We start from the raw sequence: 72,089 nt of genomic DNA on the forward strand, positions 1-72,089 counted from the left end.
CTTTTTTTACTCATTTTTTCAAGTTTATGAAATTTTCAAGTGTGTCTCACCTTATTTTACTTCTGTACGGGTTCACTTTGGGTTATACTAAGTGCATAAAAAGAGGCATTTTTTTGGGTTTTTTTTTTGTTTTAGAGGTTAAATGTACAAGTCTTTTGTTCTGGAAGGTGAACGCTTTAGGCTCAAATCCAGGTAGCTTAAAGGACATGATACTGGGGTTGTTTTGCATTAAACCACTTTTTGAAACCACCGTGTCTGACACACGAATCCTAAAGTTTCAGCACCTTCCCGAGATTAGAGCGCGTGAATTAGGGACGCGCGTGGGACCACGCGTCAAGGTCTTAAGCTTGAAACTAACTCGTAGATGCTTTAGGTCGAGTAGTAAAGCCTTAGAATTTTAGATCGCAATTTCTTTCGTTATTAGAAATGAGTCATTTTGTAATCAGGCAAACTAAACACAATCGTTATGGCCTTTCAAAAGAAAAAGACTATGATAGGCTCCTCTTCTCGAGGCAAGGATAAGCAGGCCACCCCTGAGACCCTCATTCCCCACTTTGGTCCATTGGTGGAGAAGAAGATCAAGGTAGGACCTGACAGTTTCTTTGAGGCTGAGAGGATTGTGTCTCGAATTACTTCTCAACCCAAAGTAAATAAAATAATGCTAAGTCACGAGATCGAGATGAATCCAAACTTCACAAGATTCTAAAATTACTAATTGGAAGGTGAGCAGAGTTGTACCCATTGGAGGAAGAATTCAGGGCCTAGAGTGATGAACACCTAAAGGCAGGTGCCTTCCTCCCACTGGATCAGTACTTTGAAAACTTCCTGAACTACATGAAGCTCTTCCCATTCCAGCTCCCACCAATTTCTTATTGCCTCCCCGTGAGGCTAAAGTATATATTCCTCAAGAACGAGTGGGAGGTCCCCACCCCAGAGGATATTTTATATTTTTTCTGTTTGAAGGCCAATCCAGACGTTAAAACCCAAGGTGATGGTTTCTACTACCTCGCCCGATTTCCCAAATCTACCAGCATCATTGACCTCCCTAGCCATCCGAATGACTTCAAAGAGCACTTATTTATGTCAAACAGATTATGAAACTGCGACCACTTTTATTTCAACCGACCTCGTAAGTATCTTTGGCTTTTAAACTCTTCATATGAATTTTTTAATTTGGCTAAGTTTTAGTTATTTAGATTGGGTTGTTATCTTATGTAGCTATTTATAAGAGAACAGCGCGATTTAAGACCCTTGGGGTCAATACAATACTCTGGCCAACGCTCGTGTCGAGGAGAAGATGTTCAAGGCGGTGGTGAAGGACGCCACCATGGTGGTTTGCAAGCTGATCAGGGTAGATCAAACACTGGCCACTAGGCCTCAAGGTATTCCCAAAAGGCCACCTCCAGTTGTTGAGGAGGTTGAGGAAGAAGAGGAGGTCGCATCGTTGGTGCCTAAAAGAAAGATCGTTGAAGGCAAGCAAGATTCTGACCAAGGTCATTCCGAATCAGGGGTAGCAGCCGGCACCTCCGGCCAAGGTAATAAAGATAGGGAAATAAACTGAACTTCTGCCAATTTTGAACTAACACGATTCAATCTGAGGCAACTCGTGACCAAAGATCCTGAAGAACCAGACCTGGATGTAACCTTGCATCAGTGCATCGACCAATTTGTTCGCCATGACTTTTCCTACCCTAAGTATATTGTAGTAGTAGATAACACTTTACATTTCAAGTCCACCATTTTTTAACAGTATGGTACAAACCTCCTTTCATGGTGTTCCTTGTGACATGGTTCCTCTACCCCGGGTATTAGGCAGGCTGAATATGAGCCTAGTTCGGATGAGGAACCCGAATCTAGTAGGTCCCATGAAGTAGTAATTTTAGAATCTCCCCCTCCTCCAATAATCCAAGAGTTAGAGGTTTTGTCTAGCCTGGTCCATAATCAAGAACTGATCGTAGTAGTTTCCTCCTCTAGTTTGGAGGGTAGGGTTCTTGTTCTGTTACTTTTTGTTGTTTACAAAATTAGAATTATGAAACTCTGTTCTAAATTTTATGTTCGTCCTTGCAAAAGAAGATATGAGCCTCAAGGACATCCTCAGCACCGCCCTACCATCAAGAAGGTGAGGATTTTGAAGAAAACTTCATATGGAACTGGAGCTACTGCTGGTTCTCCAGCCAAAACTAAGGGGATCAGTTCCACCCTGAAGCAGCTCTAGCCCTCCATTGTTACGACCCAAGAGGCCCCTCCCCCAACTTCTCATGATCCCTCGTATATCCCACAGGTCGTCCAAGTAGCAGCCCTAACTACAATGATCCCAGGTCCTCTCATCAAGTTGGAGAAACATCCAGAACCCCTATGCGGTTCGCTCCAGGAGATCATGAAACATATGACGAAGCATGCAAACCTGGTCAGCACCAAATAGTTGTAGGCCATAGGTGCGAGACCCTTGGTGACCATCCTCGACTTTGTGTTGGGGATGACTCTGACTGTAAGTCCTATCCTTATCCTCCTTCTTTAGTTCCATGTTCTCAGCAACTGACCTTTCATTAATCATTGGTTGTAGTCTTGCATGGCCCAGATCTGAAGTATTGCTCGGATCTGAGCTGAGGTGGAAATTGTTGGTATTGAAAGTGAAAATCAAATATATGCAATGGAATGGATTTTATAAAAATTTATTAATACCAGCCAAGATCATACTTATATAGATATATTAAATCACGTACAAATAGATAAGGCATTACCTCTTGAAGCCTATCAAGTATCTACGAATCTTTATTGTATAAATCAACGATCTTCCAATCCATATTCTGAAAGCTCACACCTTGATCTTCTAGACCAATCTTTAAACACACAAGGATTTGTGTGGGCATGTAGGATTCAAAAGGTTGATTTAGGACTCTCTTGATGTACTCAACATATGAGATCTAGAGAGGTTTGATAGAGAGAATATGTATTGAATAATTTTTTCAGGTTTAGAAAGACTATCGCTTTCTTTTCAACGAGAGAGTCTGACAGTCAAATGAAAACCACCTCTTGAAAAGTATCGCTTCTTTTCAGGTTTATAAAGATAATGAACTAATTTAATTAACTTTTATTTTATTTAAAATAAAACTGATTAGTTATAACCTATTTAATTATTTAATTTAAATCATATTTAAAAAAGAATAATTAAATAAACAAATTATTTGAAATTCAAAATTCAAATCCCAGAGATAGGAAATCTCTGTGTGTGTCGACCACACCATTACAGTGAGTGTGCCGACCACACCATCAAATTATAGATTTGAGCTCAATAATTATTTAGTTCCAGAATTAACCCTTAAGGGAACCAATATTCGATCCATCAAGAAAGTATGGATTTCATTATTGTAAATCATGTTCCCAGCCATTCATGATATTGAATCTCCAAAACAAAAGTCATTAGCCTCATTGTACCAAGAAACCTTAACGAGTGAATAAAAAAATCCAATAAACACAAATAGGAGTTCATGAATACTCAAGATTTAGACTGATCTACAAATGATCATATGTTATGATAAGAATTAAATCTTTATGTCAAATGACAAGTTTATAAAGATAATTAATTCTCATCAGTTATGACTAGTGACAATTCATCCCCTATGCTTAGTAAACCGCACTAGTAACCATTCATTAAAGATTCCTTACTTTAATATGTTCCTAACTATTTTATTCATTATATATGATCTTACTTCTCTCGTACTAATACAAGATCGTATTCTCATGAATGAATAAGGAATTTTCTTGATATCATTATATAATTGATTCAAACAATACTTATAACATTCAAATATAATAAAATTGTACTTTTATTTAAGTCAATAAAATGTCTTTACATGCTTTTAGGGCATTAATCCTAACAGAAACCTCCTAGAATAACGAAAAAATGCACAAGCTTTGGAGGTGATTCAGAGTCGCAATCAGCTTCTGAAGGAGGTCAAGGACCTTAAGCTGAAGATTTTGGAGGTTGAGGAGAAGTCCATGTCCAAGGCTAAGGGAGATGCTGCCCGGATCGAGGAGCTTGAGCTTCAGGTGAAAGGCCACGGGGCCCAGAATGAAGGCTCCTTGGAGATGTTCTATCGATTTTGGGTATAAAATTAGGACGAGGATTTCTCATTCCTTGATATCGAAGTCTGGGAGCAATACCTCGCCAAGTTTCAGGACCAGTTGGCAAAGGAGCCTGCAAAGACAGTGGTGACGACTTCTAGGGTCGGGTCTGATGGTGGAGAGGAAGAGGTATCATCCCAAGGGCAAACTGTCCGAGCTCAGGGATGACATGAATTCCATATTTATGTTTTATTTATTATTTTTTTTATTATTAGGGGTATTTCAAACCCTTGTAAGGAGGCCTTTAGGCCGAGACAATTGCCTTAGGGCATTGTTCAAGGCTAATTATCCTCGCTTTAATTTATACATACTTTCCTTATATGTGTTGGCTTTTATGTTTGCTTTTTCTGCTCCCCCTTTCTATTGATTATTATCATGTTTATAAACTTTTTCGGCTTTTATACACTTGCATAGTTGTAGTGAGTGCTTTTTAGATCAAGACATGTGCTTGATGGCTTCACCAGCTAATTTATAGTCATTGGCTTGGTTATATTCAGGGGTTTTGATCGCTTATTTGTGCATAGATGTTGGGATTCAAGGCTCGAACCTGGTTTGGCTCCAGGATTTTTGTACCTTGTTAAATTCGAGGATTTTTATTTGTGCTTTGAATTTTCATAACTTATTTCACATTCAGAATTGCTTCGAAAACTCGATCTTTAAAAAGTCGTAGACTTTCCAAATTTCCAAATTCTATGTTGCAAAAATTTATCTTAAGTTTGCAGAATATATCAAAGACTATTGAGGGTTATATGCCCCCAAGTGATCAGAATTTATAAATATTCTAGATCACTTTTACATAATTGACCCGTGCTAAATAACAATAATAAATTGAAAATTATTGCATCGTGTTTAAATTACACAGCAACCTTATACTATTCAAATTTAAACAACACGAATATGGCTTTTATATTTAATCCTTACAATAGATTAAATAAATAAAGTCTAACAAATATTTCTTATCACTGGTAATACTCCTTGAGATGCAAGGCGTTCCAAGTTTGTGGAACCATCTCTCCGTTTAACCGAGCAAGTTTGAAGGTTCCTTCCTGTAAGATCTCTATGATCTGATAGGGTCCTTCCTAGTTTGGTCCTAGTACACCATTTTAGGGTCTTTGTTAGCTAGGAATACCCTCTAAAGCACCAAATCTTCTATTTTGAGTCTTCGCTCTTTGACCTTTGAGTTGAAGTAGCGCATCACCCTTTTTTGGTAATGGGCAAGTTGTAGCTGAGATTCTTCCCATCCCTCTTCAATTAGATCCAAGGATGCATTAAGCAGATCGTGATTCCAATCCCGGTCAAAGGTCTTTTGCTTGTGTGACATTACCAAATCCTCGACTGGGAGCATAGCTTCGCTCCCAAAAGTTAGAGAAAATGGAGTATACCCAGTGGAAGTGCAATGTGAGGTCCTATAAGGCCAGAGTACTTGTGGAAGCTTCTCGGGCCATAGCCCATTAAAATCCTTTATTCATTTCTTTAGATTCTTCTTAAGGGTTTTATTCACTGCCTCGACTTGCCCATTGGCCTGAGGGTATGCTATTGAGGAGAAACTCTTAATTATGTCATATTTATCGCAGAAAGTTGTGAACAGGTCGCTATCGAATTCAGTCCCGTTATCCGACACAATCTTCTTTGGGAGTCCAAATCAAGATATTATAATTTTGACCATAAAGTCAAGTATTATCTTCGAGGTTATAGTTTCCAGTGGTTCAGCCTCAACCCACTTTGTGAAATAGTCGATTGCGACAACCGCATAGCGAACTCCTCCCTTCCTAGTTGGCAATGATCCAATTAGGTTTATCCCTCATACAGCAAAAGGCCAGGGCGAGGATATCATGGTTAGCTCCATGGGTGCAACTCAGGAAATGGTGGCAAAGCGTTTGCATTTGTCACACTTGAGGACATATGAGGCTGAGTCCTTTTTCAGTGTGGGCCAAAAATAGCCCTACCTTAACACCTTTAGGGCCAAGCTTTGCCCCTCAGTGTGGTCTCCACAAATCCTTCGTGAATCTCTTTGAGGATAGCTTGTGCTTCCTCGGGTAGGACACTTCTTAGAAGAGGCATAGAGTGACCTCGTCTGTGTAGAATCCCCTGGACCACAACATACCTCAGGACCTGGTACAACAGATTTTGTGCATCCCTACGGTCTTCAGGAAATTTTCCGGCCGTGAGGTATTCAATAATTGATTTCATCCATGTCGATCCTTCGCAAATCATTCTGACCTCTCTCGGCTCTTCATCTATGCTTGGTTTGTCCAAGAATTATACAAGGACCACATTCAATGTCTCCACTTCTTTGGTGGTGGAGAGTTGGGCTAAAGCATCTGCATTTGTGTTCTACTCGCATGGTACTTGTTCAATGAAGTAGAATTCAAACTTTGACAGTTCATTTTTCACCTTAGCTAGATAAGCTGCCATTTTGATTCCTCGAGCTTGATATTCCCCCTATACTTGATTAACCTCGAGTTGAGAATCACTGAAACACTGAATCACCTTTGCTTTCAATTCTTTTGCTACCCAAACTCTAGATAACAAAGCCTTGTACTTCGCTTCGTTGTTCGATACATCAAAACTGAATCTTAGAGATGTATGTAAGCGATGTCCTTCAGGTGTGATTAGGATTATGCAAGCACCAGATCCGTTTTTGTTGGATGACCCATCAACAAAGATTTTCCACAATTCGTATACCAGCTCCCTCGTAGGCTCTCCCTGGAACTCGATATATTCAACTACAAAATTAGCGAGCACATGTCCCTTTATTGCTATCCGTGGCTTGTATAATATTTTGAACTGACTAAGTTCGACGACCCACTTCAACAGACATCCCTATGCTTTAGGTTTTTGCAAGATCTTCCTTAAAGGTTGATCGGTTAAGATGTGTATGGTGTGAGGCTGAAAATATGGTTTGAGCTTCCTCGAAGCCAAGATTAAGCAGAACGCGAGCTTCTCTATTAAAGGATGTCTGTATTCAGCTCCCAAAAGCCTCTTACTTATGTAGTACACTGGTTTTTGTGCTCGATTTTCTTCTCGAACTAACATAGCGCTAATCGCGTTCTCCATTACTGCTAGGTATAAGTATAGACATTCCTCAGAAACCGATTTTGATAATATGGGGGGTTCGGCTAAATGTGTCTTCAGATTCTGAAATGCACGATCGCGTTCTTCTGTCCATTCAAATCATTTGCTCCCCCTGAACAAATTATAGAAGGAGAGGCATTTGTTCGTGGATTTGGACACAAACTGTAACGCCCTACTACTTAGAGACCGTTACGGTGTGCATTTTAAACAGTGATAAATTCGCTAATCGAGTCATTTGGCCATAATCGTGTAACTAAGTATGATTAGTGGTTTAGGGTTAAAAAATTTGGTTAAGATACAACGTTTCACAAAAACGTTTACTGTATATATTAGGATCCCAAAAATATAATTTAAAGGTTAATTACAACAAAAGATTTACAACCAGCCGACCTAAGCAGAAAAATAGGGTTTAACCCTAGTTCCTCTTTAAACCCTCGACTGTGGCAGTCGAGGAGCCGCATATGTACACATCATCACTTAAGCTCTCCAACTCAAGGATGGTCTCACTTTCTTTTGCCTTTACCTGCACCACATAGCACTTGTGAGCCAAAGATCAGCAAGAAAACTCAATATGCTCATGAACAGTAATAACATGTTACTAAATCATAATGTGCATGCCTAGCAATAATAGCCCTATTAATGCATGCAAATAAGTCCAGATAATGATGGTGGATCCTGCCCTCCTGTGTGGACGACTATCAAGTCAATCCTAATTAGATGAGTGATTAACACTTTAAGATTCTGATAACATGTTGGGGCGTGTAGCCCTAATCAGATGAGTGATTAACACTTTGAGATTCTGATAATCATACTGGGGCATGTAGCCCTAATCAGATGAGTGACTGATGAGTACGTCACAAACTTAAACTAGATGAGTGACTGATGAGTGAGTCACTAACTTAAACCAGATGAGTGACTATGGAGTCACAAACTTGAATCAGATGAGTGATTGATGAGTAAGTCACTAATTTGGGCTCCGCTCCCTTAGCCATGTTACAATGCAGTCACCTAGGCCTTCTGGCCCTGGCTCTAAGTAACTAGCCTTTAGGCTAGACAAGCGCTTTTAGTTTTCATCGAACTTGAGGTCGGTCAAGCATTAATTCTCATGATGAGTCATTCAATGCTTACGTTGATTAGATCTAATCATTTCAACTTGTGTTGAACACATCAATGTCATTCTTGACTCTTAAGCCAATACCATACGGCTCGTGTCGATTTCTGACTCATGGGTCAGTGCCATACACAAGTAAGCAGTACAACCAGGCATATATCATATGTCAAATATCCAAATGTAGGGCATTCAGCATGCTTACGTAACAATCACTAGCATAATTATGATCATGCACACTTACAGAGACTCAAGCTCTGATCAATCTCATATTCAATATTCATGTCATGCCCTAATCACATGTTTCTCATGCATCACATACTGGGTGCAGTTTTCTTACCTCTGGTTCGAGCGAGAAATAACAAATGAACGACCCTTAAGAATGATCAATCCTTTGATCCCTTAGCATTCACCTAGTCATAACCAAATATGGAATCCAATTAATGAAATCAACAATAAAAGGTTCTTGACCTAAACCTCACTCCCGGAACCTCGAATCATACTCAAACGGTTAGTAGATTCGATCCCGAGCCTTAGAAATTGAAACCCCAAGCTAAAAACCCTCAAAAGTGCCCAAAATATAATCTAAGAAAAGCAGGGTAGTACTACAGCACTGCCCCCCTAGCGCCCCAAAGCTACAACCAGAGATGTCTAGCCCTAGACAGCACTGTAGCGCCCTCCCTTGGGCGCTATAGCGCTAGGACGAGGCTAAAACAGGCCTGTTTCTTCCTCCTTCGAGTTTTCCAATTCCAAGCTCCACAAACTGATCCCAAACTTCATTCAAACTCCCAAATGAACCCAAATATACACTCTATGAGTCCTAGGCATCAAAACCTAATCAATCTTTGCCAAAAACTCCCATCAATTCTCAATTATCCAAACTAGAAATCAAGTTGAAAACCAAATGAAAACAGAGCAGAAAACAAAAGTTTTAATGGCTAGAAACTTACTTCAAGCTCAGAATCACACCCACATCAATGGTAGAACATAACCCTAGACCATCAAGGCTAACCTCCCTAGCTTGGTTCCTCAAATGGAGCTTCAAAATTCAAAGAGAAAAGAGAAGGAAAAACAATCGGGTGAAGAAGGAAATTATGCTCTGTTTTTGCAAGGTTTCTACAACCTTCAATGGTTTATATCTATCCTTATATGAAAAGACAATATTGCCCCTGGACTTAAATAAAACCCTTAATAGCCACTAAGGGCAAAATCATCATTTCCCGTCTATCTCGTTAATCATAATTAACACCCTCCAATTCCCATTATTCCCAATATTCTCAAATGCTAATAAATCATATCCAATTACCCTTTAATTCTCGGTAATGTACTAATCCTCAAATTACCCCGAGACTCACCCCGAGCCCCGAAATTAACCCCGTTATGACCAAACTAATAACTTGCTTTCAAAGATTGTCTCATGCCGAATGGCTCGAACAAATCCACATTATGATGTGTTCTTACTCATATTTCACCAACATGCATGAAAATATACAAATGTACCCTCAACGGGCCAAATTACCAAAATGCCCTTTATAATGAAAAGTGGGCCCATATGCATGCATTTATCATAATATAATAATATAATTCACATAATCATGCATATAATAATTTAATAACATAATAAATCAATTATGGCCCTCCCGGCCTCCTAATCAAGGCTCTAAGCCTTATTAGGAAATTTGGGTCATTACAACTATCCCCTCCTTACAAAAATTTCGTCCTCGAAATTTATCTGAACTGCCCGGAATATAAATTCCGCACAACTGATTCCAGTTTCCCAGGTTGTTCCCTCGACCTCACTATTTCTATAACATTCCTTAACTAAAGGTATAGCTTTGATTCTTAGAACCTTGTTCTTTCTGTTCCCTGGACGTACACTTCCATGTTTTTCCCAATCTAGTCAACAAACATTTTGTTGACTAGCCTCTAATATGTGGCACCAACATTCTTTAGCCCGAATGGCATGACTATGTAGCAGTATACATTATGTTTGGTCATGAAGCTAGTGTGCTCTTAACCTGCAGGGTTCATCAAAATCTGATTATATCAAGAATACGCGTCGATGAAGGACATGAGCTCGTGACCAGCCATGGTGTCAACTAGTTGATCTATTCTTGGCAGTGGGAAGCAATCTTTTGGACATGCCTTATTCAAGTCAGAGAAGTCAATGCAGGTCCTCCATTTTCCATTTGGCTTTGGAACCAAAATAGGGTTGGCGATCCAGGTCGGATATTTTGCTTCTCTAATGAACCCACATTTCAATAGGCAAGCTACTTCTTCTAAAAAAATTCCTCGTTCCTTCCCCAATAACCTTCGCTATTGCTATTTTGTAGACACGTTTTTGTCCAAGTTTAGGGTGTGCATAATCACACTTGGACAGATTCCCACCATATCTTCAAGTACTAAAGTGGAGGCGCTCCCACAGACTATGACCATGTACTGAAGCCGACACCATAACCTTTTGCTCCACTATGACCTGTGCCACAACCCTGACAATGTACATACGTACAATCTTTTCCCTTGGGACCACGATGTATCAGGAGCCCTTAGAGCCCCACTATAAATGGATCTTCTCCTCTCCATCTAAGGAGTTGGAAAATTCTTGTAATATGAGACTATTCTGAGAGCCATATACGAGTTTTTATTATACTGTTCACTTACAATTTCCCCCAAATTTCTATAAGTTCCCTTGCATTCATTAAATTCTGATTAATTCATTGAGTTTTCCATCTATATCCCGTTGATGAGTTTCCACTGTCAACACTATGAACAGGGATCGGCCCCTGAGAATGAACGTTAATTAGGATATGCTTGAATTCTCTGTACTAAGATAACTGTTTAATGAATGCTTGCCTGGTTTGCATAGATAGGGCTCGGCCCTGTTAAGGAACATGGTTATTACTATGTTTATGTTTAATTGGTTAAGATACCATGATTTATATGTATGCATACTTGTATTGTCTAAAGTATGCTTATCTGTATCTGTATCTGATTGTCTGGTTATCTGAATGTTTGATTAAAGCCTTGACTTATTGGTCAAGGGCGGCAATAGTGCGATGCGCGCTGGTCGAGAGGCTTAGGCCCAATCAAGGACGTACTATTACGTTGGTCGACCCTATGGTTATTGAAAAACAAAGCGCTTGGCTAGCTCTATGACTAATTACTCAGAGCTAAGGGCAAGGGCCCCAGGTGACTCTATGGTCACATAGCTAGGGCTTAGGACCCCGGGTTGACTCTGTGGTCATCTATTCAAGGCAACAGGCCCTAGAATGATCCAACGATTATTTATATGTAATTGTATGCATGCATAAGTAGGTTATTCCTGCTGGGCATGCTAGTTTTGTATTTGGAATTTGTATTTACTGTTCATGCACATGTTTAAGTTTTCTTGCTGAACCTTGGCTCATGGGTGCTATGTGGTGCATGTAAGGGAAAAGGAAAGCTTGACCAGCCATGAGTTGGAGAGCTTCGGTGGCGGCGTGTACATATGCAGCTACTCGTCCACCACGGCTGAGGATATCTCAGAGGGACTAGGGTTGTATCCCTTATTTTGTCGCTTAGGCCGACTGGTTGTAACTTTTGATTTGTGTATACCATTTTAAATGTTTGTCAGGAATCTAGTGCCCACTGATGGGACCAGGAGAGAAAGGTTTCTCCAGAGGCTACAACCTATGATAGCCTAGGATGTTCGTATTACTACTGTGTCAGGGGTGACTACCAATGCACAAGCTGTGGAGAAGGCGCTTACATCTAAGAGCACAGAGAACAAGAAATGGCGTGATAATGTGGCCAGAAGGGATTCTAGGAGGCCGGGACCTCCATTTGTAGGCTTTGGTAGGGGCGGAGGCCCTAATGACCAAAAGAGAAAGACTCCAAATATAGTTTCAGCTCCATGGCCAGATAGGAGGCCAAGGGCATACAGATAGGCTGCCATGGTGGCAGTGAGACCTGGAAAGCATTTCCATAGTGTACCCGGTGTAGGAAGGGCCATATTGGGGAGTGTCAGGCAAAGGCTTGCTTCGTCTGCGGGAGTGTGGGACACTTGAAGAAGGACTACCCGAAAGCTAGAAAGGAAGAACCCAAGAAGGTGGATAGCCTGAAGCTAGTTCAGGTGTTCACCTTGACCCAGGCAAAGGCCGAGGCTAGTCCCTTGGTGGTTACAGGTCAACTTTCTAGCGCTGGGACCATCTATACTGTTTTGATTGATTCGGGTGCCACACACTCTTTTGTTGCTAGTAGGGTTATAGATAAACTATGTAGACCATGTGACTTTTATCTTATGTGGTTTGGTACTATGTTGCCTACTAGGTAGTTAGGGGTTTTCAGGAGATGGGTCAGATCACTACCAGTGACAGTGGATGGCAGGAAATTGTCAGTTGACTTGATAGAGTTGGTTATGATCGACTTTGACATAATTCTGGGTATCGATTGGTTGGAGAAGTATGGGGCAATGATATATTGCAATAATAAGATGGTAACCTTTGAGCCTGAGGGTGAGGACCCATTTGTACTCATTGGCACTGTGCATGGGCCTCGTATACCTATGATATTTGTACTTAGAGCTAGAGACCTATTGCATGGGGTTCTTAGCTAGTGTGGTGGATACCACTCAGGTCATGCTAGTGGGACCAGAACAGACTAGATTAGTCTGTGAGTTTCTAGACATGTTTCTAGAGGATCTGCCAGAGTTACCTCCAAGCAGGGAGATAGAGTTTGTGATTGACTTGGCGCTAGGGAAAGAGCCAATGTCTAGGGTACCTTATAGGATGGCTCGAGCAGAGTTAAAGGAGCTAAAGGTTCAATTACAGGAATTACTAGACTTGGGTTTTATCAGGCCCAGTTTTTCCCCATGGGGGGCACCAATTCTCTTCATGAAGAAGAAAGATGGTTCTCTGAGGATGTGTATTGATTATAGAGAACTGAACAAGTTGAATATCAAGAACAGGTATCCTCTACCAAGGATTGATGATTTATTTGATCAGATACAAGGTAGGAAGATATTCTCCAAGATAGATCTTCGATCTGGTTATCACCAGTTGAGGATCAGGGAGGAAGATATATTGAAGACAACTTTTCACACCAAGTATAGGCATTATGAGTTTTTGGTGATGTCATTTGGACTGACTAATGTCGCAGCAACATTTATGGATCTAATGGACAAGGTGTTCAAATATTACTTGGATCAGTTTGTGATTGTCTTTATCAACGATATACTGGTATACTCCCAGTCAGAGATAGAGCACGAGCAGTACCTCAGATTGGTACTATAGACGCTGAGAGATCACAGGCTGTATGCGAAATTCAAGAAGTGCGAGTTCTGGTTGCCACAAGTGACTTTCTTAGGTCACATAGTTAGTAAGGATGGGATTATGGTGGATCCAGCGAAGATTGAGGTAGCTAGAGATTGGCCAAGGCCGAAGAATGCTTCAGAGATCAGAAGTTTCTTGGGATTGGCAAGTTATTACAAATGCTTTGTGGAAGGGTTTTCCAAGATCGCGTCACCACTGACAGAGTTGACATGCAAGAATCAAAGGTTCATATGGTAAGACAGGTGTGAGGACAGTTTCCAGAAATTGAAGAAGAGTTTGATCACCGCTCTAGTTCTGAGTCTTCCTACAAATCATAACAAGTTTGTGGTTTATTGTGACGCCTCAAGGTAGATATTAGGTTGTGTCCTTATCCAAACAGGGAAGGTGATTGCCTATGCATCACATCTAATGAAGGAGTATGAGCAGAGGAACCCCACACATGCTCTGGAACTTGCAGCAGTAGTTTTTGCACTGAAGTTGTGGCAGAACTACTTATATGGTGAGAAGTCTGAGATATACACAAATCACAAGAGTTTGAAATACTTCTTCACCCAAAAGGATTTGAACATGAGGCAAAGATGTTGGTTAGAGCTGGTAAAGGATTATGAATGTGAAATCCTCTATCACCCATGAAAGGCCAATGTGGTAGCAGATGCCTTAAGCTGGAAGGGTCCGGGACAGTTGTATAGTGCCAAGCAGATACCCAGGGAGTTGGTTGAGGATATGACTAGGGCAGGTATTGAGCTAGTGGTGGGACAGTAAGCCAAAATCACCATGCAATCTACTCTTCTGGAGAGGATTAAGGAGAAGCAGTTAAGTGACCCACAATTGGGAAAGATCAGAGGGGACGTCCTAGATGGAGTAGCTAAGGGCTACACAGTGTCAGACATGGGCTTATTGAGTTACAAGGATCAGATCTACTTTTTGATGGACACTGAGATCAGACCAGAGATTCCGGATGAATCTCATACTACCCCTTATTCTCTACATCCAGGCACCATGAAGATGTACCAGGATCTGAAAGTTTTATATTGGTGGCATGGGATGAAGAGGGACGTGACTGAGTACGTGGCAAGGTGCCTGACCTGTCAATAGGTCAAGGCAGAGCATCACAGAGCAGCAGGGTTGTTGCAGTCTCAGGATATCCCAGAGTGGAAGTAAGAGGACATCATGATGGATTTCGCAGTAGGATTGCCCAGGACAGTGGGCCAGCACGATTCAGTCTGGGTCATCGTGGATTAGTATACGAAATTAACTCACTTCTACCAGTGAGAACAAATTACACGATTGACTAGTATGCAGATCTTTATGTGAGAGAGATAGTTCGCCTTCATGGGACTCCGAGGTCTATTGTGTCTGATAGGGACCCTATCTTTACTTCCAAGTTTTGGGTTGTAGAGGGTGATGGGTACACAACTGAATTTCAGTACAACTTATCATCCTCATATCGATGGTCTGTCTGAGAGGACTATCCAGATATTGGAGGACATGTTGAGAGCATGTGTATTGGACTTTGAAGGTTCTTTGTAATGCCCTGGTTAACCCAAGTCTATCACATTGTGTACTTTAAATAGTGCTTAACTCGTTAAACAAGTCATTAGGTTATAAACATGCATCTCGGTATTATTAATAGGCCAGGGTGAAAATCTCAGCCAAACTGAATGGATATATTTTATTTAAAACGTTAAACTGTACATGGGATCCCATAAAAGTGTTTACAAAGTTATTTACAATTCAAAATAGTCATTACAGTATAAAAGTTACAACCCGCCAACCTAAGCGGCAAAATTAGGGTTGAACCCTAGTTCCTCTAAGAAACACCTTGGTCGTGGTGGTCAAGCGGCCGCATATGTACACATCGCCACCTAAGCTCTCCACCCAAGGCTGGGTGAGCTTTTCTTTCCCTTTACCTACATCACATAGCACCCGTGAGTCGAGGCTTAGCAAGAAAACTTATTACTACATGTATACAATATAAAGAAATTATCAAGTAATCATTTTGGGGCTTGCAACTCTAATCAGATGGTGACTGTACATCCTGATTCTCCCACGGGCTGATTAGCGAGCTGAGATATGGCCTAATCATGACTACCACGTGAGCATCCCCATGACCGGAGCTACCATCGTAAGGTCCTACCTCCTTAGCTCGAGGTAACCTAAGGGTTCGCCAAGATTGCTTAAGGACTGAGCCTGGGCTCTGAAGACCACAGGTCGAGGGAAGCACCCAGCTCATTGTACGAGCTAGAGTTGGAGGCTGTGACCTTTTATAAAGTCAATCACGCAAGGTAAACGTGCATATATCAGACATCACGTGTCTGATATACCCCTGACTTCTCGGACACGCAGCAGGAACGTGCGTATTCAGACACCCACGACTGGTTTGGGCCGTGTGGCCCATTATCCCCTTACCTATTGATTTGACCACACTTATGTGTCAAGTTTAGGAATTAATCATGAATGTCACAGAGTTTGACATGATAGGTAAGAAGGTCACGGGATGACCTTCTTACCAACTCCCAGGTGCCTTCTCCTATAAATATGGAGACCCTGGGAGTTGTAAGGGGTTGGATTCTATATTGTAAGAAATACCCTGTAATCAAATATCCAGTATATAGCAATAATACTGACTAGTGGAGTAGAAGGATTTTAACCTTTGAACCACTCAAAAAACGTATTTTGAATCACCATTTCATTTCTAAGATCATTTATCTATTTCGGTTCAACCTAAGCACTAATCCCTTTTTCTTCTTTTCTTAATTACATGTTGGCGAAGAACCGCGTCAACAGTTTGGTGCTTTAATTGAGAGCAAGTTCGATTAGTGCTGTCGCAAACATCCAACTATGGTGACTACTCGATCCAGACACAGTAACGAGACGGAACAGCATGATGGGCAAGAGGCTCATCATATTGCCATCCCTGGTGAACAAATTCCGGAAGTCCAGCAGCGACCAGGCAAACAGCCAGCGGGCCAAGACGACATTGGAAGTTCGGCGCCCCGGCCACCTAATCCAAACCCATGTTATTACACTGCGGTGGAGATGGAGAATGCTCAGCTGAGGAGCCAGCTAGCAATAGCTAATCAGCAGATCAAGGATGTGCTGGCCCGACTACCCCCTCTCACAACCGACGTTAATGTCGGAGAGAGGCAAGGCTCGGCTCCTAAGTCTCGCCGGGGTAATCGGTCCCAGCATAGCCGCTCAGACAGACTTCCAACAGCCAACTCCACTCCCTCGTCGCACCGTCGAGAGGCAAACTTCAGAGAAATGCATAGAGCCGAACAACAGCAGTACAGCTGTTCGGTCAGGACTTCGACTCCTAGCTCCCAACTAGCCTTGAGCGCGCCCAGGAGAGCTCGAGGAAATTCCAGAAGGAGGTCCGGGGAAGGCTCACAGCGTCGGCCCGTCCCCAACAGCCATCCTGCGCCTCGTCCAGATCGCCAGGCGTGAGACCCGCAGGTTGGCAGGGCCGAAAGGCCCCCACCTAATTTGATCCGTCCTGACGGAACTAGGATCGCCTCTCCGGTCAGGCATCCTCCGTCTCCGATAAGGTATCCATCCCCTCCTCGGCCCATTCGAGATATTCCAGCCTACGAAAGTAGGAGGAGAAACCCGTCGTCCGCAGAACCTTCCCAGCGTAGCAGGGCGCCGAGAGAAAGCCCGGATCCTCACCCCCAAGGGCGGACTCCGAGCCTCTCTAGCAGGAGCTATTGGACTGGCAGTCACTGGAGTGACCTTTCTGGTGGAGACCTGCGTCAGCGTTTAAGTTCGGCACGAAGTCCTCAAACCACCCAGGGGGGCGACCTGCGAGATCGCCTTAACTCTCATAAAGGGGAACCAGCAGGAGGAGACAGCCATGCTCGCTCAGGGGGAGCCCTGTCCGAAGTACGTAACGGCGGGAATGCCCCAAATAACCTATCTCAAGATAGGAGGGGCAATAACCCACCAAATATGTACAATGGATCCGGAGCTGTTGAACAGCCCCGGAATAACCAAGGAAATCAAGACCAAACCCTTGAGCGCCTGGCCCAGATGGAGGAGCTGATGAGGAAGCTCCTATCGGAGAAAGAAAAAGATGAATATGATTCAGGGGACGAGATGGAGCTCTTCGCCCCTAGCATAGCAGCAACGGCTTACCCACCTAGTTTTCGTATGCCGCACCTGTCTAAATTCAATGGAGACGGAGATCCGTCGGATCATTTGGGGATGTTCAACACCCTGATGATGGCCCACAACATTGGCCCCGAGCTGAGGTGTTTAATCTTTCCTTCCACACTGATTGGACCAGCCAGGCAGTGGTTCAAGCAAGGAAAAAGACAGTCAATCAGCTCCTGGAAAACTTTCTCGGCTGACATCAAAAGGGCATTCCGAGCCTCCCAGGCTGCCCGCGTCCAGGCCGACTCTCTGGTTAACGTGAGGCAGCAGCCCGGCGAAACTCTGAAGGCCTACCTGAGCAGATTTGCGAATGTTGCTGCTCGGGCCAGAGACGCGGATGATAGCTCCAAGCTCATGGCCATGAGAACTGGAATCCTCGTCGGAGGGGAACTCTGGAAAGATATACAAAGAAAGGGAGTTAGCTCGGTTAACGAATTCCTCAACAGGGCCCAGGAATGGATCAACTTGGAGGAAGCCAAAGCCTCAGCTGCAGGAACTAGCCAGGTCCCTGATCAGCCCGCTGGAGTAGGGACGGAGGTCGTGGCAGCAACCCAAAACGTCACACAGAACAACCAGCTCGTCAGAGGCAAAAGAAAGGGGAATGGCAAAAACAGCCAGCATGGCCCAAAGAAGAATAAGTATGTGGACAAGTTCAAGCCCGTCTACGCGACTTATACTGAGCTCACCCAGTCTAGGAAGAATATCTTCCTAGCTAACTCTACTCGCCTCCCCTGGAAGAGGCCGGAGCCGTTGAAGCACCAAAAAGGGAAGAGAGACACCTCCAAGTTTTGCCGTTTTCACAACGATGTTGGCCACAATACTGATGATTGTAGGCATTTGAAAGATGAGATCGAGACTCTCATCCGAGCCGGCCCCTTGGCCTAGTACGCGTGGAACAGGGTTCCAGCAAGTCGACCTGCTCCAGAAGTCCCGGCTAGTCAGCCCGGGTCTTGTGTAGATCAGGACGTCCCTCCTCCCATGATAGGAGGAGAGATATCCACCATCTCTAGAGGTCCGCATATGGCTGGCACGAGCAGGGGTGCCTAGAAGAGGTACGTGAACGAACTCAAGGTGCAAAATGGAGTAGAGTTCATCCCGGAGCAGCGCCTACCAAAGCAGCAGCGATTGGAGAAGCAACCGATCATTTTTACGAAGGAAGATGCGGGCCATGTCCAATTTCCGCATAATGACCCTCTGGTCATAGCAGTTCAGCTCGCTAATCAAAGGGTTAGGAGGGTGCTGATCGACAATGGGAGCTCGGTGAACTTCCTATTCCGGTCCACGTTAGAAAAGATGAGTTTGACTGTCGCCGAGCTGAAGGCGACCTCCATGATGCTGTACGGTTTTTTGGGAGAAGGATCAGCGGCTATAGGGACTATCGAGCTGGTGATCACCCTGGGGGAAGGATCTTGGACAGTATCCAAACTCCTTGAGTTTGTGGTCATCGACTGCTCCGCTATGTACAACGCAATTTTGGGACGGCCCACGCTCATAGCCTTTGAGGCCGCCACGTCCATTCGCCACCTCGCGATGAAATTTCCTACCTCCACAGGAATATGCACTGTCCGTGGCGATCAGCTCGCTGCCAGGGAATGCTACAGCATTTTCATGAAGGGAAAATTGAAACCCGGGCAGCTGGCAATGGCCATCCAAAGTGGTGAAGAGGAATCTCGGGACCCCTCGGCTGGTCCTGAGATTGAAAAACCTCAAAGCGTCGAGGGGGAAAATATCGTCTTAAGTGAGGATATTGACCCCCGAATAGGCGAGGACAGATCTGAGCTCCAAGCTATTGAGGAGCTCGAAGAAGTAAACATTGATCCACAGAACCCATCACGGATGGTCAAGCTCGGAAAAAACCTCTGCAACGAGAGGAAGGCGAAGCTGATCAAATTTCTGCGGGATAACCTGGATGTGTTTGCGTGGTCACACGAGGACATGGTGGGAATCAGCCCGAGTATCATCATGCACACACTTCATCTAGATAAAAGCGTTCCTGCAAAGTCCCAGAAGCAGAGACGCCTAGGAACAACCCGGGCTGAAGCCTTAGAGGAAGAGGTAGCCCGGCTCAAAAAATGCGGCTTTATCCGTGAAGCCAAGTTTCCGATTTGGGTCGCCAACCCCGTGCTGGTCCCGAAGCCCAACGGGAAATGGCGAACCTGCATCGGCTTCTCCGACCTGAATAAAGCCTGCCCCAAGGATTGTTTTCCATTGCCAAGGATTGACCAGTTGGTGGATGCCACGGTGGGGCACGAGCTCATGTCCTTTATGGACGCGTACTCAGGCTACAATCAGATCGCCATGAATCCGGCAGACCAGGAGCACACCAGTTTCATGACCCCGACTAACGTTTATTGTTACAAGGTCATGCCCTTCGGGTTGAAGAACGTCGGAGCTACGTATCAAAGGTTAGTGAATAGAATGTTCGCAGACCAGATCGGAAAAAACATGGAAGTGTACGTTGATGACATGCTAGTCAAGTCAAAGATTGCCGATAACCATGTTTCTGACCTGGGGGAATGCTTCAAGATACTACGGGAGTATGGCATGAGGCTAAATCCACAGAAGTGCACTTTTGGACTCGCATTGGGAAAATTCCTGGATTTCATCGTCAATACCCGGGGGATCGAGGCGAACCCCGACAAGATCAGATCATTGCTCGAACTTCCCTCACCCAGGTCGCGCAGAGATGTCCAAGGCCTGACAGGAAGGGTGGCAGCCCTCAATCGGTTTATTTCCAAGTCCATCGATAAGTGTTTGCCATTCTACAACCTACTCCGAGGAAATAAGAAGTTCGAGTGGACAGAAGAATGCGAAAGTGCTTTCCTCGACCTGAAGGCACATCTGGCCGAGCCACCCGTACTATCCAAACCAAAAGCAGGAGAGCCTCTTTTTCTCTACCTGGCTGTCACGGAGGATGCAACTAGTGCCGTATTAGTCCGGGAGGAAAACCGGATTTAGAGGCCAGTCTACTACATCAGCAAGAGACTTCTCGGAGCTGAATCCCGGTACCCGTTGATGGAGAAATTGGCGTTCTGCCTTATCACGGCCTCGCAAAAGCTCAGGCTGTACTTCCAGTCCCACTCAGTACACGTCATGACCGATCAGCCTTTAAGGCAGGTTTTGCAAAAACCTGAAGCATCGGGACGCTTGTTAAAGTGGGCAATCGAACTCAGCCAGTTCGAGATCCTGTACACTCCGCAAACTACTATAAAGAGTCAGCCCCTGGCCAATTTTGTAGCCGAGTGCACAGGATTCCGGGTGGATCCTGCAGAAGACTCACCCCAGGTCACCTCGACCCAGGCATCATGGAGGATATTCGTGGATGGTTCATCCAACGAGAACGGCTCCGGAGCTGGAATCATTTTGATATCCCCTGAAGGACATAGATTCCACTCAGCGCTGAGGTTCGGATTCAAGGCCTCCAACAACGAGGCTGAGTATGAAGCTTTGCTGGCCGGGCTAAGGATAGCCCAGGAGCTGAGGGCGAGCTCCGTCCAGTGCTTCAGTGACTCCCAGCTCGTGGTAAACCAAGTTCTGGGTGAGTATCAAGCACGAGGACCCAAGATGGCTGCCTACCTAGCAAAGGTAAAAGTTGAGCTATCCGCGTTTGGGCGAGGCTCGATCGAGCAGATACCTCGGGAGCAGAATGCCAACGCGGACGCTCTTTCCAAGCTCGCCACCTCTGGGGAGACGGAGACCTTGGGGTTAGCGCCAGTAGAATTCTTGGAGAAACCAAGTATAGAAGAAGTCAGGATGGAGGTCGAGATGATCGACGCCAGGCCGACCTGGATGACCCCCATCCTTGAGTATCTCACCAAGGGAAAGCTACCTGAAGGACTTAATGATGCACGGCGAGTGCTGTATCAAGCTCCCAGGTATACTGTAGTAGACGGGGTGTTATACCGACGTGGACACTCCCTACCCCTCCTACGATGTGTTCTTCCAGGCGAAGCACAGGCCATCCTGTAGGAGGTGCATGAGGGTTTTTGCGGAGATCACACTGGGGGCAAAGCTTGGGCTTAAAGGTCCTGAGGCAAGATTATTACTGGCCAACTTTGTCCAAAGACTCGATCTCATACGTGAAGAAGTGTGGCAAGTGCCAGCGATTCGCCACAGTTGCCCGAGCTCCCCCAGTCGAGCTGAAGATGATCTCTTCCCCATGGCCGTTTGTGGTTTGGGGGATCGACTTGGTTGGCGCCCTCCCTACTGGAAAAGGCGGGGTCCGTTACGCCGTGGTGGCCATCAACTACTTTACGAAGTGGGCTGAGGCAGAACCTTTGGCAATGATAACTTCCAAAATAGTCCTAGACTTCATGGTTAAGAGCATTATCTGCCGATTCGGGCTGCCCAAGAAGATCATTTCCGACAATGGGACTCAGTTCAACAGCGACCTGTTCACCGAGTTTTGCGAGAGGTATGGAATTGTGAAAAGTTTCTCCTCCGTGGCCTATCCTCAGGCGAATGGCCAGGTCGAGGCTATCAACAAGACGTTAAAGGCGAGCCTCAAGAAGAGACTAGACGAGGCGAAGGGATTCTGGCCAGAACAGCTCCCCCAGGTTCTCTGGGCATACCGGACCTCGCATCGGACTCCTACGGGTCATACTCCTTTTTCCTTGACCTTTGGGAGTGAGGCAGTCCTCCCTGTGGAGATTAAGGTGCTTTCGCATAGGGTCCAGTCATATGACCAGGACCGCATCCACGGGCTACTTTGCGCTTCCCTTGACTTGGTTGATGAGAGGCGAGAGGATTCGCAACTCCAGCTCGCCCATTATCAGCAGAAGATCACTCGCTATTTCAACTCAAAAGTCAAAAATCGCGCCTTTAACGTTGGCGACCTGGTCCTCAGGAGAGTTTTCCTGGCCAGTAAGGATCCCAAAGATGGAGTCTTGGGACCGAACTGGGAAGGGCCATATCAAGTCATCGAGGTCATTAGAGAAGGAACTTATAAATTAGCTCGGCTAGATGGAGGGGCAGTCCCACGAACTTGGAACGCCATCCATTTGAAGAGATATTATCAATGATTCACTTGTAAGGCCTGAAAGGCCATTTTTTATGTATTAAGCAATGAGAATTAACTTTTTGTTTATGTTTGTACATGTTTTCAAGTGTAATCTAAAGTAACCACGAAAGACCCTTTCCCAGTTACTTGGGGGGCATATGGTACCTGGATATAACCAGGTCGCCTTAATGACTTAGAAGTTGATTCATATCGATTGATCGTTGTTTTTCTTAAAAAACGCGAGATATTGATAAGGATTAACGCGAACTAAGTCCTATCCTAGATATAACCAGATCAAAAAACTTAGAAGTTGATTTAAATCTATTGATCGTTGTTCTTCTTAAAGAGCACGAGATATTGATAAAAGTTAACACGAACTAAGTTTTCAAATTAAGTTCCTGGATACAACCAGGTCATAAAACTTAGAAGTTGATTTAAGCCTATTGATCGTTGTTCTTCCTAAAGAGCACGAGATATTGATAAAAATTAACACGAACTAAGTTTTCAAATTAAGTTCCTGGATACGACCAGGTCATAAAACTTAGAAGTTGATTTAAATCTATTGATCGTTGTTCTTCCTAAAGAGCACGAGACATTGATAAAAATTAACACGAACTAAGTTTTCAAATTAAGTTCCTGGATACGACCAGGTCATAAAACTTAGAAGTTAATTTAAATCTATTGATCGTTGTTCTTCCTAAAGAGCACGAGACATTGATAAAAATTAACACAAACTAAGTTTTCAAATTAAGTTCCTGGACATGACCAGGTCAAAAAACTTAGAAGTTGATTTAAATCTATTGATCGTTGTTCTTCCTAAAGAGCACGGGATATTGATAAAAGTTAACGCGAACTAAGTTTTTGAAAAAATTGTAACTGAAATGCGTAGAGGCAAAAGGGAGTTAATCAATTCAAAGGTAAAAATTAATTGTCTCGAGGTGGGAACACCTCATGCAAAAGTTACAACAAAAAATAAATAAATAATAAAGAGTGGGGACAGAATGGAAAGGCCCTAGGTTCCACCAGTTGGCCCCTTGGAGGTCACCGTCTCACCCTGCTCAGCTGCGCCAGAGACTTCCCCAGCCTCGGAAGGTGCTTCTTTCTCGAGGCGAGCTTTGAACTTCTCCAGCAAGGGCTCCCAGACGTCCGCTGCCAGGAAGGAGAAGTCGGCGTCCTGATTATAGGCCCAGCAATGGTAGAATATGTCCTCCATGGTGGTGCCTAAAGTTGCCTGCTCGGCCTCCAGGGCGGCCTTGGCCTCGGCCTTCGCAGTGTCTAGGTCGGCCCGCGCAGCGGCAAGGGCGGCTTTGGTGGTCTCGAGCTCTTGTAGCTTGGGACGGGCCTCTTTCAGCTCGGCCTGCGCGGCCGCCAGAGCGTTTGTAGCCGCCTGCAAGGAGGTCTGGTGGTTGGCCACAACCGCCTGGTGCTCGCTCCTCATCTCCTCGAGCTGGGCCTTGGTCCTGGCTATGCTCCGATGAAGGGCAACGACGCTCTGCGAAAACGGAGAGACACATGCCTTAAAAAAAAAAAAAAAAAGGGAGAAAGAAAAAACAGGGCAAGGCATGATAGTCAAAAACCATAAAAGGTTGAGGTTAGCTTACCGTTAGGGCCATGCCCAGTGAAGACTCTAGCACGCCCACCAGGCTCCTGGTTTCGATGGCCCTGAGCTCCTTCTCGTTGAACTTGTATATATGGCTGACGGCGTAGTTCGCCGACTCATACACCGTCCCCCGGAAGGCCTCTGGAATCTTCTCCAGGTCCTGGGGATCAACCAGGATGCGCACCTCGGAGGTTGAAATTGCCGAAGTCCCGGGCTCCGCCCCTATGTCCCGGACAAGGGCCGGAGCTCGCGGAGGGGGTAGTGGCACGCTGCTCCCCCTTGTGGCAGGAGGAACAGTTCCCACGACCTGAGCGGCGGGAGGCTGCTCTTTCTCCTTTGCAAGAGACTTGGTCGGGGTCCCAGCGGTTTTCTTGAAAGTCTGGGGCTTCTTCATTTTGGGCCCAGAGGCCCCGGCTGAGGGATTCCCCCCGGCGAACGCAGCTCGAAGACTCCCTCCGGGCTGAGACATCTCTTCTGTCAAAACAAAGATATGGTTAGTACACAAGTTAGCAGCCATTCAAAAACAAAAACAAAGGGGGAAAAAGAGAAATTCAAGTATATATATATATACTAAAAGGGATCCTACCCCCCGAGCTAGAAGAAGAACCTATGGTTACGACCATCGGCCCCGGAGCTCCTGCGGGAGAATCTAAGTCGATTATTTCCTGAGCTGGCGCAAGTTCTGGATCCGACTCTGGTTCCGGGCTAGATTCTTCTACATACTGCCTAAGTCCTGGAGCTACGGCATCCCTCCGGAGTGATGGCCATGACCGAAGGTTGGTCCCATACTCCTAAAATAGGATCGACCTAAAGGCTAGGGTGTTATCTACTACTACGGTACCCCTAGGTCGGCTATCTTGGTAATCCAGCACGAGCTGGTCGACACAGTGAAGCAGGGTTGTATCCAGGTCCGGATCACTTCGGTGACGTTGGACGAGCTGTCTGGGATTGAACCTAGCTAGCCGAGGGTCGGCAATGGCCCTATCTAAATTCCTAAACATGTAGGGGTTACCTTGGCCAGAAGGACCAGCAGCTGCTCCGGACCGAATCCTCTCCTCGTTCGTTCTCTAGGCGACCTCCAACGCCCACTTCCAGTTCCTCACGATGGGAACCTCGTCCTCATCGTCCTCCTCATCTTCGTCCCCCGCGACCCCCTCCACGATGGCAGGCCTAGTATCGCGAGCAGGGGGAAGCGCCCGGAGCCTCCTTAGGTTCAAAGTCTAATTTGGGAAGATCAGCTTACAGGCCACCATCGTCTCGTCTGTCACGAGCACACAGTAATCCTTTTCACTGGGGGGCAAGCCCGCCAGTGTCTTGTACTGGGCCCCGAGGGTCACAGATTTCTCTGTCCTCGCGAAGATAGCTGCAGAATTAATCTAAGTCAGAAAGGGATACAGGAGGAGCTAAACGATACTTAACTTACGAGCTAAGGTTGAAAAGCACCTACGAGGACGATTGAAGTAGTGGAACTCACAGTTTAGGAACCCCGTCGACATAAAGAATTGATCTTTGAAGTCGTTGGGGTGGCTGGGCAGCTCGATGACCGCAGCCGTTTTGGGGAACCGGGTTAAGTAATAAAACCCGTTGCCTCGCCCCCGCTGCTCCGGGCTGGCCTTGAGGCAGAAAAAGTACAAAATATCTGCAGGAGTGGGGACCTCCCACTCCTGTTTCAAGAATAAATATCTTAACCTCGCCAACAGCCGATAAGAGTTGGGGGGAGCTGGAATGGGGCCAACTTCACGTAATTGAGGAAGTCAGCAAAATACTGATCCAACGGGAGGAAGGCCCCCGCCTTAAAATGCTCGTCGCTCCAGGCCGAGAATGCCTCGTCAAGCTGCGCGCAGCTCCGCTCGCCCTCTGCGGGAGTTCGGGCAACTATGGATCCTCTCCCCAGCCCGATGTTATGGGAGAGGAATATTTTGTTGACCCTCGCCTGGTCAGTGATCTTTGAAACGATCCTCTCTGCCTCAAAGAACGCGTCAGGAGCCACCTCGAGCTCCTGTTCCACCGCTGGCCCAAAGTTGGGGATCGGGGATTCGGCCATCACCTCCTTCCCTTTGTCTTGACGGGAGGACGAGCTTCCTACAAGCTTCTTGGGAGCATTCTTCTTGGGTTCCATCTGGTCGCCTAACGAACAAAAAGAAGAAATTTTAGAAAAAGGCGACCTAAGGTGGAAGAGAATCTGAGTGTGTTTCTTTGACACGTGCTGAGGTAAGCCCAGCCCGTGGAGAGTGAGACCACGCGGTTCTAAGAACACGCGCCTGTGCTCCCAACAAATCCCCGATTACTCGGAATTGGTGTGTCAGGAGGGTCAGGATAGAATTTGCCTTGGAAGGAAAGTTTCAGTGGGCAAGAAAGGCAAGACCGACCGTGAAGCGTGTCCCCTAAGCTACCCGGTTTTGCACCCAAAAATACTGAATACTCTAAACTAGCATACCAAAAGTCCTACCCAGAAATTTTCCCTAGAAAATGCATCCTGTAAACCATGCTCCTAAACGGTTTTCTACTGCAAAGATACCCTAACCTCATATCCCATTACCCGTTCATTCCCGGTAATGTACTAAGCATCAAATTACCCCTAGGCTCACCCCGAGCCCAGTAATTAACCCCGTTATGACCAAACCGCTAATCTTGCATCCTAGGATCGTCTCATTCCAAATAGCTCAAATATATCCACATAATAATGTGGTCTCACCCATAAATCACAAACATGCACACAAATATACAAATATGCCATCAACTGACCAAAATTACAAAAATGCCCTTCTAATAAGAAGTGGGCCCACATGCATGCAATTATCATCATATAATAATATAACTCACATAATCATGCATATAATCACATAATCGCATATTAAATCAATTATGGCCCTCCTAGCCCCCTAATCCAAGCATTAAGCCACATTAGGGAATTTTGGACATTACAGTCCTAGAGTAAATATTTGCCTTTGATAGAGTTTTCCTATAATAATAACAACCAATGGACTATTGGAGTGGCACCTCATGAGATGATGTATGGTAGGAAGTGTAGATCACCCATTCATTGGGATGTGATGGGTGAGAGGAAATATTTGGGTCCTGAGGTAGTTAAGAGGACCACTGAGGCTATTGAAAAGATTAGAGCTCGGATGCTTGCATCTCAAAGTAGACAGAAGAGTTATGCAGACCCAGAGAAGAGGAGTGTGGAGTTCCAGGTGGGAGACTATGTCTTCGTTAGGGCTTCACCACTAAGGGGGTGAAGAGATTTGGGAAGAAGGGCAAGATGAGCCTTAGGTTTGTTGGACCATTTGAGATCTTGGAGAGGATCGATCAGGTGGCCTATAGGTTGGCCTTACCCCCTGCACTGTCTAGTGTGCACAATGTGTTTCATATTTCCATGATGAGGAAGTATGTATCATATGGGACTCAAGTATTGAGTTGCGAGGATTTGGAACTGGAGACAGATTTGTCCTATGAGGAGCAGCCAGTTTAGATTTTAGACAGGAAGGACAAGGTCCTGAGGAACAAGACTATACCTTTAGTTAAGGTATTATGGAGGAACAACAAGGTCGAGGAAGCAACCTGGGAGCTGGAGGTAGATATGTAGAATCAATATCCTGGGTCATTCAGGTAAAATTTCGAGGACGAAATTTCTATAAGGAGGGGATAGTTGTGACGTCCCAAATTACCTAATAAGGCTTAGGGTCTTGATTAGGGGGCCAAGATGGAAATTTATGGAAATTATATGTTTATGTGATATATATATATGCGTGTAATTATATGATTATGTGAGTTATATGATAATATGACTAGATATGCATGTTTAGGTGTATTAAATATGCATGTGGGCCTGTTTCTTATTAGAAGGGAAATTTTCATAATTTGGCCGATTATGGGTATATTTGGCATATATGTAATATATGTGTGAAACCACATTATTATGTGGATATATTTGGGTTACTTGGCACGAGACGATCCTAGGGAGCAAGTTAGCGAGAAAGTCACAACGGAAACCTAATACCCAACTTGGGGTGAGTCAATGGGTATTTCATCTATCTAGTACATTACCGGGTTATCGGGTCACAAGAATGAATATTCGATGATATATTTGGTATTAGTGAGAATATTCCAGGAGTTTTGACCATTTTTCCCTTAGGGGTGTTTTTGGTACCCCGAGCCTCAGGACTTGCTTAGAGTTACTTAGAGTCTAAGTAACATCACAAATACACAAAACACAAAAATAGAGGAAACACGTTCAACACTTCTCTCTTTCTCTCTCATTTACACAGACTTTCTTAAAATTCCTTGGGAATTCTTGCGGTTTAAGGAGAATCGAGGCTAGTTTAGTCTCGAGATTGCTTAGGGAAAGACTCACCATCGATTGGGGCAACAAAGGTAACGATTTCTAGCCCTAAATCTCTGTGTTTTCTGGTTTTTAGTTGAGTTTTTGGAGTTTAGAAAACTCAGCTATGATTTTGGGATTTGAAGGGGTTTTGGCTAGTACTTTACTTGGGTTTTGATGGGTTTGAGCTAATGAATTTATTTGGGGCCTTACTTTTGAGTTTTAACTATGTTGGGATAGGTTTTTGAAGGGATTTGGTGTGAGGAAAACGGAGAAAAAAAATAGGGTTTTCATGTCGAGCCGTGACCCTGTTCTTGGGGCGCTGCCACTCTCTTGAGTGCTGGGAGAATGAGGTGCCTTCAGCCCATTTGAGTCGCGACGCCTGCCAGGGAGCATCGCGGCACATGTTGAAGTAGGGGAGAGCTTGGGCTCTCTGACTTGGGGCAGGTCGCGGCTCCTTTGTTTTGAGCCGCGGTGCTTGAAGGGTTTTGATCCCCGAGAGGGTTTTTGAGTGCAAGAACTCAAACCTAAGGGCTCAGGATCGATCCTACTACCTGGTGTAGTAGAATCAGACGTCCCGGAGGCTAGGACTTGGTCCAGAAGCCTTTATTTGCTCGCTTTGATGAGATTCTCTATTGGTTGTGACTAGGTTATCGCTAGGGGCTCGGAACCAAGATTATGCTAAAGGGTCATTCTTAATACACTTTGCACTCGAACCTAAGGTAAGAAAACAACACCCATTACGTGATATATGTGATTAGGGCTTGGCCCGATTGTTGATTACAGCTATGAATAGGGCTCAGCCCTTGAGAATGAATGTGAATTAGGATATGCTTGAATGTTATGTACCTGGATAATTGTTTAATGAATGCTTGCCTGGTTTGCATAAGGAACATGGTTATTGGTGTGTTTGTGTTTAATTGGTTAAGATATCATGATTTATATGTATGCATAATTGTATTGTCTGAAGTATGCTTATATGTATATGCATCTGATTGTCTGGTTATTTGAATATTTGATTAAAGCCTTGACTTATTAGTCAAGGGCGGCAATAGTGCGATGCGTGCTGGTCGAGAGGCTTAGGCCCAATCAAGGACGTACTATTACGTTGGTTGACCCTATGGTTGTTGAAAAACGAAGCGCTTGGCTATCTCTATGGCTAACTACTCAGAGCTAAGGGCAAGGACCCCAGGTGACTCTATGCTCACATAGCTAGGGCTTAGGACCCTGGGTTGACTTTGTGGTCATCTATTCAGGGCAACGGGCCCCAGAATGATCCAAAGATTATTTATATGTAATTGTATGCATGAGTAGGTTATTCCTGCTGGGCATGCTAGTTTTGTATTTGAAATTTGTATTTACTGTTCATGCACATGTTTAAGTTTTCTTGCTGAACCTTGGCTCATGGGTGCTATGTGGTGCATGTAAGGGAAAAGGAAAGCTTGACCAGCCATGAGTTGGAGAGCTTCAGTGGAGGCGTGTACATATGCAGCTGCTCATCCATCACGACCGAGGATATCTCAGAGGGACTAAGGTTGTATCCCTTATTTTACCTCTTAAGTCGGCTAGTTGTAACTTTTGATTTGTATATACCATTTTAAACGTTTTTTTGTAATATTTTGGGATCCCAAATATATATATATATGTGTATGTGTGTGTGTGTGTGTGTGTGTGAAACTTTCAAATGAAAATTCAATATTTCCTTTGACCAAAAATTTTAACTCTAACCTTTGACATAAACCTTAGTTACACGTTTATAACCAAACGACTTGATTAGCAAGTCTGACACAATTTAAAGTACATAGTGTGTTATATTATTTCATATAATATAATGTTAGATTAAATAATGTGACAAAATGTGATTTGTCACACAAATGTGATTTGTCACACCTTGTAACATATTATTGAGAGTCACAAAAATTAAACACTTGTGTGTGCCCAAATGTGACATATTTTGGAGTTACAAAATCAGTTACAAATTTGTAACTCCCAAATATTACCCAATAATGTGTATATTATATGTTACACATTTGACATTTTATTTCACAAAGCCATGATGAAATATGGTTGTTGGAGACATGTTTTTAACTCCCAATAGGTGTTTGGAGGTTACAAAATCATGTGGGAAAGGAATTGGGACGTTTTGGAAAAAATGATTTTTTTGTGCTGAAAATGGCCTGTGGTTGCGGCCACTGACTTTCAGTGGCCGCGCCCTGGGGGATAGAAGCCAGTGGCCATGACCACTGAAAGGTCCTGGCCACAGCCAGTGAGGCTGGCAGCCTGTTTGGTTTTTCAATTTTTTCCAAATTGAATGGTTCTAACATCCCAAATAACTCCCAAATCTCCATTTTAATTCCATAAACATCCAATTAAACATTGGTAATAGCCATGGGGGTTGGTGGAATTTGAAATTCAAAGGGGTATCTCAAACTCTATAAATAGGAGCCTAATGCTCACTTGTAAGACACCATTTTCCATCCACAAAGCACTTGGCTGGAAAATACACCATAGAGGCTTGATAATTCCAAAGAGCAATTTCTTAGAGAGATCCCTTAGTGCTTAGAGAATAGGGGGAAATAAGCTTTTGGACAAAGGTTTTGAACCTTGTTCAAGTTGGTGATCCCCACTACTCTACACTTTGGTTGTGTGAGAGTGTGTTTTTTCCATTGATCTTTTCATTCTGTTGTTCTCCCTGTATTATTAGTGTATTGAGTTTGTAATCCTCTACTTCTATTTCTATTTACATATTTATTGGTGTCTTTTGTTTTAGGGTTTTAGTTCTTATAATTCTCTTCCTTTTCTTATTTCTATTTACTTGTATTTTGAGCAATTGAGTTGTAATATTTATTTAATCAATTACCTTGTCTATTGTATTTTTTGCATAGAGTTGTATTTTTGTTGTTCCACTTTTCCATTGAGCAATAACATATATTCTCTAACATAGTGTAACGGTCCTAGATTAGGAGGGTGTTACAGTATAGATAGGGCAGTTGATTCCACAAGGGAGCAAAGAAACAAAGTTAACAATAAATAGAGTTTAAAGATAAATAATATTAGAAAATTAGAACAAGATAATTATTAATGATAAATCTAATATTGTAAATCATTTCTATTATTAATATTATTTATATTGTTGTTGTAATTATTGTTATTTTGCTTTATATTGTCCATGACGGTGGAGTGTGAGAAAATTGCTGAAAAAAAGAGTGATGATGGAGAAGAGAAGGCTGAAATGAGCAGAGATGACTTTGACTGGCACAACAAATTAGCACGCAACATGTGGCTTGTTGACTGTAGGGGAAACAAAAGGAAAGGAGCCTAAGCGGGTGGGGTGTAGGCTGGAGCAGGCCGGCAGGTGGACTGGGTCGCAGTCCACACGCGGGCAAGTGGGTTGGGCATGGGTCAGGCGGGTAGGCTAGGGCGGACGCGTGTCGCGAAGGTCGCGAGCTAGGGTAGGCGGCCTGGAGGCTGGGCCGTGGGCTGCCACTTGGGCCTTTTCATTTCACTTTTGTAATTTTTTTTTATCTTTTTTTAGATTTAATTGTTTTCTCTTCTCTTCTTTTCAAAGTACCAAAATACATTTTATTTCCTACAAAATAACAACAAATTAAATATTTTCATTTATAAAATAAATCATATTAATTCCATGAAAATATTAAAGTCCTTGGACAATTGTTCCCATGAAGAGATTGAATGTCTGTGGAACTTGGCAAACCAACTCTTTACTGCCTCTATGAGAGCAGTAAGGAACAACATACACCTAAGCTCGAACCCCACGTTGCTTGCTCTCATCACGGTGTAAAAAGTACTTAGATGGTTCTCTGGATCAATATTACCATCGTATGGTGCCACATGGGGTATCTTAAACCCATTGCAGAAAGGTGTGCTCGAAATATGTGGAGCAAGAGGTTCCAGCTCCTCATCCGAGTCGTAAGCCTTTTCTTTATTTTTCCTTCTCACATGAGCCTTAACTGCTCCTTGAGCATTTTGATCCGTTCTTGGACTGAATCGATAGGAGGTGGTACCTGTGTTATGATTGGTTAAATACATATTGAAATTGGTTAGGCACAAAGAGGTGCAAAAACCATAACGATTTCACTAAAGTCAACATGACCAGGTTGACTTTTGGTATAGGCATTAATAAATGATCTTTTGGGTCCAAAGTGTTTCTTTGGAGTATATAAGAGTACCCAAAAAGTTTGGAGGCATTTGAAGATGTTTTGGGGCAAGTTTTGGGGTGTTAAGTCAGGTTAACCTGCGCTGCGTCGCCGAGGACTAAAATCCCCATACAAGTGATGCATCACCTGTCAAGCGATGGATCGTCTGGGTGCAGGTGACGCGTCGCCTGGGCGGTCCGTACATGACTGTATAGTGATGTATTTTGACTCCAAAATCTAATTTAAAATGCTTTAATCACATTGGTTGAAACTAATGAGGGTTCCTATACTATTTAAAAAGGTCATTTGAGTTTTTGGGGAATTGATCACTCACCTCTCTCTCTTTCTAAAACACTCAAGATTACTAGTTTTCTCCAAGATCTTCATCAAGAAAGCTTAGCTTGTAAGAAGATTCAAGGCTTGTAAATCCCAATCTCATTCCACTTGTAGTAGCGCTAGGAATATAGATTTTCGGACAACAAATTCAATTTGTGTCAAGCCTTTTGTAATCTCCATTGATTCACATAAAATCATAGACTTTATGATTTTATGTAACTAAGGGTTTCTCTCCAAACGTCCATTCTATCTCTTGATCTTATTTGTGTTATTATTTATTCTAAATTCATGATATAATTATTCAATCTTTGATTATCAAGATTGGCATATCAAGATTTGCATTCATACGTTGAATATGATTATTTAATTATCAAGATTTACATTCATATTTTGAATATGATTCTTGATGAGTCTCTAGGGTTTGTAATATTGAATTAATCCTCATTATTCATTGTTGATTTAGAAAGTGTAAGTCATAAATCCCCAACAGCCTATACCATGGGGAGCTGGTTATTGTTCAAAGGAACTCCAGCTCATTGTTGCAGTATTGTGTTATAATTATTCCTATATATTTGTGGTAAAGGTTCTCCTCGTTGGGCATTTAAATGGGCCTTTAGGTCTGGGTTTGGTTGATTAAACTGCCCCCGATTCTGATTTAAATGGTCTCGAAGATTAGGACCATCATTTGGGTAATTAGTGTAGTATCTCTACGACTCGGTGTTATACACACTCACTGACCTGCTCATGTCTTTCGTATTATTTCGGTAATTATCCTTAGCAAAACTATCAGTTTGTTGCTGTGGTTGCTGGGCATTGTTCCGTGGTGGGTTGTCAACATGAATCCAACTCGGGACTTGGACATGTGACAACCTAATTGCTGGGGCTGCCTTGCCCCCTGGTTTGCTCCTACTAGGCTTCGTGACTATTCCTTTGTCCATGCCCAGGCCTAGGATTTCTATCCCCACTAGCACTTCTCACACTTCGAGCTGGCCTCTAGGGTATTCCTACGCTAGCTCACCTTCCTCCCTGAATTTTTTTGGAATATCCTGAGCTTGTGCCTTATCAGCAATGGAGGATGTCAAATTGGAGACAATGTGGGCCTTTCATTGTTTTGGGTTGGCCTTGCAGGTTCTAGGTTGTTGCTCCAAGCTACTCGTTGAGAGCTCTGTTATTCCCAGTGTCTACAAACACTTCTCTAGCCTAGTTGGTGTTTTCCCGCGAAGGATTTTGAGATGAAGCCCCTGGCTGGTTAACTCCAGGATTTGTCGCGGTTCCCCCTGTCTAGGCATGGCGAGCTCTTTGCTTAGCCATTCGAGTAGCAGTAATTCCTTGGGGTCGCCCTTAGCTCTCCTGAAGGGTGCTTGGGCTTCAACAATCCTTCTCACCATTTCCTCATTCAGTCGGGTGGCCTCAGCCAGCCTTTCTCGTAGTCACTGATTTCCTAACTCCACCATAGGGACATACCTCGTCGGGTCATAATAATCTTGACAAGGTTGTCTCGAACTCTGCCTAGGGTCACATGGGATCGTGGAGGCACTCCCTTCATTTGGAGTCTGATCATCATTCATGGGTCGCTTGTCAGCCCTTCGAGGGTGTTCCTCGGCCCATGGGGTGGTCTCTTCATATATCCTTGGGAGTGGACGTTCACTTTCAGATCCAGGGACATTTCTAGTGAGTGCAGCCATTGCATTGATGAACAAAGAATCTTTTTGTGTGAGAGGTGGATGCGAATTGCTTAATGCTCTCAATGAAAGCACCAAACTATTGACACAGTTTTTCGTCAACTAAAATTAAAAGAGAAATTAAGCAAATTAAATTATTCTTAAATAATTAAGAAGAAAACAAAGGATTTTACGTGGTTCAGTAGTTAAATCTACAAAGTCCACGAGTCACTTTTATTAAGAATTCTCTGCTAAAGCTTAAAGCAATTTCACAGAGTTTCAGTACAGTATTTTGCGCGTCCCCAACAAATGACTAGGGTCTAGGTATTTATAGATCTGGTTACAGATACTATCCTCCACGATTTGAAGGAGGAGTTATACAAATATCTTTATTTGAATTTGAATTACAAACAACCCAGTCAACATAATAATATCTAAATTATTCCCTTAAAAATATGAGTAATTTACTTGAATTGTTTTCTGACGCTTTTAAACATGTTTTATCGCAATATTCTTCGAACTACCATATATCAGTTACACCTTTAAGCTGATTATCTTGCTTCGAGCTGAAATAATCCATTACTTCGTAATTACATAAATATTAATAATAATAATAATAATATTTAATTCCAAGCTTACTGAGTTATCTCCGAGCATAGTTCCTCTGTCTCGAAAACACGGCATAAGAGATGTAAAATTGATACAAAATTAAATATTCAATAAATAATCATTTAATATATATTGAAAATATAAAAAAAAAACACTTAGTTTTATTTTATTTTTTAAATATAAAAGATGCATTTACATTTAATGCTTATAATAATAATAATATAAAAATAAATAAAAAGTAGTTATTTAATGCTTATACAAATATGCATTATGTTAATATTCTGTTTTAAAATTGACACCATTTTTAGCATATACGAAGTTTGTCATAACTTTTAACACTATGTTGAAGCAACTATTTTTTAAAATAAATTATATTTTAGTACTCTATTGAAGAAGATCTAAGTAAATATATAAACATAGAAATCACAAAATTAGCCGTATGATATAATTACTCTTGAAACATGGCTATTTATTATAATTTATCTTTAATTCTTCATATAAACTTTGTAACTTTTAAAAAATTATTTAGGTCAACTACTCGAGGAGAAAATTTTCATGGTAGGCAGGTATAAACACTAAGTACTCCACCATTTTTATAGGCTACCAACCAAAAAAAAAGTCGAATAACTTGTGTTCTATCTTGGATATTTTTAAGAAAACATAATGATTATATTACAGGACAATTCTTCTGTAGGGGTTTCACTTTAAACTCTACCGGTGGGGCTCTCAATGTTCTCGATTTGTGAGCTGTTTTTGGCACGATATTTTTTATGACCGTATATATTGTAGCTATTTAGAGCATCCTGCAAATTTTTAGAAAATTTTGAATAGTTTACAGTACCGAAAACTAGGTTCAAACATGTTGCTTTCCACAAGCATAAAAAAAATTAGTCACGTGTGCAAGAATATGTTTGAACTTATTTTTCAATACTGTAAACTATTTGGAATTTTTTGAAAATTTGCAGGATGCTTTAAATAGCTACATGTTGACACGGTTTTTCGCCAACAGTGTATTACGAAAATTAGCTGGAATAAACTAGTACTTAAGGGTAAACCATAATGAGAATAATCACCCTTTAAGGTACTTAGAATGATATAATAAGAATACTCGTTCCTTTTTACGTGGTTCGGAGGTTAAAATCCCCCTAGTCCACGAGTCAATATTATTGTTGTATATCTCTTTCTATTTTTACAGAGTATTTGCATTACAGAAAGAATCTAACCCCTTGCACTACCCAGGGCCTTAGTATTTATAGGAGAATGATCTCAGGGTAGGCGTTGGGGTCATCCCGTGATCTCTTGATCCTTCACATCATTTCTGTGACATTAATGATTAATATCTAACTTTTATATTGAAGTGTGGTCTAATCAATAGGTAAAATGGATAATGGGCCGCATGGCCTAAATCAGGCATGTGATGTCTAATCACGCACGTCTATATTGCGTATCCGTGAATTCGAGAATAAAACAGACATCAAAACAGACACGTGATGTCTGTTTTATACACGTTTATATTGCGTGATCAACTTTATAAAGATCCTGGGGCATGTCATATTTCTGGCTTACCACGAGCTAGCGTAGTGCCAACTCGTGCCTTCCGATGTTATATTCCACAAGTGGTTCCAGGCGATATGCTGCTTTGAACTCACCAGTTCGAGCTATTTGTCTAGGGGATCGTATCGAATTTCCTCGGATGAAAGGTGAGCACATGGTGCATCGATTATGGCTTTTTGCTAGCCCGCTGTACTCGAGCTGTCTCAACAAGGTACGTGCTGATTTTCAGGGCGTACACTACAATATACACAGTCATAAAAAAAATCACACCAAAAACTGTTTATGAGTCGAGAACATAGTCTCACTGTTATATCTTAAAGTGAAACCCTATAAAAAAATTCCCTTACGTAATAGTACATTTGCACAACATAATAATATTAAGGGCATATTAGTATTTTCATACAAATAGTCGACATCAAGAGTGAAATAACGCGCCATTCGCCCACAGAATTGGGCATAACGCTTAAGACCGGTCAAACATCGACTAAGCAAGAAGCACAGCAAAAACAAGACTAATCTCACAGCCCCGTCATTTACAAAACACAGTAAATCAAATCAATCTCTGCCACGTGTCACTTTTACGTACAATCATATTGCGCCGTTTTGATTAGCCCTCACAGCTCAGTCATCACACCATAATCGCTTCCTCTAATTTTGACCCCGATTTTATCTCTCCTTCAATCCTCTGTCAAAAAGCTCCGAAAAGCTCGCTCTAATGGAAATGAAACCCTAAGAAACATGTCTTTGAGAAGAGCCTTTCGGTCTCGCAAATTCTCCAAATCGTTTCGGGAGCAAAGCCCGGAAGAGGAAGATCATACCACCCAGGGCCGAGGCGGCCGCTGCGACTCGGCCGATATGGGCGGCCGAGTCGCCGACTTCACCGACGCGTCGTCGCCGTCGTGGTCGGCCATGCTTCCGGAGATCTTAGTGGAGATCATGCGAAGAGTGGAGTCCAGCGAAGACCGATGGCCTAATCGCCGAAACGTCGTTGCATTCGCCTGTGTTTGCAAGCGATGGAGGGATATTGCCAAGGAGATCGTCCCGTCCCCTTCTCGCACAGGCAAAATCACTTTCCCTTCTTGCCTTAAACAGGTTCGCCATTTTCGTCTTTGTTGGTTTTCGGATTTTGAATAATGTGCTGGGATCATGATGTGATCAATTTTAGTTATTTAGGTCTACATTAAATTAGTCTCAATTGTTCTAGGTTCAGATTGTAAGAGCCAATTTTTTGGGAAAAAAATTGATCATTGATCTTTAGACAGGCGTTTAGGAAATTATTTTAGCTTTCAATTGAGAATTGTTAATGTAAATGAAAATGTGACTGGGAAAATGCTTTTGTAATCCATGAATTTTGTGATGGGATTATGGTGATTAATACCCTAGTTTTTGCTTCAATCTGAAATGCGAAAATGAATGTGTTTCGATCAGAATTTTAATTTTCGCAATGTGTAAATTCAGTTATTTTAGGAATTGATTAATGTTTTTGTGCTTAGTGCAGCCAGGGCCTCGTGAATATCCGCATCAGTGCCTCATAAGACGGAACAAGAAGACTTCTACCTTTTCCCTGTATCTAGCTCTTACACCATGTAAGTAAATAAAGTTGATGTATTCAAACATGTTGATCGTGGGAACTACTTAATGGTAGTTCTTTTTCTTTTCTGGGTTGACTTCTGCTTAGACTTCTTCACAAGCTGCTTACTGGGTTTAAAAATATATTATTTTCAATAAAATCATTAAGCCATTTTGACTTGGTCTAAATCTGACCAATTCGGATTTTTTATTTTCACAGGAGACTTTTTTATTTTCTCATTTTCTTTGGTCTTAGATACCTTTGTATTCCTATTTGTGACTTAGTATGTATGAATTCTTAGTCAGTTGTAGACTTTTGGAAGAGACACGCCTGCACACACACACACCATGTCGCATATATAATATGTTAGTTGTTATACATGTCTTCACTCACACACACACACACACATATATTAATGGTAAAATTTGATTTAGTCCCACAGCTTACCTATATGCTTTGAATAGATTGATTTCGGTAACTTTAATCAATATTGTTGAAATATTACATTTTACTTTCGGAAAGCCTCATATATATTGCCATTATCATTGAAAATGAACCACTTACAATTACAATAATTCATGGATATTTTATGTATATGTATCAAAAGGATCAATGAATTGGAAAGTTGCAAATGAAACCCTTGCACATTTCTACATAGTAACTCAAGACAGCTTAATTTATTGATTTGCCTGAATTAAACTTGTTTTGTCACAGACTTTGTTTGGTTTGAGGATTTGTGTAGTGTTATATTTACTTATTCCTTTTGTTTTTGGTTGGTCCCTATCATCTTGCAATGCAGTTGAAATTTTTGCTGACTAAGGTTTCTTTTATTTCCCCTTCCTTTGCACAGCATTCACAGACAAGGGAAAGTTTCTCTTTGCAGCTCGGAGATATAGAAATGGTGCTCATACCGAATATATAATATCTCTTGACGCAGATGACCTATCCCAAGGCAGTAATGCCTATGTTGGAAAGTTGAGGTATGCCATTACTATTTAAAGAAAATAAAGTGAGATCTTATGTAATGTGGTTCTTTCTTTTGATCTGGCTCTGGCATTTGCATTTAAGCTGGGACTTAATATTTAAAATGCTTGCAGTTATTGTCTTAAGTCTTAACTGTTAGTTATTATTATTTTACTTGGATCCATTTGTACTTTTGTCATGAATTTTCCAATAAGCAAGGTCGTACCATTCTTTGCAATCAGTTTGAAGTAGCTTGAATTTCACAGCTATATTATTTTGGAGCTCATTTTGGTTTAAAATGTTCACAGATGTTTGGTTTTATTGGAGCTGTTTTTGGTTCAAAATGTCGCTCAATATGTGAGGCTAATTGGTGCCTATAGAAATTTGTCCATCGAATAATACCATCTTATGATAGTTGTTGAATCTTCTTTACTCAACAATCATCAGTGGTTTATATGGGCTTATGTACATGATATTCTTTATGGCCTTGGATATTCTTCCAAATACAGTTGATCAATGTATTAAGAAAACACAAGGAAGATTGAGCACAACTGGGTCCAATAGGAATTCAATAACTCCCTTGGTCCAGATGCATGTTACTTTTATAGCATGAATCATCTTCATATTTCCACAAGAACTTGCCAACTGAAATTTGCCTTGTTGAAGAGCCAGCTTTGTTTTGGTTATGTTAAAACTATTACTTGGTGTAAGATGAATGTCTTTAGAATAACAGAGGATACATTATTATCTGCTGTGCTAGAATTAGTAATGATATGTTAGATAATAACTAGTCTTTTTCTCGTTGCTGAATTCTTATTCGAAACTGTTGCAGCTCGAATTTTCTTGGCACCAATTTTACAATCTATGATGGCCAGCAACCCCACAATGGTGCAAAGCCGTCAAGCAGTAAGTCCAGTCGTCGTGTTGCAAGCAAACAAATAAGCCCTCAAGTTTCAGCAGGCAACTTTGAAGTTGGGCATGTCTCTTACAAGTTCAACCTCTTGAAGTCAAGAGGTCCAAGAAGGATGATTTGCTCATTGAATTGCCCTTGGTCTGGTGATTCTTCTCATGACAAATCTGTAGTAGACGGGTCCAATATGAAGAAGCCTGAATGCACTGCTTCTGGATCCACAGTTTTGAAAAACAAAGCCCCAAGGTGGCATGAGAATTTACAATGCTGGTGTCTGAATTTCCATGGCCGTGTAACAGTAGCATCGGTAAAAAACTTCCAATTGGTTGCCACCATGGACCAAAGCCAACCTGGAGGAAAAGGAGACGAAGAATTAGTCTTACTCCAGTTTGGTAAAGTTGGGGATGATACATTTACCATGGATTATCGGCAGCCCTTATCAGCGTTCCAGGCGTTTGCCATCTGCCTCACCAGCTTTGGCACTAAATTGGCTTGTGAGTAAATAAATAAATATATATATATATTTTCTATTGTATGTTTATTTAAAAGACCTGAAACTGTGGACTTTGTCCACAAGTTTCTCCGTTCTTCATCACTGATGTTGTTTAATTTTCTCTAAGTGTTGATTGGAGGAGCTTATTACATGTATGTATATGTATGTAAGTACATGTTGCTGTTGTAACTTGTATGATTATGACATGTCTTATAATATTGAAATTATTTGTAGCAATGGTATAGTTATATATTATATAAAAGAAGAAGCATGAATGATTTTTTTTTTCTTGTAAATTTGAAAATAATTACCAAAACATCTTAATGACAGATTAAAGCGGTTTGAAGCATTTAATGCTTATTTTGGTGGATATTTTACTTTGAAAATGGAAACTTGCTTCGCCAATCTTTGACTATATAAATGGCCAGAATTCTGTTTAATGGGACCAAGTAGTTATAGATTTTCTTGTTATTTATTAATCTTTGCCAACTTATATGCTTTAATTAAAAATTCTTTGGTAGAATTGCTGACTTTATAGCGTTATGAATAAAGAGGCTCTCATATCTTACATTAAATTACATACTTACAAAAACTGCATGGATATTAAACTCTTTAAACCCCGAAACCATTCAATACATACTGATCTTGCTGAAATGAGCAAACTACTTTATTCTAACAAGAGTAATACAACCCAAACTGTATTGCTATATCTCAGAAAGGCAGCTTTTGTTTGGGGTCTAGCTTAATTTATTTATCTAAATTGTATTCGATTTGTTTAGCCTTTATTTTGGTCATCTTGAGATTTGTATAAAAATAAATACAACCCAAAGTGATTAAAAGAGGTAAAGGGCCAAATTTCAGGTCAGTATTTATGTGATCATTGAAAAAAAATCACTTGAGCAACCCTACCACATTAATATCTACAAGGAAATGGTACAAGTCAAAGCCACTGTTAAGAATGTCATATGAGCTTTCCCAAATTAATTAGCCCACAACTTCCACCTGTTTTTTCTTCTTATAATAATATTTTGTTCTATTTGCTCAGTCGGCAAACTTTTTTAGCATAGCAAAAGCTATTATTTTAGGTTAAAAAAACACAAATAGTTGAGTAATTTATAATGCTTTGGTCCTTAAAAAATTTGTTGAGATAAGCTTAGAATGTATTCGACAAAGTTTATCCGTATTTTGCTTTATCCTTTGTTTTTTTTTGGATCATGGAAGTTTGTTAATGAGATTGGGAACAAACTAAACCAAACTTGAACCGTAATATTAAATTAGTAAATTGACCACTTGAAATTTGGTAAAATCTTGGAAAAGCAACAATGTCTATTTATGACTTACCATTAACTAAGGCTATGTTTGGTAATAGTGGAAAAATATAAAGGAAGAAAAAGTACAGGACACATTCTTGAGAGTAAATGGGAGAGAAAAAAATAATAATTTACTAAATTAATTTCACTAACTAATGATTGGAAAGAACAGTATATATATACAAATTTTAAGACAAGATTAAGATAAAGAAAAACCTTTGTATTTTCTTAAAGTTGACCATTACAAGAACAGATGCTAATGGGAGGAAACTTAATTCTGATGACCATGCAATAAAAACTATAAACGCACATCTAACCATTCCTCATCAAAGAATGTAATAAGAGGCAATTTTTTCTGATATGAAACTAAGCAAATTCATTTCATTATATGAATGAAGAATGAGATTGAATGATATGATACAATGATAACACCACTCTACATAAATCTTTATCTTACAGTATTTTATCATTGGCACTAATATCACCATCCAAAATTGCATGCCTGGTCAAAACAATCTCCTTTACTAGATTTCTGTAAGTGAAAGGTCTAACTGCTGCTCTAAGAAACAGTTCAGGAGGGATTCTGCTTTTCTTGATTCTTTTCCTCCATGGACCAATTCCCACAATCTTCCATTCCTCAGGACTCACTTTAGCCCTCTTACCCCTCATCACATCTTCATCTCCATCTACATCTCCATCTTCTACTGCACCCTCCATATCCATTGCACCTAAATGCTCTTTATAACGCTCATTAGACAATTCCACACTCCTCCTCACTAGCTTCTCCATGCCTTCCGAGCTTTCCAATGCCTTTTTGAACTCCTCCTCCCAATACTTATCATCTTCTTCTTCTTCTCCACCAATGTCATCTTCTTCTCCTTCTTCTTCACCATCTTCCATATCCATCACTACATTGTCATCCTCATCATCACCACCAATTTCATCTTCTTCCTCAATCCAATCCACAATCTCATTCTGACCCAGATCATCGGGCACACGCATATCACTCTCATCATCCGGTGCATCACAACCCAATTCCATCTCCTCCAACTTGGCTTTCCACTCCTTTGTGTAAGGATGCAACAACTGCATTGGATGATTCTTCAGCAGAAACTCCAAACATTTTGACTTCTTCTCATCACTCAACTTCTCATAAGCCTTAACCACATCATCAACATAGGCAGCCTTTTGGCTCACCTTCAAAATCTTACAAAGCCCACCATAGTAGGTACACAATTCAACACTCCCATCATCTTTCTCCAACTCAAACAAGCAATCCATCTCCGTTTTCGGATCGAGATACGGCATAAGAACCCTAAAGAAATTGTCTTGAGGCTCAAACCTACATTGATAAACAGGCCTCTTAACATAGATTATATCAGGTCTCATCCAAGCTGCACATTTGGTTATCATTGACCTAGTCATGTTCCCCAGCCTACCCATCAAACTCCACTTATCCAACCTCTGATCTCCAGCTTCAACAACCACTTCACATACCAATGTCCACTGCTGCCATGCCAACTCTGATAGCCTCCATCTTGGGTGCCTAACAAAAATCCAGAAATACTTCAACTTAGTCCTATCCATTTGTTCCAATCTTTTCCCAAACTTCTGACCCATTTCGAATTGCTCGATCCTCTCCCACTCCTCGGCATCCCTTACCTCGCTGATCATTGCCACTCGCTCGTCAGAGAACCGCCCTCGAACTGGGTCGCCGAGCACCACCCCGCGCCACGAGTAGGGCCCGAATTGGCCGTACTTGTACCAGTCATGAGGGTGGCGCAAATTGGGGTCGTCCTTCTCCATGAACCGAACTAATCGGTCGTACCCGAGTCCGATTTCTTGGAGCTCATCTTCGGTGAAATTATCGGGGTGATTCCGGTTCGGGTTTTTCAGGCGGTAGAAGAGAGACTCGGCCATCTTCTTGTTTCTCCGACGAGCATTACGCTTCACCTCCCGGCGGAACTCAGCGTTGCCCTCGATACGACCGCCGGATGAGCCACCTCCGCCTGCCTTTTTCTTGCTCCGGCCAGCGAAAGAGCGGACATCTCTGCTTCTCGCCGCGAGATTTTGGAGTGGAAATGTGGGGATGGGGAGATGGGTTTTGGAGTGGGAAATAATTTGGAAGGGTTTTGGGACATTCCGAGGTCGGAAAGTGAGAGTCTTTCGGAGAGGGTTGGAGAATCGAGAAAGAGATGAGCAGTGGAGAAGAGAGAACGGAGGGTTTAGGGTTTTAGAGAGGGAGAAATCTTGAGTCACCATATTTGATATTCTTTCTATTTTTTTTCTTTGAGTACCTTTTATATTTTCCTAAAAAAAAACTTTTCATTTGAAAGTTGTGAATTCAATTGTGATTTATCCCTCCATATGTTCTATGGTGGTGTGTTAACTTTGAAAATAATATCTATAAAATTGGTATATATGCTTTTTACTTAGGTCAATAAATCATATTTGGTCATACTCATAACTTAGTAGTGCAATACTTTTTATTGTGATGGAAGTCCTAAATGGAATCCTTGGAGGCTTGATCACTCGGTTATGGTGCAATAATTTGGTTGGAGGGAATGAAAATAGAAAAGATAATAGGAAAAATAATAGGAATTGAATAGAATAAAAATTAATATAAATAAAAAAATTATTAAATTTTTTTTTAATCTTGTATTGGAATTATCATTTTTTTTATTCTCAAATAGAATAATTATTCCACAAAAAGTTGGAAAAAATATTCTATTAAAATGACATTCTAATACACTAAATTGTAACCAAACAAAAAATATAATGAAAATTAATTATTTTTCATTATATTTCCATTAATCAAACATCACCTGAGGTCTTGGATGTAGAATTGAAAACTAGTGCCATGATTTGTTGTTATGGGTGATGCTTAACATGCTTTTATATTATTATTGTCATATTTTTTTAAGGGGAATTTACAATAATATACCACTATAACAAAATAACTACAAATTTGTTATAAGAAAAATAATATACCCAAATGGACTATAATATTATTAAATATAACAAATTTTATATTCATGACAAATATCTCACATAACTAATTCATATCCTCATTCATTATTAATAACATATTCCAAAACATTTAACACTCATTAAAACAATTATTAAATATAATAAAATATTCCTTATTAATCGTTTTAAAGTGGAAATACATTATCACATTATAAAATATATCATGTAATTATATATTATAGTATGATATTATGTAGTTTTTGATTGCATACTATACACAATAACAAGTTATTTAAGAGATTCCAATTAGTTCCAAATTACATATGACACCAATGGATATCATACAAATATTGTATGCCAACTCATAACAAATTATTTTGGATACCAATTAGTACCGAATGACATAAGATACCAATAAATATCATATTGTATACTAGCTGATCATAATAAGTTATTTTGGATACCAACTAGTTTATATATCAAAGTGCATAACAATTAATACACAATTACATATGATACCAATAAGTATCAGATTGCATATTAGCTCATAACAAGTTATTTTGGATACCAATTAGTACCAAATTACATATGATATCAACAAATATCCGATTGTATATACTAGCTTGTATAGGATATCTCCAATAAGTAGTTAAATATGGTAGTATATATTATTTGATAAGATACTAAATAGTAAATGTTTTATAAGATATACAAACAAACAGATTCTATAGGATACTAAATAGTATTGTTTTATTAATTATGTATACTACAACACAAAAAGTAAATGGAGAAATAGAATAATAATGATTATAAAGTAACTATTATTTTGATACTATTTAATGGTTTATGTGATTTTTTTAGGAGCTAAACTAATAAATGATAACAAAATAAAATATAGAATACCAAATAGTATCCAAATAAATCAATTCTTAATATTGAAGTAAACATGGAACATTGTTCATTCAAAATAAAAATTTACTATTTATAAATTGTTTAAAAAAACATAGAACTCAAAAATTAGGGATTGAAAACTCAGTCGTAAAAAACAAAGAAAATAAGAAAAAAATTGACTTAGTCATAATTAGCAAAGCAATTAATTAAGGAAATGTAATAAATTAATATTTCCAATTGGGTATATTATACACATAATTATTGAATTAATAAATTAGTTTATATTAAAAAAGTAATGGGTATACTAAATAAGTAAATAAAACTTGAATATTTGTTATTTAAGTTAATAAATATTATAATATGGGTATATTAAAATATTAATAACAAATTAGTAATTATATATAATATAAAGTGTATGAATGTAATTTAATTAGGCATATGTTTTTTATTCTAGCTCGAATGGGCTATTCATTGGATGTTATTCACTTTGAAGGCTCCTTGTTGTGAAGGTCATTTGATTTGCTCTTTTTTTACACTTCAAAAAAATATCGAAACTCATGAACAAAAAACCATACAATTTGGCGTAATTACATAGACCAGAACAAGTCGATATACCATATCTCTTAAACAATGCTAATATGAGTATGAGATACATGTTCCATTCAATGAAAACTTCCGAGTAGTTTAGAATGAAGAAGTTAATGAAGTAAAACATAACATAAGCAAAAATTATGAGATTTTCTTATAAAATTTGTATTATATCTAGGTAGAATAAATTATTATTTTTATAAAGTTACATCTCATCTATATAAAAAGTGTGTAGATAATGAAAATTTTTGGTTTTAACTGTTTGTTTTGTTAACTTTAACGAAATATTCTAAATATTTAACGGAATATATTTTAAAATTAACTAAAAATAGATATTTATTAATTATATTAATATAAATTTAAATATTATAAAATATCATTATTATATTAATATTTAATATAAGCCTACATATATAATAATTATATTAATATAAATTCAAATTCAAATGTTATAAAATATCATTATTATAATAATATATAAGACTACATATTTAATAATTATATTAATATAAATTTAAATTTTATAAAAATATTATTATGATAATAATATATAATCTTAATTTTTTAATAATTATATTAATATGAATTTAAATATTATAAATTATTATTATAATAATATTTAATATAAGACTAAATATTTAATACTTATATTAATATAAATTTAAATATTATAAAATATCATTATAATTATATATAATACATAATCTTAATTTTATTAAAAAAAATTATCATATTATATATATATAAATCATAAAAAATATTTTGGTTTAATTTTTCATTTAATATGTGATGAGTACATGTTTTATGTACTCAAATATTTATTTTTATCCTTAGAATGATTTGTTTTTCCTTAAGTTTTATGTAGATTTGATGAGTTTCCTAAAGTGTGCAGGAATCGAGTTTTTCGGTGTTTTGAACATGATTCTGGGTGTTCAAGTCAGAGAAGGATGTGTTACGTCGCTCCCGAGAGGCAAGAAGTCGTTGAAATTAGAGAAAAACTAAAACCTGGAAAAGTCCAGGCGACGTGTCGCCTAACATATTGCGATGCTTGGTATAGGCGATACGTCACTCGGGAAAAGGCGACACATCGCCTGTTGCGCCACAAAAATAGGAAAACGTGTTTTTTCACACGTCTTTCACTTGAACTCAAAAGTAAGACGGCTAAGGAGGTCTCTGGAGACTAGGGCATGACCACAACACATATATAGAGGAAAAGAAACACATTTGTAAGGGAGAGACTTATTGGAGAATGATCTAAGAAGTGAATTAAGCAATATCAAACAAAGTTCTTTAGTGTTCTTTGTTTTTCTTCTTTATTTCTTTGTTCTTTTAAGATAATTACAATATATTTGGGATTATAAACCACATCATGTGTGCTAATTTTCTTATTTTGTTAGGATGTAGATGATTCTCTTGACATGATTTTATTTCTATAATTTAATGCAAAGTCTATTTTAGTCCAATATTGTTCTCCTGTTCTACTTTGAATCATTGTTGCTTTAATTGTGATTTTCATATTATTCTTTATAGTATATGAATTATAATTAGGGTTGTATTTAGATTATGAAAATTATTACTCAAGAGGGGAACATTCAAACAATCCGGAAGCGGGTAGAACAACTTAGGTTGTGTGAGAATTCTAGATTGTGAAATCGAGAGGTGGAATATTTATGATTATTTCTAGAGTGGAACTTAATGAAGGTAAGGATAAATGGTCGTATAGAGATATATGCTAGGTATCACTTGCACATTCTTTATGCGGCACTCAAGAGAGGGTATAGAGATAAAACAATGCTCTAGGTTTTTGAACATATTGGATTGATTTAGGCACATTAATGATTAGGGGTAAAATTGTTAGAGAGTGAAGTTGAAACCTTAACAATTGATATTATCTTGAGTCTATTCACATTTAGTTATTTGTTCTTTAAAATTCATAGTTATTTATTATTTTGCTTCTTGTTATCTTTCAAAATTAAGTACTTAGATAAAGTAGGATTTAGTATTTTCTATATTTAATTTATTTAATTGATTTTAATCCTTGTGGGACGATTTCTGTCTTTATACTACTTTACTACTTGTTCGATTTGTACACTTGCAAGCATATTCATTATTTTTCGCAACAATTTTTGGCGTCGTTGTCGGGGATTAAAAGAAATTAAAATTGAATTATTATAGCAAAGAAAATATCAGATTTTAATTTAAGTATTTTTTTTATTTGTTTATTAACTTTGGTTTCTAAATTTTTTGTAGTTGAAGGTGTGCGAAAATCTTGTCCCTCAAATCTCCTACCATTAGGTTCTGAAATGAATAATATCTTCTATTAGGAGAGAACGACGAGCTAGGTCATGAAAAATGGCGGACCAAGGGAATAATAATGTTCTTGTGAACAACAACAATGTACCAACCAACAACAATAATGCTCATGTGAACGCACCAACAAACTGAACCTTGAGAGACTATTTTAGGCTGGTTGTGAATGACAATTATTCGGGCATTCAAAGGCAACAAGTGAATGTCAACAATTTTGAGCTTAAACCAGCCTTGGTTAACATGGTGTAGCAAAATCAATATTCTGGCCTAGCTGATGGAGACCCCAATATTCACTTGGCAAATTTCTTGGAGATTTGTGACACGATCAAGATCCATGGGGCCACAGCAGATACTATAAGATTGAAGCTATTTTAATTTTCGTTGAGAGACAGAGCTCGAGCTTGGTTTCAATCTATACCTCCAGGAAATGTGACTACTTGGGAGGATATGGCACATAAATTCCTCACCAAATTTTTCCCGCCATCTAAAATGTCACAACTAAGGGATGAGATTACTCAATTTATACATTTGGAGTCCGAGTAATTGTATGAGGCATGGGATAGATTTAAGGAGATGCTCAGAAAATGTCCTCAACATGGCATACATGATTGGTTTTAGGTTCAACTATTCTACAATGGGTTCAATGGTCCAACAAGATCACATATTGATTCCTCATCTGGTAGATGTTGGAAAAACAATCTGAGTGCGCAACAAATTGGCATGGTGGGCCCATTTTATAAACAACAAAATTTTCCATGTCTCATATAAACAATTTATATGTTCAAGAAAACATCCAGACAGGAACCATTAATATGCAATATCATTAATCATGCAACATATATATAATTATACACATACTTATATATATATATATATCATTTGCACATGTATACAAATATTCAAGAACACAAATATTTACCTCTAGAAGCCTATCAAGTGTCCTTGAGTCTTTTCGTATATATAACGATCTTCCTATCCAACACTTTGTACTCAAACCACAATCTTCCGGAGTGTTCTCTACACCTCAAGATGTGTGTAGGCACATAGAGAACAATGGTTTGTAATTTAGAAATCACAAGTTTATCTCAACACATGAGAACTTGGATTATGGCTTGAGAAATGTTAGAATAAAACAAGAAGATGACAATTTCTGAAACTTTTTCCGAATTTCCACTCTCTCGTTTCTTATTATCACATAATATATATATATATATATTAGAGATTATATATTACCTTATTATTCATACTAATAATAGTAATATAATAATACAATCATAATGATGATATGAATTGATTTAGGTAATATCTAATTTACCAAATTTAAAAAAAAAAAAAATTTCAAATTATTAATTAATTAAATAAATAAAATAAAAACAATACTGATATTTTATCAGTACTCTCTTACACGCATGGCCCAGTCCCTAGACTATGTCATGCGTGTAGCAGTATTCCCTCTCAGGGAATACTGTATTTTTCTTTTATTTATTTATTTAATTAAAATCAATCTTTCCCACAAAATATGGTATCAAATAAAATAATTAAATAATTTATATATATATTTCGAAATTCTATAATTAAATAAATAAATATATTTTCAAAAATTTAATAATTAATTCCAAATTAATTATTTATCATCAATTATTATATAATTGTATATTTTACCCGAAGAACAATATTCTTCTCAAATTTCCAAATTACTGTTTTACCCTTGTATCAACTCTTACCTTGATAATGTTGATAGAGCCACCATGGGGACCTATGGACCTATAATATCAAGCTCAAATAAATATTAGATTATTAATCAAAGTTCTTTGATTTAATAATCATATTTATTAATCTCATGATTACTCCACTATAAATATGAGATTGAACTCTTGATAATTATAGATATATATTTACAAAGTACTTTACTAAAGAATAAAGTCTCCATTGATATAATCATTACATACAAAGTTAATCCTCTATTAATGATTCATAATTAAAAGGGAATAAAATTTATGTTTTACCCTTTTAACTATATCTAGTTCCTAGTGTACCATTGACTTTACTAGTGAAGGTTGTGTCACAACAAGTTTGCGACGTGAGCGCTCATAACCTTTTCAGTTCCAAAAGTCAACACAATAAGGAATCATTATTCAATCTATAAGAAGGTATAGATTTCATATCTGTTAAACTATGTTCCCAGCCATATATATCATTGAGTCCCCAAAATAATTGTTCTTAGCCTGATCATTATGACAAACCTTAATGCATGAATCAAATGATTAGATGACATATATAGAAGTTCATAGTAACTTCAAGATTAAGATCATCGTTTGATGTGTTTGATTAATACTATGAAACAGTGTTTAAACAAGTATTAACAAATCACATCTGGTCTAGTTATATGTATCACTATATATAAAGTACCTTCACTAAAGTGTCCTACTATACTAGGGACCCGGTTCTAGGTCACTTGTATTCATAATACTAGTGAACCGTACTAGTAGTAATTAATCTAAAGATTCCATAACTTTATTTTACTACAAACTGTTTCAAGTTTATTATCTTAATCTCGATCCTCTCATACCGATATGAGAATAAGACCACATAGACAAACTTTGGAATTTTCTGATATTTACTTAATATTATCAACATAATATCGGACATAGTCTATATATATATATATTATAATTCAATTCCATTATTTATTTCATTTAAATATTTGTCAACTATAATTGCTTTAAGGGCACTATTCCCAACAATCTCCCACTTGCCCTAAAGAAAATTGAGACATCTCTCTCAATGTGTCAATCACATTATCCTGAACGAATTTGTCTAACAAAATCTTCGTAAACAGTTTTGTAAGAAACTATTTTGAAGTTACCTTCAAGATCATTACATCAATCATGTAAAATTGTCTTGAATTAAATGGTACTTCATTTCATGTGCTTTTCCCTCTCATGATTTCTAGTTCTTCTAGAATAGTTATATCTCCATTGCATTCGCAATGAGATACAAGTAGGTTATTCATGTCTGAAACCCTTTTCTAGAATGGTAAAGAACTCAACTAAGTCAAATAGCCTATTTAACTGCTCGTAGCTGTTACATTTCGACTTCTTTGGTGAAACATACAATTCTGAAATGTCCAATTCATTTCCAGATTAATGTGTTTCCTCCATAGTTATAGAACTTGATCCTGATAACAATCTTTGAAGATTTCTATCTGGTTTAAAATCAGTTCATCCTTTGGGATTTTATGTCACTGCCTAAATACACAAACATATAATCTCCATTATATTCAAGATACTCAAAAAATTAAGTCCTTAAGATTATTCAATGACTTAATCCATCATTGGATTGACAACTGCTAACTATTCCCATCGTTTAACAAATGTTAATTCGAAGACATAACATTTGATACATTAAACAGTCCATCACTGAGTTGTAGGAATACTGTCTCATGTCCTTCTTTTCTAGTAAAAGATTAAATGGACATTATTATTTAGATAGTACATCCTCCTGACCGGGAAGGCTAAAAGCCTTTCTTGGATTTTTGTAAACTAAAGTATTTAAGCTTCTTATCTATATAAGTCGCTAGAGATAGTGCCAAAAGATTGTTCTTTCAATCTCTATAGACTTGAATGTATAGAGCTTGTTTGGCTTTTCCAAATCTAATATTTAGAAATGTTCAACTAACCATTTCTTTTCTATTGATAATTTCTCCACATCACTCTCAATGATTAGAATGTTAACAATATTAAGAATAAGAATCACAACATAATCTTTCTGGTCAAGATCTTCAAAGGGTTTTGTCATGTCAGTCATTCAGTAAAGACTACTTAGACATCCATTTAAATTAATCTCATAATCCATGCATACAATGGATAAGAGTATGTAAATAGATTTAAGCTTGGTTACAGTAGAAGGTATTTATTCGAGTAATAAATGCTTCTTTCTGTTTATAGCCTTAGGCTATTAACCTTACTTTGAAAATTATGTACTTTCCTCTGTTCTCCTCTTCATCTTGAATATCCTATTTCAAACTGAAGTTTAATGAACTTTAGTTGGATGTTCAAGAATCCAGATGTCATAGGAATTCCAAATTCCATTTCTAGATTCATGGTGTTTAAACCATTGTTTTATGTTAAAACCTTTCATTACATACTAGTATTTGAATGAAATATAGTTAGATTGTGTTACACACAACCAACTAAACTTTATAATTGTAACGGAGTAGTTACTAACTAACGGTCCCACTACAATAATGCTTTACAGAATTTGCAATATTCTTTGGTTTTATCATTGTTGATTATCAGTAACTCGCTTACTTGACTTATAGTCATTATTTCTAGTACAATTTATCTAGAAAAATATAGTGATTATAATAATCATGCTTCTTTAAAGTAGCATTTAAGAGATACAAACAATTTTGTAATCTTTTATGATTATTAAATTGTTTCACTAAATGACTTCATGGAAATTTTTTAATTTATTCACATAACCACTTGTGAATCCCAACTTTTAAGTCTTTGATGTTGTACAATCAAACATGTATAGAGTATAACAAGTGTTAAAATTATAGAAATAATAAAGATGATAACGATCACTCATTATCTATTTAATCTTATCTAATATGATTATATTCCATTTGTAAAATACTAATTTACCTTAACATTCAAGTTGTATGTGAGTTGAGTTTGAATTATAAGTTCACATGCAAATTACTTGAATTTCAAATTTGATTTCAGACTTCCTTTTGATCAGATCAAACAAGTCTTTAAGTGACTTTACTTTGAATGTTGCATGAAAATTTCTAGAAATTTTCTTTGCATTCAATAAAAAAAAACATGTCTTAAATAAATTTCAATCAATATTGAATTACTATTTATTATCTTTTTTAGCTTTGAACATTAAAAATGTTCAACATACATCTCTATGTGTTGACCACGATTTTGGCCAACGACGAGTAGACGTCAAAACTATAGTAAGCCTTGAATAGAAAATAATGACACCAATAATTTTATAGTGGTTCAGCCCCAATTTGTTGGTAATAGCCTAATCTACTTGGAGTTGTGATATATGTAGCCTACACTTAAGATCAGATGGACCTGAGCCAACTGAGTTTCTCAAGTGTAAGTAGAAAAATACAGAGTTTCTCTCTCTAAAGAATACAAGCTTTCTCTCTCTAAGCTCTCTTAGAAAATGCCCCAAGAATGCCCCAAGTAACAGTCCCAAAATCTCAAAATTAGAAAGACTAAAAGTCTCCAAAAGATCAGCCCCTTAAAATGATGCCATGAGCTCTTTATTTATAGGCTCATGGATCGTACATGAAAAATATCCCATTTTGACGGGGTCCTTGGTTGTTTCAACCAACTTTAATTAATAAAATAATAAATAAATCCAAATTACAACAATATAGCTATTACTTCGGGATATCTGAGAGATTCGCGCGGTAGTTACGAGTGATTCAGGTTGAAGTTGATACTGAGATTCTGACACATCCGGTCGGCTACACTCCTCAATCTGACATAGCTGGTCGGATGAAACCCATTTCTGAGATGACTGGTCAGACATAATTCTTTACTGGTCAGACAAAACATCTTCATAAGCTGACTGGCCGGATAAACCTGATTCCTAAAGTGACTGGTCGGCCAAAACACTTTACTGGTCGGATAACACTATTTTCTGAAGTGACTGGTCGGACATAATTTTTTACTGGTCGGTCAAGAACCTTACTGGTCGGACAGAAACCTTACCTGGTCGGTCAAATTACTTCCTGACCAGATAAATCAATTTCTTGACCATTAATATCACAACTCCGAATATTAATTTCAAACCTTTGCACTTCTTGGTCAACCCATTTATTGACTATTAATGTGTCATTCACTACATGCATTTCCACTTGTCACTTTTGATTGCCACGTCATTGAACGAAATTTTGGGGATAACACTATGTATTAGCTAAACGATTATGTGATTTTTGAGCCTTTATAAGAAAAAAGGTCTTTTGGTTAACTTTAATTAATAGACTACATAAACAAGGAGAGAACCAATGAATGATTCTAATAAAAGATTGTCTTTTATTTGTTTTATATGTCTAATTAATTACAAACCAATCTCCAAAAATAATCCGCATATATGTTTCACTTGTTTATTAAATCTATGATTTGCACAATAATGAATAATTCATAATTATCATTTATACTAATTGATGAAATAGGTAGAACAAATATATTTAAAAACATAACAAATGAATTTATTATTCAAAAAAAATATTAAACGTGTTCATTCATCAAATAAAGGAATCTAAAATATAGTTTGTAGAAAGAATTCTAGAACTAATTTAAAGAAAGAACTTATTAGTTTCTTTCATAATGAAAATCAATTATTTCAAAATGACTAAAAAATTTAAATTGTTTTAAAGTAAACAAAATAAATTTCTAAACTAATATTTTCTTTATTCAATTGTCTTCATCATTTCTTCTTTGCTTTGGTTTCAATGTAATTACTCTTTTTCTCAAAAGATTTCTAAATATTTGAAAACAAGATCAAATGAAAAATAATATTAGTGACATAATTTTGAATCAACCATTCAAAATATTAAAGAAGAGTTTTTGAGTAAATCGAATTTACCATGTACTTTAAAAATTGAGAATATGCCAGAGCATCACTCTTTCTCAAGGCCCACATCTCATTTGCAATTTCAATAACCATATATCTTTATTTAATGTCACCATGTGTAACGACCCAAAATCATTAATATGGCTTAAGGGCCTTGATTAGTGTGCTGGGAGGGCATAATTGGTTTATGTGTGAGTTTATTGATTTAATGCATGATTATATGATAAACATGCTTGTATGATTATATGAATGTGAATGTGCTTAAATGTTATATCTGTGAGAACCACATTATTATGTGGGTAGATTTGCAGCGTGCGACTTGAGGCGATTCTAGGGAGCCAGTTAGCGGGAAGTCACAACGGGGCTTAATTCTTGACTTGGGGCAAGTCAAGGGGTAATTCGGGTATTGGATGATTATTTGGGTTATCGGGTTATGGAAATAAATATATGGAGATATATTTGAGGTTAGGAAGCTTAGGCGGGAATATTGGGGAAATTTACCGTTTTGCCCTTGGGGACGTTTCCGGCACCCTGAGCCTCGAGATTGACTTAATTAACCAAGGGTTAGACTAAACAAAAGATAAACCGGTAGAATAAAACACAAACCGACCTATTTTTCTCTTCTCTTCCTTCTATTTTCTCTCTCAAGAAATAAAAACACTGGAATTCAAGGGAAATCAGCTGGGAATTCAGTTGTTTGGGCTGGAATCTTGAAGGTTTAATCTAGTGCTCAGCTAAGGAAACTCAACCAAGATTAAGGTAAGGGCTGAATCATATTCTTGAGCATTATAATTTTGCGTTTTGGCTGAGTATTAAGGGTGTTTATGGTTTTGATGTTTAAGGATTGAATTAAAGCTGAGAAGCTTGGATTTTAGCTCAGGAATCTGTTAAGGAAGTGGTTCAACAAAGAAGGTAAGCTTTAATTCGTAATTTAGAGGTTAAAATCTAAGTTTGCATGACTGGTTTTTGAGTTCTTTAGTTGTTGGGTTTCAGAAATCAAAGTGGAGTTTTAATGAGTTTTTAAGCTGGATTTCTGCTGGATTATGCTGTTAGAATCGTACTAAAAGTCTTGTGATTAATGGGTTTTGCTAATAGGATGCTTTGGGGAGGTTTTGAATAAGGTTAGGATGTTAGAAATGGTTGATTTTCTGGGCACGAAGGGTTGGGCCGCGGCTCTGTTCTAGAGCGTTGTGGCCCTACGAAGCAAAGGAGCCAGGGAGGCTAGGCCGAAGGGGAGCGCCGCGGCGCCACAGGGCTGGGCCACGGCGCGTGTCTACTCTCTGAGGGGCTTGGTTTCTATTTCAGCAGCGGGTTAGGGCTAGGTTTCAGGGGCTGCAACCCTTAGGTGTATCTTTGATCTTTTGGGGATTTTAAGCGCGGGAACCTAACCTAGGGTGCTCGGGATCGATTTCACCACCGTGTTTGGTGGAATTCGATGTCTCGGAAGCTAGCATTGTACCCAGAAACCTTTATTTAAATATTAATGGAATCCATTACTTTGGTTGTGACTAGGTGTTAAGCTAGGGCTCGGGAGGTGGATCGTGCTCGAGAGTCGTCACTCGAGTCGGTGAACGTGGAAATTAAAGGTAAGAAAACTGCACCCGGTTGTGTATTTGTAATGGGACTAAGGGTTCCCTAATATGTATACTTTGAAAGGATGGTATTATGCCATGTAAACAGTAAACCACAGCCTAAGAGTGCCCAAGGTTACACTAGCGCACAGGGCGCAGCTCGGCCACTGGTAGCCGAGGACAACTTATTATGCACTGAGCTTGGTTTAAGCGGGCCGGAGTTAGTGGGATAAACAGAGGGTGCGGCCTAAGTTGTCGGCCCTGATAATCATGTAACTTGATTGTTGTTAATACTTGATTGCATCTTTGATTCTGAATACGTGCTATGTGGTTAATATGAGTGCTAAGTATTTGGTCATGCTTATAAGACTATTCATCTGTCATTGTTGTTTGTGATGCATAATATCTTTTCTTGCTGGGCCTTGGCTCATGGGTGCTACGTGGTGCAGGTAAAGGCAAGGGCAAGCTTGATCAGCCCTGACTTGGAGGGCTCTGTGAGCTGAATGTACATGACCAGCTGCTCAGCCGCCACGATTGTGAGGACAACAGGAACAGGAGAGCTAAAAACATCTGTTTTGCCTTAGAATGGTTGATGGTTGTCTTTATTTTGGAGATTCTGTAAACCGGCTTTTAAACACTGTTTCTTTTTGGGATCCCGTGTGTAAAACTGTTTAATTATATAAAGTGTATCTTTTGAGACCAAAACCCTTTTAAACCCTAGCACATTTATGGTTAGTGACACGTGTTTAATTAAATGACTTGATTAGCAAGTCCTGCACCTTTATAAGTACACAGTGTAGCGGTCTTGGCTATCCAGGGCGTTACGCCATGCATGGTCGATAACATGCATTGACGTGCCAGGTGATTCAATCTCATCCATTCACCATATTTTTCATTTTCATCAAAGCTGGATGAATAGTTTGGAACCTTTGGAGGTGGATCATAGGTCGCTCCATACAAGTTCTGTGTTCCAATGACAATGTGAATGCCTTCATACCATCCTTTTATGCGGTTAAGACTAAATGGAATCCTGTCCAAGATTCTATCAACGAGGTGTGTGTGAATTCCCAAGTTTTCACGTACTTAATCAGGATTAAGAGAATTAACCATTGTTGCTGGAAATAAATAAAGAAAATATAATGAATTAAAACATATAATAAATACCAGATTTTATTTGGAAAAGTAAACATGATGTGTGAATGCAACATATAAAAAACACATAAATATTATATACTAATCCACAATAAATTAATTTGAAAATTAATTGACCAGCTGTGGGGTAGGTCAAACTAACTCCAAATTAATTTTGAGACAAATCTCAATTTCATAAGTGAAAACTTAAAAATGTCTTTTTCTTTTGACTTATGAACTACTACTAGTTTGGTCAAGATGCACTAGTCATGCTCGAAAACCTAGTTACACCTTCAGAGTGTAACCCATTATTTTCAATTAATAACTTAACTCAAGAGTGTGCCTTAGGGTCAGTCAAACTTGAAATATATCACTAATTATATTCTCACAAGAGAAGTCAACCTTGAGATAAAATAAACATATTCAGAAGCCTTTCCTTAGGGAGGCCGCAAAAGGAGGCGACACGAGGCCTTTCCTATGCCTCTCGATGTTCAACCAATAATGGAGACCATGTGACTTATTGTCTAACTTCCTCTCCCACTCACTATTTTTTAAAAAGTGTGTTTTTCACAAATCAATATTTTTTAATTTAGTTGTAAAAATTAATTTACTAAATGAAATTCTAATTCTAATTCTAATTTTTCTTTAATTAAGAGAATATCATTTTTATTTTAATAAAAAAAATTTCATTAAAATAACAAATTAAACAACTTTAATTTTGATTTACCATTTTAACTAATTAAGACTAAGTTTATTATAATATGAATTATCATATATAAACATATAATAAAATATAGGACGTTCCTAATGACATGTTTCTACACGAATTTAATGCATGCTAATTGCTAATTGTGTGGGTATATGAATGACATGTTATAATGCATGACAAAATATTAAACACTTTAATCATATTCAAACATTTATAATAAGTAAATAAAAGCGGGTTGGTAACTTTTGGGTATTTCTAGAAAAATTACAACACTTGCAAAAAAATACATGAAAATGTAATCTAGACTAACTAAGGCCTGATGAAGAGCACCTTGATCTCGAACCTTGAGATATAGTCTTGTTGAGCCAATGCCACCCTTTTCCATATCTGTTTTGAATTATACAACTTTTTAATTATTTTAAATAACCTTTTAAAATAATTAAACTTTAGGTTTTAATACCCAAATAGTTTCTTAGGCCCGATTTGAATTTGGTAATTTAATTCAAAAATAAAATTAAACAATTAAATTTTTATAAATTAAAATTAAGAATAATTTTAATTTTGCATATTTTAATTAAAACAATTTTAATTATGGAAGAGAATAATTAAAACATTTTTAATTAAGGAAAATAATCAATATTATTTCAATTAAGGAAATTTTCAAAATAAAACTATTTTAATTTAATTTCAAATTTTTAATTAAATGAATAATTAAAATAATTTAGGTAACAACACATTAGGGTTTATATGAAACAAACCCTAGGTGTGTCACCAATGTGGGTGGCGACAAGGGGTCCGGCGGTGGAGGAGGGCTCGGCTCGGGGTGGAGGCTGGCAGGGATACGCAGCCTGGGCGCAGGGGCGCTGCACGGGGCGCAGGTGGGCAGGACGTGGGTGCAAGCGGAGATGGCATGGGTGCAGGGCACGGCGTGGGCGTAGGGCAATGCTTGGCGTGGGTGCAGGGGCACGGCTCGGGCCTCGGGGTTCGTGCTTGGGGCTCGAGCCATATAAGAATTTTATCTAGAAATTTAAGAGAAAGAATTACAAAATTCCTATGCCCCAAAAATTGGCTTACATTTTTTCATCTAGAAATTTTAAGAATAATTCTTAAACCCAAAAGCACAATTATAAACAACCCTTAAGAATCTATCATCATCCATCCATTCAAATATATATCACATATAATATGAAAATGCACATAGTCCTACACAACAATTAATAATATGCAGAGATTAATGACTTGCTCTAGTACCAATTGTTGGAAAAACAATGAGAGTGCGCTGCGAATTGGCATGGTGGGTCCAGTTTATAAACAACAAAAAATTTCCATGTCTCATATAAACAATTTATATGTTCAAGAAAACATCCAGACAGGAACCATTAATATGCTATATCATTAATCATTCAACATATATATAATTATACACATACTTATATATATATATCATATGCACGTGTATACAAATTTTCAAGAACATAAATATTTACCTATTGAAGCCTATCAAGTGTCCTTGAGTCTTTTTGTATATATAACGATCTTCCTATCCAACACTTTAAGTACTCAAACTACGATCTTTCGGAGTGTTCTCTACACCTTAAGATGTGTGTAGACACATATAGAACAAGGATTTGTAATTTAGAAATCACAAGTTTATCTCAACACATGAGAACTTGGATTATGGCTTGAGAAATGTTAGAATAAAAGAAGAAGAAGACAATTTCTGAAACTTTTTCTGAATTCCCACTCTCTTGTTTCTTATTATCACATAATATATATATTAGAGATTATATATTACCTTATTATTCATAATAATAATAATAATATTAATATAATAATACAATCATAATGATGATAGGAATTGATTTAGGTAATATCTAACTTACCAAATTTTAAAAAAAATCTATTTTCAAAATTTTAGTTAATTAAATAAATAAAATAAAACAATACTGATACTTTATCAGTACTCTCTTATACGCATGGCCCAGTCCCTAGACTGTGTCATGCGTGTAATAGTATTCCATCTCAGGAAATATTGCATTTTTCTTTTATTTATTTATTTCATTAAAATCATTCATTCCCACAAAATATGGTATCATCTTTTTAAGGAAAAGATCACAACCATATTTCAAAATTTAAATTTTAAATTCAAAATCCAAAATTCAAATTGATGATCATCATTATCATCATATTTTTAAAATTCAATAAATCAAAAAATATCTTGACTTACCAATTTTAATTTCTTCCACTCAAATAAAATAATTAATTTCAAAAATTAATTAATTAATTTATATATATATATCAAAATTCTACATATAAATAAATAAATATATTTTTGAAAATTTTATAATTAATTCCAAATTAATATTTAACCTCAATTATCATATAATTGTATATTTGACCCGAAGAACAATATTCTTTTCAAATTTCCAAATTACAGTTTTACCATTGTATCAACTCTTACCTTGATATAGTGTTAATAGAGCCACCCTGGGGACCTATGGACCTATAATATCGAGCTCCAATAAATATTAGATTATTAATCAAATCTCTTTGGTTTAATAATCATATTTATTAATCTCATGATTACTCCAGTATAAATATGAGATTGAACTCTTGATAATTATAGACATATATTTATAAAGTACTTTACTAAAGAAAAAAGTGTCCATTGATATAATCATTACATACAACGTTAATCCTCTATTACTGGTTCATAATTAAAAGGGAATAAAATTTATGTTTTACCCTTTTAACTACATCTAGTTCCTAGGGTACCATTGACTCTACTAGTGAAGGTTGTGTCACAACAAGTTTGTGACGTTAGCGCTCATAACTTTTCAGTTCCAAAAGTCAACCCAATAGGGAACCATCATTCAATCTATAAGAAGGTATAGATCCCAAATCTGTTAAACTATGTCCCCAGCCATATATATCATTGAGTCCCCAAAATAATTGTTCTTAGCTTGATCATTCTGACAAACCTTAACGCATGAATCAAATGATCAGATGACATATATAGGAGTTTATAGTAACCTTAGGATTAAGATCATCGTGTATATGATCATTGTTTGATGTGTTTGATTAATATTATGTAACAATGTTTAAACAAGTATTAACAAATCACATCTGGTCCAGTTTTATGTATCACTATATATAAAGTACCTTCACTAAAGTGTCCTACTACATTAGTGACCCAGATCTAGGTCACTAGTATTCATAATACTAGCGAACCGTACTATCAGTAATTAATCTAAAGATTCCATAACTTTATTTTACTGCGAACTGTTTCAAGTTTATTATCTTAATCTTGATCCTCTCATACCAATATGAGATTAAGACAACATAGATAAACTTTGGAATTTTTTTATATTTACTTAATATTATCAACATAATATCAGACATAGTCTATAAATATAATAATTCAATTCAATTATTTATTTCATTTAAAAAATTTGTCAACTACAATTGCTTTAAGGGCATTATTCCCAACAACAGAACCATTCTATCAAAGACACTGGCGGAAGCATTAATCTTGTTTGATGATATGGCCATGAATAGTTGTCAATGGTAGAGTGAAAGATCGACAATTAAGAGGGCAGCTAGGGTTTTTTAAGTAGATCAAATAACATCACTGATGGTGCAGATGTCTACTTTGACTAATCGGATTAAGGGTCTCATTGAAGATACAGTAGCGATAAGTCAAGAAATAGTGAATGTGTCACAAACTTCTAGTTCGAATGGGTTGGTGGATGAACAACGTTAATAGGTCAATCAGAATTACAACTTTAGGCCCAACAAAAACTTGCCCGTATACTACCATCCTGGCCTTCGCAAACATGAAAACTTTTCCTATGCCGACAATAGAAACATTCTCCAACCACCTCAAGAGCTACCTAGAAAAATGGGGGAGAAACCTTCACCATCACTTGAAAAGTTACCAAAGACTTACATAGTGGACTCCAAGGCAAGGCTAGATCAACATGACACTCGTCTCAACAATATTGAAACACATTGTACTAATATGGACGCAATGATGAAGACATTGGAAACACAAGTGGGTCAACTGGCCAATACTATGAAGAATCGAATGTCTAGATCTTTTCCAAGTGATACAGAGAAGAATCCAAAAGGGTGAAATGCAATCACTATGAGGAGTGGAAAAGAATTGGACGCTCCTACAATTGAGAAGAAAAAGGTTGATGAGATCCCAATGAATGCTGAGAAAGAAGAAGACAAGCAAAAGGAGGAGATTCTGAAGAAAGAGCCATTGGTGGCTAATCCGGGTTCAATTACTTTTCTGGACAACCCACCCAAGATTATTACTCCATTACCATTTCCTCAAAGATTTTCATAAGAAGGCGATTGATGAACAATTTGCAAAGTTCTTGAATATTTTCAAGAAAATACATATTAACATTCCTTTTGTAGATGCCCTTGAGAAAATGCCAAGCTACGCTAAGTTTATGAAGGAGGTAATGTCTAAGAAGTGTAAGTTAGAGGATTATGAAACAGTGAAGCTAACAGAAGAGTGTAGTGCCATTATCAAGAGACAATTACCATAAAAGTTGAAAGATCCGGGAAGTTTTACAATTCCATGTGTTATTGGTGAGCTGCATATTGAGAAGGCCTTGTGTGATTTGGGTCCTAGTATCAACCTAATGCCTCTCTCTATCTTTCGAAAAATCAATCTTGGAGAGGTCACACCAACTACTATTTTCTTACAATTGGTGGATCATTCTTTGAGGTATCCTAGAGGTATCATTGAAGATATTCTAGTGAAGATTGATAGAATCATTTTTCCAATTGATTTTGTTGTGCTTGACATGGAGGAAGACCACGAAATTCCTATAATCTTTGGAAGAGCTTTTCTAGCAACTGGGAAAGCTTTGATTGATGTTCATCATGGTAACTTGACTCTAAGGGTGAATGGCGAAGAAGTAAAGTTCAACATTAGTAATGCTATAAAGTTTCCCAAGGAGCAAGCGGATTGTAAGAGAGTGGATGTAGTTACTCCATGCTTAAGAAACTTTTTCAAGACCATGTTTCATAATGATCCTTTGGAACTATGTTTGACAACGCTAATTTCTCAAGAGGACCTTGGAGTGGATTTGGGAATGAATGATGTGGAGGTGGTTGATAGTGTCTTCGCTTTAGAAGCATTACCAATAGAGAAGGAGTTGTCTAAGAGGGAAGATATCAATTAGGCTCCTCCTCTTGATAATAGTTCGGAGAAAAAGAATACTACTAGTGATGGGCTTGTTTTGAAGCAATTATCTGCTCATCTTCGGTATGCATTTTTGGAGGAATCTTATAAGCCTTCTATTGAACATCAACGGTGATTCTTATGGAGATTCTTATGGAGGAATCTTATAAGCCTTCTATTAAACATCAACGACGAATTAATCCAGCTATGAAAGTGGTTGTGAGAGCAGAAGTCTTGAAGCTTTTGAATGCTAGAATTATTTATACCATTTCTGATAGTTCATAGGTGAGTCCGCTTCAAGTGGTACCAAAGAAAGGAGGAATGACGGTTGTAACGAATGAAAAGAATGAGTTAATTCCAACTCGTACTGTGATGGGGTGGAGAGTGTGTATTGATTATAGGAAGCTTAATAAGGCAACTCGAAAGGATCATTTTCCCTTGTCTTTCATTGACCAAATGTTAGATTGCTTGGCGTGCCATGATTTTTATTGTTTCCTAGATGGTTATTCAGATATAACCAAATTCTTATTGCTCTGGAGGACCAAGAGAAGACCACCTTTACTTGTCCATATGGTACATTGCCTTTTGTAGGATGCCATTTGGCTTATGTAATGCACCAACCAGTTTTCAAAGGTCTATGATGGCCATTTTTGCTGACTTAGTGGAGAATATAATGGAGGTATTTATGGATGATTTTTCAGTTTTTGATTCCTCGTTTGACTTTTGTTTGTGAAACCTTGGGATAGTTCTCAAAAGATGCATGGTGACCAATCTTGTTCTTAATTGGGAGAAATTCCATTTCATGGTTAAGGAGGGGATTGTACTTGGGCATCGAGATTCTTCTTTGGGTTTGGAGGTGGATAAAGCAAAAATTTCCACTATTGAGACCTTACCACCACCAACTAATGTGAAGGGGATTCGAAGTTTTCTAGGCCATGCCGGTTTCTATAGGCGATTTATTAAAGACTTCTATAAAGTTACCATGCCACTGAGCAAGTTATTAGAGAAGGATGGTGTAACGCCCTAGATAAATAAGACCGTTACACTGTGAAGTTGAAATAGTGCAAGACTTGCTAATCAATTCATTTGAATAAATACGCGATCCTAAGGTTAACCATCAGATTAGGGTTAAAATATTTTGAACATTAATAGTTAATTTTCATTAAGATAGATGTTTGGTACATGGGATCCAAAAAAAAAAAGGGTTTAAGAACGAATTTACAATTTCAAAAGTTATATACAACCAGTAGCCACTCTAATGGCAAAATACAAGTTTCAGGCTTCTGTCCCTGTACTTTTCCTCTGCCGTGGCGGTCGAGCAACTGACTATGTACACTTTGCCCCTAGAGTTCTCCAACTCATGGTTGGTCCAGTTTCCCTTTACCTTTACCTGCACAATGTAGCACCCGTGAGCCAAGGCCCAGCAAGAAAACCAAGAACAACAAACACATGTAGTCATAAGAATATTCAATCAAGCTTATCTCATTTAAACATAAAACAGAGACGAATATTCAATTAATCAATGATAAACACATAATCACAAGTTCTCATATAATCAGGGTTAGCACACTCAGGCCGAGCACCTGCTAGTTTAACTGGCCCCGACTCACTTAGGTCGAGCTGCGCTCAGTACGCTTACTGTTAGCCCCGTCTCTGTTAGACCGATCATTCTTATATATCATATCAATCTTACAAACACATAGTACAAGCAATCAATAATTGGGAATCATAGTCCCATTCACTACCACACAAGGGTGCAATTTTCTTACCTTGAATTCCAAGCAGAGGATAAAAAATGGTCCCGAGCATGATCCTCAATCCCGAGTCTTGGCGAAAAACCTAGTCACATTGGCCAATGGGTAATCATTAATTTCTAATCCAAATAAATACTTAGGAGACAAAATTTAGCCTCCGGGACCTCGATTTCTACTAAACCGAGTAGTAGAAATTGTCCTGAGTGCCTAGGTTCGAACCCCCAAGCCTTACCAAGCTCTTATGATCGGTGTATATCTCACACTTCTCCCCATATAGATAATGTCGCCAAACTTTCAGTGCGAATACCACCCTGCTAATTCTAGGTCATGGGTAGGATACTGCTGCTCATACTCCTTCAGCTGTCATGACGCATAAGCAATAACCCTCTCATTTTGCATCAACACGCATCCCAAGCCCAACCTCGATGCATCACAGTATACCATAAACTTCCCTCCCTCCGAAGGAAAAATCAACACCGGAGCAGTAATCGGCCATCAATTTAAAACCTGAAAGCTATTCTCACACTTGTCAGACCAAAAAAACTTCAAATTCTTCCGTGTCAATTCTATCATCGGTGCAGCGATCTTTGAGAATCCTTCCAAAAATCGTCGGTAATAATTTACTAATCGAAGGAAGCTCCTAACCTCTGAGGCATTCCTTGGCCTCGGCCAATTTTTTACTGCCTCTGTCTTAGCTGGATCCACCTTAATCCCATCTTCACCAATAATATGTCCAAGGAATGTCACTTTTGGTAGCCAAAACTCACACTTCTTAAACTTGGCATAAAACCGATGCTCACTCGATCTTTGCAAGACCTGTCAGAGATGCTGTTGATGCTCTGCCTCTGAACTGGAATAAAAATAGATGTCATCGATGAAGACAATCACAAATTGATCCAAGAAGTCCTTGAACACCCTGTTCATCAAATCCATGAATGCTTCTGGGGCATTGGTCAAACCAAATGACATGACCAAGAACTCATAATGTCCATACGTCATTCAGAAGGCTGTCTTTGGTATATCTTCATCCTTGATCCTCAGCTAGTGATAACCAGATCGAAGATCAATCTTTGAGAATACCGTCTTTCCCTGTAGCTGATCGAATAGGTCGTCGATCCTTGGTAAGGGTATTTATCTTTTATGGTCAACTTATTCAATTCCCTGTAGTCTATACACATCCTTAGAGTCCCGTCCTTTTTCTTCACAAACAACACCGGAGCACCCCATGGCGAGAAGCTAGGCCTGATAAACCCCAAATCAAGAAGTTCTTGTAACTCTATCTTCAACTCTTTCAGTTCTGCCGGAGCCATCCTATATGGTTCCCTTGACACTGGCTCTGTTCCCGGCACTAACTCAATGACAAACTGAATCTCCCCGTGCGACGACAACCATGGTAAATCCTCAAGAAACACATCCAAGAACTCACGTACTAATTTGGTCTCTCTTGGCCCTGTTGGCATAACCCTGGTGGTATCCACCACACTAGCTAGAAAACCTATACAACCTCCCTACAATAGATCCCGAGCCCTCAATGCTAATATCATGGGTATGCTGGGTCCATGGACAACACCCACAAAAACAAAGGGATCCTCTCCCTCAGGCTCAAAAGTCACCATCTTCTTCTTGCAGTCTATAGTAGCCCCATATCTGACCAACCAATCCATCCCCAAGATCATATTGAAATCTTCCATACCTAATTCGATCAATTCTATTGATAGTTCCCTACTATCTACCATCACTGTCAGTGCTCTAATTCATCTCCTAGAAACTACCAGTTCCCTTGTAGGCAGTATAGTCCCAAATCCCACAATATAATACTCACTAGGTCTACACAATCTATCAATTACCTTACTAGAAACATATGAATGTGTAGCACCAGAGTCAATCAATACAGTATAAGAGGAGCCAGTGCTTGAAAGCTGACCTGTTACTACCGAGGGACTAGCCTCTGCCTCGGCCTGCGTCAAGGTGAACACTTGAGCTGGAGTCAAGCTGTCCACCTTCCTTGATTCCTCCTTCTTTGCTGTTGGGAAGTCTTTCTTAAGGTGTCCCACCACCCCACACAAATAGCAAGCCTTTGCCTGACATTCGCCCAGATGGCGCTTCGTGCACCTCGTTCATTCAAGGTAACTCCTCATGTCTCATCACCTCCCTGGCGGCCACCCTGAGCACCCCTACCCCTCTTATCAGGACCAGCAGTGGTCGAAGTGTCAGGGGTCTTCCTCTTCAGATCATTGGGGCCTCCGCCCCTACCAAATCCTATGGATGAAGGCACTGCCCTGCAAACATCCCGTCTTGCAGCATTCTCCCTCCAATTCTTGTTTTCTGCCTCTTCAGCGGTAAAAGCCTTTTTCAACAGCCTGGGCATAAGTCATTTGCCCAAGTACCGAGGTAATCCTCACATCCTAGGCTATAATAGCATTGAGCCCTCGAATAGCCTGTCCTGTCTGGCCGCATATGTAGGAACCAAGTCTAATGAAAACTTCGCCAACCTATCAAACTTTAGGGCATACTCTGTAACTGTCATGCTGCCCTATACTAGCCTTGTGAATTCATTTACCTTCGCAACCCTGATGGAAACATTGTAATACTTCTGGTTGAGAAAATCTCTGAACCCAACCCAACTCAAAGTAAAAATATCTCTGGTCTGTGATGCCACCTCCCACCAAATACAGGCATACTCTCTAAGCATATAAGTGGCTCAGGCCACCCTGTCATTTCCTTCCACCCTTATAAAATCCAAGATAGAAGTGATCATACTCATCCACTATTCAGCCTTTAGTGGATCTGGTCCTCCCTCAAAGGTTGGAGGATGTTGTCTCCTAAACCGCTCATATAATGGCTCCCACCAGTTCCCAACCTTAGGTGTCTGTATAACTGGTGCCTTAGCAGATGGCATAATAGGTGCAGCACTCCCTAATGAAGCCTGCTGTCTCAAGAGGCGAATCTACTCTTCCTGACTCTGTAACTAGGCTTGCATGTCTGCAAGTATCTGCTGCCAGTTCTCAGGGACTGGCATAAGTTCTGGCCCTGATCATCATCTCTAGCCTCAGACCCTGTGCCGACTAGTCCTATAGATCGCCTTGGATGCATAACTATCCAACTTTATCTGCAATCAACGACTCGACAGTCAGACAATGATGACATGTTAACAATCTTTCCATAGTCCACCATTAAAACTCAATCCACATTAGCAATCAAGATGCAAATAATCATTCAAATATTCATTCACATGCAACATCAATGCTTATAATAAACACGACTCATTATCATCATACAACAGCCAAGGGCCAAGCCCTATCAGTATCCCATGCTCCCTATAAATCACACAGATTAAAACATTTATATTCCATTCAAAAAATTAAACATATAATCACATATACACAATTACCAAACCCTGAGTTGATCTTGTCTTTAGCGGCGAGTGTACAGGTCCAACCAATCTTCAGGAATCCTTAAACTTAGACTGCTCATCGTTACACTGTGAAGTTGAAATAGTGCAAGAAGTGCTAATCAAGTCATTTGAATAAAAACGTAATCCTAAGGTCAACCATCATATTAGGGTTAAAATATTTTGAGCATAAACAATTAATTTTTATTAAGATAGATGTTAGGTACATGGGATCCCAAAAAAAAGGTTTAAGAGATGAATTTACAATTTCAAAAGTTATATACAACCAGTAGCCACTCTAATGGAAAAATACAAGTTCCAGGCTTCTGTCCCTGTACTTTTCCTCGGCTGTGGCTGTCGAGCAGCTGATTATGTACACTTCGCTCACAGAGCTCTCTAACTCATGGTTGGTCCAGTTTTTCTTTGCCTTTACCTGCACCACGTAGCACCTGTGAGCCCAGGCCAGCAAGAAAACCAAGAACAACAAACACATGTAGTCATAAGAATATTCAATCAAGCTTATCTCAATTAAACATAAAACAGAGTACGAATATTCAATTAATCAATGATAAAAACATAATCACAAGTTCTCATATAATTATGGTTGACACACTTAGACCAAGCCCCTGCTGGTTTAGCTGGCCCTAGCTCACTTAGGCCGGGCAACGCTCAGTACGTTTACCGTTAGCCCCGACTCCGTTAAGCCGATCATTCTTGTATATCATATCAATCTTACAAACACGTAGTACAAGCAATCAATAATTGGGAATCACAGTCTCGTTCACTACCACACAAGGGTGCAGTTTTATTACCTTGAATTCCGATCGGAGGATACAAAATGTTCCCGAGAAAGATCCTTAGTCCTGAGTCTTGGCGAAAAACCTAGTCACATTGGCCAATGGGTAATCATTAATTTCTAATCCAAATAAATACTTAGGAGACAAAAACTAGCCTCTAGGACCTCGATTTCTACTAAACCTGGTAGTAGAAATTGTCTCGAGCGCTTAGGTTCAAACCCCCGAGCCTTACCAAACCTAGAAACCACCCAAAAATACCCCTAGGCTTCCCCCCGAGCCGGGTATTAAACCTCGCTGTGACTATTTTGCTAATCCGCTCAATACGACTGTCTCGAACCATATACTGCAAATATATACACATAATAATGTGGTCTCAACCATATATCATTTAATCACGTTTATGCCCTTAGCGGGCCAAAATTACAAATATGACCTTGTAAACTATAAAGGGCCCACATGCATATCTAATACTCATAAACATGCATATCACATACTCATATTAATCATGCATGCCACATAATCATGCTTTTAACTAATTAAACATACATATAAACCAATTATTCCCTCCCAGCACACTAATCAAGACCCTAAGCCTTATTATCAATTTTGGATCGTTATAGATGGGCTTTTTCTTTTTGATGAGTCATGCTTAAAAGCTTTGAATGTCCTTAAAGAGAAACTTATTGTAGCACCCGTTCTTATTGTGCCCGATCAGAGTGAGCCATTTGAGATAATGTGTGATGCAAATGACTTTGCTATTGGAGTGGTTCTTGGGCAGCTAGGAGACAAAATTCTTAGAGCTATTTATTACTCTACTCGTACTTTGAATGAAGCTCAAGTGAATTATACAACTACCAAGAAGGAGATGTTAGCGGTGGTTTATTCTTGTGACAAGTTTTGCCCTTATATAAATGGATCTAAGGTGATAATCTATATCAATCATGCAACTATTTGGTACTTGTTTGAGAGAAAGGATGCTAAACGTCACTTGATTAGATGGGTTCTGTTGCTCCAAGAATTTGATTTGGAGATCCAAGATAAGCGAGGAAGTGAGAATGTAGTGGCTGGTCATCTATCTCGTCTTGAGGGGGTAAATAGTGGAGATGAAGGTTTGTCAATTTTGGAAGCTTTTCTAGATGAGCAATTATTTTCGGTGGCAACTAAAATCCCTTGGTATGCTGATATTGTCAACTATTTAGCATGCAAGGTTTTGCCACCGGGTCTATCCTCTCAACAAAAGAAGAAATTTTTTCATGACATGAGGCAATATATTTGGGATGATCCGATTATTTTCAATCATTGTGCGGATCTTGTTATTAGAATATGTGTATCGAAAGAGGAAGCAAGTGAGATTCTATTCCATTGCCATTCTTCTCCTATGGGTGGCCATTTTGGAGTTGCAAGGACTGCTGCAAAGGTCCTTGATAGTTGATTTTATTGGCCTACTTTACACCAAGATTGTTATGCATATGTGAAGAGTTGTGATCGGTGTCTACGTGCGGGAAACATCTCATGAATTGCCTCTCACTAATATTCTAGAAAGGGAGATCTTTGATGTGTGGGGTATTGATTTCATGGGACCATTCCCACATTTGTTTGGTAATCTATACATTCTCTTGGTGGTGAACTATGTAAGTAAATGGGTAGAAGCTGCTATAACAACTACAAATGATGCTCGGGTTGTAGTTAAATTTATTCAAAAGAACAATTTTGCTAGATTTGGTACACTGAGAGCAATACTCAGTGATGAAGGTACTCATTTCGCTAATAAAGTTTTTGATGCTCTTATGGCAAAGTACGGAGTAAGACATAAGATGCCCCTAGTTTATCATCCACAATCTAATGGTCAAGCAAAAATATCTAATAGGAAAATTAAGCTTATCTTGGAGAAAACGGTGCAATCCAATAGAAAGAATTGG

General features: G+C 39.0%; 2 protein-coding genes and 1 non-coding gene across 3 annotated transcripts; 1 reads left to right on the forward strand and 2 right to left on the reverse strand.

Annotated features, from left to right (window-relative positions):
• The first annotated feature begins 37,652 nt into the window (after positions 1-37,652).
• On the forward strand, positions 37,653-41,179 carry LOC133802502 (tubby-like F-box protein 7). The gene is made up of 4 exons (XM_062240817.1): positions 37,653-38,098; positions 38,505-38,592; positions 39,427-39,556; positions 40,372-41,179. Exons 1-4 carry the CDS (start codon positions 37,745-37,747, stop codon positions 40,949-40,951), a joined length of 1,152 nt encoding a protein of 383 aa, XP_062096801.1. The 5' UTR covers positions 37,653-37,744; the 3' UTR covers positions 40,952-41,179.
• Positions 41,180-42,451: 1,272 nt separating this feature from the next.
• Positions 42,452-44,530, reverse strand: LOC133802503 (uncharacterized). Its single transcript, XM_062240818.1, has one exon. The coding sequence runs from the start codon at positions 44,512-44,514 to the stop codon at positions 42,706-42,708; it is 1,809 nt and encodes a 602-aa protein (XP_062096802.1). The 5' UTR covers positions 44,515-44,530; the 3' UTR covers positions 42,452-42,705.
• Positions 44,531-49,506: 4,976 nt separating this feature from the next.
• On the reverse strand, positions 49,507-49,613 carry LOC133802862 (small nucleolar RNA R71). Its single transcript, XR_009877610.1, has one exon. It is a non-coding gene; the product is annotated as a small nucleolar RNA R71 (small nucleolar RNA).
• Positions 49,614-72,089: the final 22,476 nt, after the last annotated feature.

The sequence above is a fragment of the Humulus lupulus genome, chromosome 9 (genome assembly GCF_963169125.1).
Source record: "Humulus lupulus chromosome 9, drHumLupu1.1, whole genome shotgun sequence".
NCBI lineage: Eukaryota > Viridiplantae > Streptophyta > Magnoliopsida > Rosales > Cannabaceae > Humulus > Humulus lupulus.

What these genes read in the sequence shown, in the direction of transcription:
- LOC133802502 (XM_062240817.1), top strand. Translation starts at nt 37,745, where the DNA reads ATGTCTTTGAGAAGAGCCTTTCGGTCTCGCAAATTCTCCAAATCGTTT. An exon ending in GTATCTAGCTCTTACACCAT is followed by an intron (nt 38,593 to 39,426) that starts GTAAGTAAATAA and finishes TCCTTTGCACAG; the next exon opens with CATTCACAGACAAGGGAAAG. An exon ending in GCCTATGTTGGAAAGTTGAG is followed by an intron (nt 39,557 to 40,371) that starts GTATGCCATTAC and finishes AAACTGTTGCAG; the next exon opens with CTCGAATTTTCTTGGCACCA.
- LOC133802503 (XM_062240818.1), bottom strand. Translation starts at nt 44,514, where the DNA reads ATGGTGACTCAAGATTTCTCCCTCTCTAAAACCCTAAACCCTCCGTTC.